General features: G+C 34.5%; 2 protein-coding genes across 2 annotated transcripts in view; one reads left to right on the forward strand and one right to left on the reverse strand.

Moving 5' to 3' along the window:
- The window catches only part of LOC123549365 (tumor protein p53-inducible nuclear protein 2-like), a 16,215-nt gene extending 15,103 nt beyond the window's left edge, over positions 1 to 1,112 (reverse strand). The window contains exon 1 of the mRNA XM_045337392.2: positions 956 to 1,112. The gene's annotated coding sequence lies outside the window, so the exon portion shown is untranslated. The remainder of the gene's footprint in view (positions 1 to 955) is intronic.
- A 10,388-nt stretch (positions 1,113 to 11,500) lies between these two features.
- On the forward strand, positions 11,501 to 28,871 carry LOC128558000 (uncharacterized). Its single transcript, XM_053546717.1, has 9 exons — positions 11,501 to 11,540; positions 17,368 to 17,388; positions 18,059 to 18,097; positions 19,393 to 19,431; positions 20,060 to 20,200; positions 20,686 to 20,829; positions 21,002 to 21,031; positions 22,147 to 22,185; positions 28,852 to 28,871. Exons 1-9 carry the CDS (start codon positions 11,501 to 11,503, stop codon positions 28,869 to 28,871), a joined length of 513 nt encoding a protein of 170 aa, XP_053402692.1.
- The last annotated feature ends 25,603 nt before the right edge of the window (positions 28,872 to 54,474 follow it).

A 54,474-nucleotide genomic window follows, 5' to 3' on the forward strand; every position in this document is an offset into this window, starting at 1 on the left:
AATTGTGTCAACGAATATAGGGTGACTGTGACAAATACGAATATTTATTCATGAATATGAATTCTATACATACTAAAAGATCTCTGTACATTATCATGATTATATGTGTTAATTGCCAACAATATATTACAGTCTGATGACTAGATTATAGTACTTACTGGGTACTCAAAACACTGTGAAATATAGTTCTGGGTACCATAACTTAACTGACACTATTTTTATATTCTGATGGTCGCATCCGTTTTGATTTTCTGCATATGACCGCTACACTCTGGGTCTAGAGGTCCTGTTACCAGACCCCTGGCCGAACTAATTGTGCGCAAAGGGCTCTTTGATATATACAGATATGCCCTCCGCGCAGTAGAGGCAGATATATGGTAAATGTCAGTGTTTGAAATCGGTCTGCCTTGCAATGGAAAAATTGAGACTTAACCTGACCCCTTGCCACTTCTTAGTCTTACAAGTTACAGATAAATAAATGAAATTTGTTACATCATAGGACATGGGTCTTATTTTGTTCAGAAAATGTCATTCTGCATCATTACATTGCAACTTTACACCAATGTAAGTACACATAATAACATTTATGCCTGCATTCCTCAATGAAAATCAATCACTGGCGATAATTTCCTTGCTACATGAACGGCTAAAAATAGAAAGTATCGACAGGAAAACACACCCAGTGTATGCGATGTCCAGAAAAAGCACAATTTTGAATGAAATTTTGCAAAATAATATAACGAAACTATTGTTTAATTATTAATTGAAATGACTGCATTTGCAATCACTTGAATTCGCTCTAGTTTCCTCTCACAAAGTGTTTTTTTGCAAGTGACGTTTCCCCGTTGTCAAGCTGGTTGAAGGTCAATACGTTACAAGAAATAATCAGCTGTTGAACACAAATTTTGCACCGACAATTCGGATACTAAAACGTAAAAAATGTTTAAAACCTTACTGTTTCGAAGTTCCTTCTATGTATTAGAGGTGTCTTCTATGTAAATTTCAACTCTATTCGAAGATATTATGCAGAATTTTCAAAATTTTTCCTGGACGCTTTCTTCTCGATCTGTCTGTTTTCAGGCAAACAAGGTCGCAAACTTGATTCGCTACTGTTGTGTTTATGTTTGCTACGAGCGTTTTGATTGGCTTAAGTTTGTTGTTGTTTCTATTAATAGTAATATTTAATATTCATAAGGCCGCTTTGTTCTATTTTTAGTATAAAGCATGCGTGCTGAATGTTTACATCATGTGAACGCCACGATCGTATTATAAGAGGTCCAAGAAGGGGGGTTGAATAAATGGGGGTCGTACGGATATTTCGTAAATAAAGATTATACTGATCTGAAAAATATTGATAATCTATTATATTTTCTTTTCTATATAAGGGTCATCAATTTAGCTCGACTGTTCAATGAATAGGTAGAGCTGGCGTCGGCATCGGCGTCCCGATTTGTTTAAGTTTTCGTATGCTAATTATTTAAGCTGGTAGATCTATACCTTGTGGGAATGGATTGAAACTTCAGTGATAAACTGACTTACACAATTATTCTTTTGTTCTCCGCGGGTTAGTAACCAAAATTACACTGCATAGGTTCCATAAATTTGTTTGCCTTTTTTTCCCTTCAAAAATTATATATATATGCCCCTTTTTCGACTTGAAAGTTTGTATACATGTATTATGACTTGCAGTGCATAGGTTCAATAACTCTACTTTGCATTTTCACAAAAGTATGCCCCTTTTTCAACTTTTTTTGTTGTTTTTGGTTATTTTTTTGTATGTAAGCTGGTATCTCAGTACCCATTAATGGAAATGGATCGAAACTTCACACACTTGTTCACTGTCATGATCTGACATGAAATGTCACGTTCCATAACTTTACTTTGCATATTTACAAAGTTATGCCCCTTTTTTGACTTAGATCTAGTAGATTTTGGTTAAGGTTTTGTATATAAGCTGGTATCTCGGTATACCCACTAATGGGAATGGACTGAAACTTCATACACTTGTCCGCTGTCATGAACTGAGAAGCACTGTGCAGGTTCCATAACCCTGTTTCGCATCTGTACAAAATTATGCCCCCGTTTCGACTTCTGTATTCATTCAATTGTAAAGGCTGTTGAATAGCAACAGCTCTTATTTGATATGGATGTAGCTTGTGCTTGGAAACTGACCTATGTTTATCATGGACTTAGCTCTTTCCTTGGGGTTTACCAGACTGTTTTGACCAGCCTTTACAAATTAAGTGGGTATGGCATCTACACCAGTGGCTTTCTTACAGTTAAGTTTCTTGATACAGTTCTCACCTTATACTCTGGTACATGATGATGTAAAACATTAGAATTATCACTTTCACTAACAGTTTCAATGGCCTTAATGTTAGGATGTTCTTTATTTACTAGGCTATTATATTAATATGAAAAGTATTTAATCTTTCAGCTACTGTATTTTGATTTAGCATTAAAATGCTATCTTAATGATTTTAAGAATGATTGGATTATCAGACTTTGTAATTGACTTTTGTGACGAAGTCCTTCAACTTTGGTCCACCATCGCACCTTTCCTTAAAATAAATAGCTATGGATTCTATTTTCAGTTTTGTTTTTAAATTACTAAGTCGGGTATATTCTTGCCATTTTTGATTTGTCCTATGTCTTAGATAGGTATTTTTAGCATTTCTAGTTTTATGTTAATATTTTACGGTACTGGGAGTTCATATAGGGTGGTAGTGGTGGTGATGGGGGAGGGGACGGGGGTGCGTTTTGGGACTTTTTCCTTTAATGGTGCAAGTCCATTAATAACATCTTTTAACATGTACTCATGGGCCAAATAGATATCATCGATGTGATCAAAGTTATGTGCCACATGAAAAGGAATTTGTGACAAGTCTTGATTAAATCTGTGTTTTTAAAATTTGTTATAATTTCTAAAAAAAGTTTTTTCTTATTTGATCATTTTTTGTTGATGTTTGGCATTTGTTCTTTTAAGGATGTTGCAATGACATTATGACAATCACTGTTACACATGTCAGAATGTTTAAGAGTAATAAAAAGAACCTGTCAGTTATTATTATCAGTTACAGGTCTACAGTGAGATTTGAATGGAAGTATTCCAGTGACACAGTAAAATGTAAGGCATGCGAACATGTATAGTGGTACGAGGTCTCCCTTGTTAACACGCTGATTTTGTACTCTATGCAGAAATCTCAATTTACGACTAAGTAGGAGTGAGATCATCTCTGATTATCGGTTTTGTCACCTACAACAGGGGTTTTGGTCCCTGTTATATAACAGACTTATTAAAGACTTACCGGTCTATAGTCGAAACTATTGCCCGAGATCCATAGGACAAGCCATTCAATAGATGTTTTCTTACATGACATCAGAAATATGATTTTGTTTTATATATTTTACCTTCAAGTTTCTACTTTAGCCCATGCTGAACTATTGACTGGTTAATAGCACGAACTACGGACCGGAAATTTACAGTACGTAAGGAATCATGCAATGATGACAAATGATTGATATAAATGTATAGAAGGTTAATTTTATTGTTTCCTTTGCTTCCGACCAGTATTTATCATGAATGTGTTCCAAGTGGTTCAAACCGACGACCCTCCGGTCGCAGCCACCTGTGTTAAACAGTAAGCAACTTGCCCTAAGCAGCCAGTCCCTAACTTCCCAAGCTGACATTTCATTTTTTTTTCATAACCAAAATGTGTCTCTTCTTTGGCCGACTGCCTAATACAGGTTTGACTGTACATAAAACAAAATGGAAATTGGGAAAGGAACAATGTTTGTATTTAGGTGAAGGTGGGGATGGGGGTGGGGTGGTGCTATAATTACAGCATGTGTTTAAATTAATATTAGTCACTGCTCAACACAAGAAATCAGGAATTCTTAGAACTTATCAACCGGAGAGCTGTATCCACGCATCTTCCGTTTCCTCCACTTGGCAAACCTCTTTTACACTGAACATATAGTGTCTTCTGAAGCAAATATTATAGTAATTCAGAAATCAAATTCTTTTTTTTTTTCAACTACACACTACAAAACTTCAAATTTCGAGGGCTCAGAGCGAAACTAGTCTAAGTGTATATAAAAATAGAAGCAGATAGACTAGTTTCGCTCTGAGCCCTCGATTTTCATTTAGAAATACTATGGGTTTAACTTGCTTGAGGTTTTGAAACAGATAAATTTCGTAATGTGCCAATTCATTTTACCCAACCAGGGATAAGGCGGTCACGTGATCGGCAAGAAAAATTTCTCGCCGGATAAAAAATAGACGAACGATCCGGCGTACGCCGGCCACGTGTCTTCCAAGTGAAAATTAACAAACTTCTACTTTGTAATGATTTTTAGCTCTACTATTCGAAGAATAGATAGAGCTATTGCACTCACTCATGTGTCGGCGTGTCGGCGTTCCGATTTGGTTAAGTTTTTTATGTAAGCTGGTATCTCAGTATTCACTTGTGGGATTGGATTTAAACTTCACCTTATTCACTGTGAAAAACAGACTTACATTGCACAGGTTCAATAACTCTGTTTTGCTTTTTATACAAAATTATGTCACTTTTTCGACTTATATTTATTCAATTGAAAAGACTGTTGAATAGTCGAGCGTTGCTGTCCTCCAACAACTCTTGTCTATTGTGGCCTGTTTGAAATAAGTTAGCGATTTTTTCCTGTGGTATATTTCTTCCTTTACTGGTATTGACAACACATTTTGTTTATCCAAATATATTACGGCCGCTTAGCCTATCTCGCAAGACCGGCGCATATCGGCATATGCATATGAATTGGCCCAATGCTTAGCCCGGACATGTTAAAATGGACGACAATTCTCCTGCACTATAGGTTTAGGAAAGAATGAGTGTCTATAATACTTGACCATCACTATATTTAGATTACGAGTAACATAACCACGAGTTTGCTTTTACTATGTTTTTATACGCTCCCACCCTTTTGATGAAGCGGGGTGTATTGCTCGCGTTGGTCGTCGGTCCGTCTGTCGGTAGAACGAACTATTTCCGCCCAATACATTGAGAATCACTTGACCCAGAGCATTCAAATTTGGTAGCATGGTGGGGTTGATGACCTTTTTTTTGTCAGCAAAGATGTAGGTCACAGGGGCCTAAACCTTTAAAACAAACGGTTTAAGTCCAATAATTTGAGAACCATTTGAGCCCGAACCTTCAAACTTGGTAGCATGATTGGATTAATGAAGTAGATGATCCCAATTGTTTTAGGGTCAGTAAGTCAAAGGTCAAGGTCACAGGGACACGAACGTTGAAAACGGTTTCACCTCAATAACTTGAGAACCATTCAACCCAGAACCTTCAAACGTGATACTAGCAAGGTTGTGCTTAGTATAGTAGAGGAACACTATTTTTTTCTGAGATCAGTAAAACAAAGGTCAAGGCCACAGGGACCTGAACCTTGAAAATCGTTTCCGCTAACCACCTTGGGCTAATCACTTGCTCCTCACAACCTTGGGCTAATCACTTGCTCCTCACCACCTTGGGCTAATCACTTGCCCCTCTCCACTGTAGGCTAATCACTTGCCCCTCTCCACTGTGGGCTAATCACTTGCCCATCTCCACTGTGGGCTAATCACTTCCTCCTCACCACTGTGGGCTAATCACTTGTCCCTCACCACCTTGGACTAATCACTTGCTCCTCACCACTGTGGGCTAATCACTTGCCCCTCTCCACTGTGGGCTAATCACTTGCTCCTCTCCACTGTGGGTTAATCACTTGCCCCTCTCCACTGTGGGCTAATCACTTGCTACTCACCACTGTGGGCTAATCACTTGCTCCTCTCCACTGTGGGCTAATCACTTGCCCCTCTACACTGTGGACTAATCACTTGCTCCTCACCACTGTGGGCTAATCACTTGCTCCTCACCACTGTGGGCTAATCACTTGCTCCTCACCACCTTGGGTTAACCACTTGCCCCTCTCCACTGTGGACTAATCACTTGCCCCTCTTCACTGTGGGTTAACCACTTGCCCCTCTCCACTGTGGGCTAATCACTTGCTCCTCTCCACTGTGGGCTAATCACTTGCTCCTCACCACTGTGGACTAATCACTTGCCCTTCTCCACTGTGGGCTAATCACTTGCTCCTCACCACTGTGGACTAATCACTTGCCCTTCTCCACTGTGGGCTAATCACTTGCTCCTCTACACTGTGGACTAATCACTTGCTCCTCACCACTGTGGACTAATCACTTGCTCCTCACCACTGTGGACTAATCACTTGCTCCTCACCACTGTGGGCTAATCACTTGCTCCTCTACACTGTGGACTAATCACTTGCTCCTCACCACTGTGGGCTAATCACTTGCTCCTCACCACTGTGGGCTAATCACTTGCTCCTCACCACCTTGGGTTAACCACTTGCCCCTCTCCACTGTGGACTAATCACTTGCCCCTCTTCACTGTGGGTTAACCACTTGCCCCTCTCCACTGTGGGCTAATCACTTGCTCCTCTCCACTGTGGGCTAATCACTTGCTCCTCACCACTGTGGACTAATCACTTGCCCTTCTCCACTGTGGGCTAATCACTTGCCCCTCACCACCTTGGGCTAATCACTTGCCCCTCACCACTGTGGGCTAATCACTTGCCCCTCTCCACTGGGTGCTAATCACTTGCTCCTCACCACCTTGGGCTAATCACTTGCTCCTCACCACGTTGAGTTAACCACTTGCCCCTCTCCACTGTGGACTAATCACTTGCTCCTCTCCACTGTGTGTTAACCACTTGCCCCTCTCCACTGTGGACTAATCACTTGCTCCTCTCCACTGTGGGTTAATCACTTGCCCCTCACCACCTTGGGCTAATCACTTGCCCCTCTCCACTGTGGGCTAATCACTTGCCCCTCTCCACTGTGGGCTAATCAAGTGCCCCTCTCCACTGTGTGTTAACCACTTGCCACTCTCCACTGTGGACTAACCACTTGCCCCTCTCCACTGTGGGCTAATCAAGTGCCCCTATCCACTGTGTGTTAACCACTTGCCACTCTCCACTGTGTGCTTATCACTTGCTACTTACCACTGTGGACTAATCACTTGCTCCTCACCACTGTGGGCTAATCACTTGCCCCTCTCCACTGTGGACTAATCACTTGCTCCTCGCCACTGTGGGCTAATCACTTGCCCCTCTCCATTGTGGACTAATCACTTGCTCCTCACCACTGTGGGCTAATCACTTGCCCCTCACCACCTTGGGCTAATCACTTGCTCCTCACCAACTTGGGTTAACCACTTACCCCTCGCCACTGTGGGCTAATCACTTGCCCCTCACCACCTTGGGCTAATCACTTGCTCCTCACCACTGTGGGCTAATCACTTGCCCCTCTCCACTGTGGGTTAATCAAATGCCCCTATCCACTGTGTGTTAACCATTTGTCACTCTCCACTGCGGACTAATCACTTGCTCCTCACCACTGTGGGCTAATCACTTGCTCCTTACCACTGTGGGCTAATCACTTGCTCCTCTCCACTGTGGGCTAATCACTTGCTCCTCACCACTGTGGGCTAATCAAGTGCTCCTCTCCAATGTGGGCTAATCACTTGCCCCTCTCCACTGTGTGCTAATCACTTGCTCCTCACCACTTTGGGCTAATCAGTTGCTCCTCACTACGTTGAGTTACTAGTAACCACCTGCCCCTCTCTACTGTGAACTAATCACTTGCTCCTCTCCACTGTGGGTTAATCACTTGCCCCTCACCACCTTGGGTTAATCACTTGCCCCTCTCTACTGTGGACTAATCACTTGCCCCTCTCCACTGTGGGTTAATCACTTGCCCCTCACCACCTTGGGTTAATCACTTGCCCCTCTCCACTGTGGACTAATCACTTGCTCCTCACCACTGTGGGCTAATCACTTGCTCCTCTCCACTGTGTGCTAATCACTTGCTCCTCTCCACTGTGGACTAATCACTTGCTCCTCTCCACTGTGTGCTAATCACTTGCTCCTCACCACCTTTGGCTAATCACTTGCTCCTCTCCACTGCGGACTAATCACTTGCTCCTCTCCACTGTGTGCTAATCACTTGCTCCTCACCACCTTTGGCTAATCACTTGCCCCTCTCCACTGTGGACTAATCACTTGCCCCTCTCTACTGTGGACTAATCACTTACCCCTCACCACCTTGGGTTAATCACTTGCTCCTCTCCACTGTGGACTAATCACTTGCTCTTCTCCACTGTGGGCTAATCACTTGCTCCTCACCACCTTTGGCTAATCACTTGCTCCTCTCCACTGTGGGATAATCACTTGCTCCTTTTCACTGTGGGCTAATCACTTGCTCCTTACCACCTTTGGCTAATCACTTGCTCCTCTCCACTGTGGGATAATCACTTGCCCCTCACCACTGTGGGCTAATCACTTGCTCCTCACCACTGTGGACTAATCACTTGCCCCTCTCTACTGTGGACTAATCACTTGCTCCTCTCCACTGTGGGTTAATCACTTGCCCCTCTCCACTGTGGGCTAATCACTTGCTACTCACCACTGTGGGCTAATCACTTGCTCCTCTCCACTGTGGGCTAATCACTTGCCCCTCTCCACTGTGGACTAATCACTTGCTCTTCACCACTGTGGGCTAATCACTTGCTCCTCACCACTGTGGGCTAATCACTTGCTCCTCACCACCTTGGGTTAACCACTTGCCCCTCTCCACTGTGGACTAATCACTTGCCCCTCTTCACTGTGGGTTAACCACTTGCCCCTCTCCACTGTGGACAAATCACTTGCTCCTCACAACTGTGGACTAATCACTTGCCCCTCTCCACTGTGGGCTAATCACTTGCTCCTCGCCACTGTGGGCTAATCATTGCTCCTCACTACTGTGGGCTAATCACTTGCTCCTCACCACTGTGGGCTAATCACTTGCCCCTCTCTACTGTGGGCTAATCACTTGCCCCTCTCCACTGTGGGCTAATCACTTGCTCCTCACCACTGTGGGCTAATCACTTGCTCCTCACCACCTTGGGTTACCCACTTGCCCCTCTCCACTGTGGACTAATCACTTGCTCCTCACCACTGTGGACTAATCACTTGCCCCTCACCACTGTGGGCTAATCACTTGCCCCTCTCCACTGTGGGCTAATCACTTGCTCCTCACCACTGTGGGCTAATCACTTGCTCTTTTCCAACTTGGGTTAACCACTTACCCGTCGCCACTGTGGAGTAATCACTTGCTCCTCACCACTGTGGGCTAATCACTTGCTCCTCACCACTGTGGGCTAATCACTTGCCCCTCACCACCTTTGGCTAATCACTTGCCCCTCTCCACTGTGGGATAATCACTTGCCCCTCTCCACTGTGGGCTAATCACTTGCTCCTCACCACCTTTGGCTAATCACTTGCCCCTCTCCACTGTGGGATAATCACTTGCTCCTCTCCACTGTGGGCTAATTACTTGCCCCTCTCCACTGTGGGATAATCACTTACCCCTCGCCACTGTGGAGTAATCACTTGCTCCTCACCACTGTGGGCTAATCACTTGCTCCTCACCACTGTGGGCTAATCACTTGCCCCTCACCACCTTTGGCTAATCACTTGCCCCTCTCCACTGTGGGCTAATCACTTGCTCCTCTCCACTGTGGGCTAATCATTTGCTCCTCACCACCTTGGGCTAATCAAGTGCCCCTCTCTACTGTGGGCTAATCACTTGCCCCTCTCCACTGTGGGCTAATCAAGTGCCCCTCTCCACTGTGGGCTAATCACTTGCTCCTCACCACTGTGGGCTATTCAAGTGCCCCTCTCCACTGTGGACTAATCACTTGCCCCTCACCACTGTGGGCTAATCACTTGCTCCTCACCACTGTGGGCTATTCAAGTGCCCCTCTCCACTGTGGGCTAATCACTTGCCCCTCACCACTGTGGACTAATCACTTGCCCCTCACCACTGTGGGCTAATCACTTGCCCCTCACCACTGTGGGCTAATCACTTGCCCCTCACCACTGTGGGCTAATCACTTGGCCCTCACCACCGTGGGCTAATCACTTGCCCCTCACCACCGTGGGCTAATCACTTGGCCCTCACCACCGTGGGCTAATCACTTGCCCCTCACCACCGTGGGCTAATCACTTGGCCCTCTCCACTGTGGGCTAATCACTTGCCCCTCTCCACTGTGGGCTAATCACTTGCCCCTCTCCACTGTGGGCTAATCAAATGCCCCTCACCACTGTGGGCTAATCACTTGCTCCTCACCACCTTGGGCTAATCAAGTGCCCCTCTCCACTGTGGGCTAATCACTTGGCCTTCACCACTGTGGGCTATCACTTGCCCCTCACCACTGTGGGCTAATCAAGAGCCCCTCTCCACTGTGGGCTAATCAAGTGCCCCTCTCCACTGTGGGCTAATCAACTTGGGGTAGTCACTCTTTCATACATGTATTTACTATTTCCTATATGCATATAATGAAAACTTAAAAAAATCAGAATCTTGTCAGAAAACGCTGACCCAATGTCAAAATAATTTCACAGGTAATTTCAATGCACGACCCGCTACCTTAATTGTTCAAACAATCTGTAAAACTAGGGTGAGCGATCTAGGGCAATCATAGTCCTCTTGTTAGTGGATATGATGTTTCTTATGTACTTTTTTCAGAGAAAAAAATACTTTTGATTAAAAAAGCAATGGAAAAAATCGTTTGTAAGAATCACGTACACGTACACGTATATTACAATGTTTAAAGGGACTAACTCACACATTTTGGGCGAAAAATAATTTCTCTCAAAAATCCATAAATAGTGAGTACTCTGAAAGTCACTAGTGGAACAAACCTATTGATATTAGATTTTTGCATGATATTCTTATGAATAACCAATGTTTCCTGCAGAATGTAGCAAACCGATGCAACGCTTTTGAAATAATGCAGAAAATTTACATTCTTCTTGCATTTTTACCAATATCTAACACCTATTTTCACCCGCTGTATCATTCTTCAGTGTCATACATTGTATATAGCCTACATTCTACCAAAGTTGGTGGAAATTAATATGATGAAAAATTTAACCCAGTCTGTAGGCGAGTAGATATAAAAATGACACAATTGTTAACAGTATAGTTCCATTTTCCAGCTCTAGATACATTTTGTTGATGAACGGACTGTTTGTCTATGTTGGGTAGAACGCAGATCTCGCGTAGTCATAACAAATCAAGAAAAACATTTACATCAAAGTATAACAAACCAGAGTTTCAAAGTCAAAATCGTGTTAGCTTATATGAATAATTCATAATTAGAAAATTTTAAGATATTTGAAATATTGGTAACTCATATTTGTTTTCAAGGAAGGTACGTAAAATAAATAATTCAGAGGAGAAAATCTAAAGTTTCCTTTGATATATCTCTCAGTTTTCACAGTTTGGAGGAATCTGTATGTTCCTGATTTATAGTTTAAATCTCAGTTAGAAATATTGGTCCGTTATGCGGCTTTAACAAAGCCCATTTGTGTTGCCATTTTTCAATTCACCTTGTGAACAAAAATGGAGAATGGTTTACTGTACAGAATTCTGCTGATTGCAGGTAAGTACCCATTTTTAATGAAACCATAGATCAGTAAAGATTTTTAATACGTTTCTTGATGAAGAGCGACAGCTAAAATTTTCACAGTTATAAACAAATCTAAATGTAGTTCGGAATTTTGACGACACGGTACCAGACAAAAATTGTATGCGTATCCGTATATGAATAAAAATACTAGTAGACCAGTCAGTTAATTTGGATTGTACAACAACATGCGTTAGTGACACCATTAATGTCTCAAAAGAACTGATATTATAACAATGTCTAAACAATAAAAGTGGAAATTCCACGGGTCGCTTAACATGACAAAAAGAAAACGTTGCAGGCTTGGTTTGATTAAGCCTCTTCGTGGACTGTAGCGAAAATGCATGCTATCGTTCAGCTGTCCTGAATGTACGGTCCTCCATACGGCACAAATAATGCTGCTGTGATAATAAAATAAAAAAAAAAACACTTAATTCTATCTACGTTGATGTATTTAGACTAAGTTAATTTCATTCTACTTTTAACACTTTAAATTCTCAGTAAACAATAGTTTTGGATATTTTACAGACTTTTTATTAAATATTGCATTAAATTCAATGAATCACACATTTATGATTTTTTTCACCATTACTATTTTAAAATCAAAAAAGACATAAAATCTAGAAGCTTGCCTCTATAAAACAGAACGCAATTTTAACAATATACATGTCGCTTTTACCACTGCAAACCTGCGAGCTGAAAGAAAATATCGTTTTTTTTTTTAATTTTAATAGTTCAAAAGAAATATATATTTACGTGTATTTGGTGATTATGTTAATGTGAATTAGAAAATGTAGAAAAGTCAGTGTTTGTTGCTCTAGTGGGAAGGTAGTGGAGTGTAGAATGAGAAATGATATTGTGAAATTTATGGTGGCTAATTAAGGACATTTCGTTATCCTATCCTAACACGTGCGTTAACGCGCCATTACGGAAGTTTGGAATTTTCATTGTAATGTCTTGGCAAGCGCGGCAGCGCGACAGAACAATGCTATAAATGCGCCGCAAGGAAATATTGAACCCGTAAAGTTTTATTTCGTGTTTAATTAAAAGTTCCTTTCGGCCCGTTGGCGCGCGCTTGGATGAATCCTTACAACACAAGGAAACATCCAAAATTTCGTTGTGGCATGTTGAAATGCGCGACAGGGCTTTATATAAAGGTTCGATAAGTACGAACTCTTACGTGAGTGATCAAGATGCCATGGTAGGAACGTTTTTATTTCCAAGGCAACCCGAGTTCGGTTTCCGACGCAGACTGGTTTTTTTCTTGATGTAAGCATTTTAAGATGGTTTAGAAACAAAAAAACCCCTCTAACTTCTAAGTTCTATGTTAATCATATGAAAAAAGTTCAATTTTAAAGAAAAATCAATTTCAGCCAAAATCTGGAGTCCAGTCCCTTTAAGTGTTCTACTAAGAAATACACTGTTTTAAAGCACACCTGTCGATGGTGCCCTGTTATTTTTTGAAATGAAACATATGAGTTGTTTAGAAGTCAGTGACAATATTTTTAACTATATGTTCCAGTTTCAGAATATTCAAGAAATTGATTCTGTACCAGAGATTAAGTGTGGTCGGTGAAATTATTCACAGTGGGCTTTTCGTAGAAAAACTGTGCTTATTGACATACGGCAGATTGAACAAGAGCTTTACATAAAACAGTAACATCTGACAAAGTTACAATGGAGCTTTGAATAGTCAGTTCAAAAGCTCACTTGAGCTTATGTTGTCTTGTCTTATCCTAATAGCCATTATCTTAGCAGCAAGCAAAATTTGGGTAATTAGAAATGGCATGTTCAATTCATAAGTATGTCAAATCAAATATACGCTTATTAAAGTATTATACCACGTGACAAAGTTGCTGTGTTACTGACAAATTGGTAAAATTAGTAAAATTTGTTATCGACTTTTAAGGTGACTTTTACGAAAGAGGTCTCATTTCCGATATAAGTATCTTCGGTATACGGTATATTGTTCGGTGATATGGGATATCAATGCTGAATGCAAGGTCACCATTGTTTTCACATTTAATATATATAGTTTAGTTTAGTTTAAAAATATGTCCCGTATTATCTACAGATGACTTGTCTAAAAAGTATGATTATTTCTGAACACGTAACTAGACTAGACGAATGCAATTTTGTAAAAAAGTTCATCGAAACCGTTTACTTTTTTCTCGCAGTTTTGAGTTGAATCTAGATGGATGGACAACCGTCTGGTAAGATTTTAGACCAAACCGTCTGCATGGAGCTAGGAATGTCGATTCGAGCATTCATTTATTTTTCACAAAAAATACTCGTCCGTGGGAATCTTTAGTTTTATAAACATCGTAAATAACAATTTAAATATAAATGCCTTAAAATAATCTACATAGCCGATATTTTTCCGAAAACGTACCTGAGCCACAATACGAATCTAGCCCATGCCACTTTAATGTATCATGCGCAAAAGCCACTATTTTGATGTTCTGCGCATGTAATTCCCGTTGGATGATATGATATTTCAGCATCGAGTTACAACTGTCGCTTAAATATCTTTCATCTATTGACAGACAAGATGATCAAAACAAAACAATGGAAGAAAAAAGAAAGCAAAAGAAAATATTACAACAAATTTATCTCTCTTTTTTCGGAGGATGATGTCCAATCCTCACTTTAAAATATTTATTTATATTTTTTTTGTTTTCATATTCTGCTTTTTATTGATGTAATTCAATAAATATAATTATATGTTTTCGGGCTGTCATCAGTTGAACACTTTACAAACAAAAATCAATAAGCGACGTAACTCAATCCGAAAGTATCATTATCTACCAAGATTACACGCACTTAATTTAAAAAAAAAACATGTGGGGAATATCGTACTATTCAACTTGAATTAACGGAGACTTAGCATTGACCATTAACGTGCTCATAATACACTCGCACGCATAATCTTAGACTCAGCATGAAATTCCAAATCCCTTTAGAAAAGTCGCATTATATTTGTGCGATTCAAGTTTAAGTTTCTTGGTTAAGTTATTTAAATCTTGAATTGGTAATGGAGCAGAGGCTCGCATCTGGAATATACATGCAGTTTCACGAATATAATTTCTTTATATAAAACGGGGGCAACTGCGTCAGAGTAGTTATAGAGCAGCTGACATCGAATTATTCGCCCCTTCTAAAACACCATATCACCTTCTGGTAGTATAAAGTGGCAGGGGCCAGTTACGTATTTGGCCCGGGTACGATTTTTAAATAAAATAGACAGATGAACTTTAAAGGCATTTATATTCAACTTGTTATTTATGATGTTTATAGAACTGAGGAATCCTGCGTACGAGTAGTTATTGTGTAAAATAAATATCATAATATGTGCTTGAATCGATTTTCCTAGCTCCGTGTGGACGGCCGGGTCTAAAGTCTTACCTGAGGTAACGGAATTCAGACGAAATGGAAACGGTCATTCATCCATCCAGATTCAGCTCAAATTTGCGGGAAAAGTAAACGGTCATGAGGCACTTTTCTTCCCACCATTATTTTTGTCTGGTCACGTGCTTTAAAAACATATATGTGTTTTAGGTCAGTCGTTTGCAGATAAAACGGTACAGGTCGCGCAAGGTACACGTGCATTTTGGGCCATTTTTGCCTGAAAATCTAGTATCCTGTAACCGGCGTTTTACTCGTTTTGATAACAGAAACAACGGAATCGGCAGGCTAAAAATGTCTCATAATGCAGTGCTAAGTATGTGCAATACAAAATGTACCTAGAATTTCTCAAAATTAGATTATTTATGATTTTTTTCGCACTGGTACTAGCGCAGATTGGTAGAATTTTCAAATCTACTGTCCCTTGCCCCAATAACTCTTTTATGCGAGTTAAAGCTTAAGGCGTACTACGAAGGTGTTCATCCGTGTCTGAAATGGTGACAGTTGGAGAACATCGGGTTTTCAAAAACAAATCTTGTTTAGGAGACGTTAACTTTTGGTTTCCATATACTATTTTGTCCGATTCAAATGAAACTTAGAATATAGGTAGCTTGCATACAGATAGAGTTTGAGACTGCATATGAGGTCACAAGGGTTAAGGCCAAGGCCGTTGTTACAAAAATAGAAAACAAACCAGTTTCCTATTAATTACTTTAGTTTGAATTGACGTATTAAAATTAAACTTGGCCTATAGTTAGTTTATAGAAATACCAAGGTTGATATTATATATTGGGTCGGTGGGGTCAAGTTCAAGGTCAGCATAACTTAATCAATGTGCATACTTAGAAAATTCTACCGTGGCGCGGTGGTCTAGAGCATTTTGTGCTGTGGAACAGTAGGGTCGTGTTTCAAATCCCTATGAGCTTTTAACATTCAATGCCCCCACATTCAGCCTGTCCGTACATACTGAAATCTTGTGTGTCAAACTCCTTCCACACCATTTGCCTGTTTCGCTTCAAACTTTAACAGATGAAAAAGCTTGATGTGCAGATGACCATAAAGAAATAAACTTTTGCCGTGACTATTTTTACTGCAGCTATGGCCCTTTGATAGTTTTGCTATACATAATATATTGAAAAAATCTTGTGTCCAACTCCTTCCATACCATTTGCACGATTTGCTTCAACCTTTCACAGATGAATAGGCTTGATGTGCAGATGGACATAAGGAAGGAACTTATCGTGTGGCTATTTTTACCGCAGTTATGGCACTTTGGCAGTTTTGCTATATAGAATATAGAGAACAATCTTGTTAGTCCAACTCCCCAAACACTATTGAAAGGATATACTTGAAAGTTTCAAAGATGACATACCTTGATGGGAAGACGACCATACATAATGTGGCTACTTCTTCTAGAATTATGGTTCTTTCTTAATTTCACAAAAATAGGTCATAGAAGAAGAGAAATTTGTTACTAACATTTTTTTTTCTCACTTGTGATCATCAAAAACGTGGTTTCCGGTTAATACATTTAGTTTGGATTTGCTTACTGTCACCAAACTTGGTGTACAGTAAGCTTATCTAAAGAATTAGCTTTTGATGATATTTAGGGTCACTGTTACTAAAAATAGAAAAATGGCTTCCACTCAATATCTTTAGTTTAGGTACACCTATTGTCTTCAGACTTTGTGTTCAGATAGCTGTTATCAAAGTCAAACGTTGGGAATGTATTTAGGGGCCACTCGGGTCAGGGTCAAAGACACTTTAACTTAAAACAGAAAAATGGTTTCTACTTAATAGTTCTAGTTTCGAACTTAATTAATATGCTGGGTTGTGGTGGTCTGGAGCGTTGGGCTGAAGAGATCTAGTGAGCTGTTGAACAGATGGGTCGCGATTCAAATCCCCTGAGTGCCTAACATGTTTTGTGATAAAAAGTCGTTATAATGCAATTGGGTCAAGGTCAACGTCATAGTTACTAAAATAGATTGTTTTCTGTGTGATTGGTCACTGTTACTAAAAGTAGAAAAATGGTTTATGCTCAATATCTTTAGTTTGTTGTCAGCAAATTTTGTGTAAGGTTACTTCCATAAAAATCAGGAATCACATATGGCAATGACACATCTACTTGTCTTATATCTATACCTATTAATGGAATGATTGAATTCAGTCAAATATGTATAGAATAACATGACCCTTTTTAAACAAAATCTATTGGCGTAATGCAAAGTTTGAAAATCTAGTATTCGTTGGATTTCCACGTTTCTTGTTTAAACTTTTAATACTGGACCAGAATGCATATATCAAACATGCCCGCATATATATTATGTAGTTGTTTATTTACTGTTGGTGTTAATTTGTATTATTTAAATATTTCTTTTTTTTTTCTTTTTTTTTCCAGCTCTTACGGGAACACATGGAGGTAATTATTCAATTTTTTGGACTTTAAGCTCTCTTGAACTAATTGTTCAGACTTAACTATTAGAAAAATTAGATGGTCAGGCGTACATTATTCACAATTTACATAAACATTGCCTCCTCAGAATGTACGGGACAGAATTTCATCAAACTTGGTTTGTAGTATTCTAGCAAAAGTCCACTCACTCACTCACTCACTCACTCCTCTTCAGCGCCGTCTAATGCTTGAGGCGACTGCAAGGAACCTCCATCTAGTTGTCTGCAGCAACTCGAGGCGCCATCTCCATTGTCAGACATCGATTCCACCCACTCTCAAGCTTGTTCAAAGGGATTGGTTTGTCCCACTTCAGGAGCCCTTAGAACTAAAATAGGGAAAAACCTAAAACTTTAACGTCTTCTCATCCAACTTATTTTGTAGTATTATCAATAAGGTCATGGCCAACATTTATTCAAATTGGGACACTGTCCCTTTTAGATACCGCTGGGTAAAACATAATGAATGCCCCGAACATCCATTTGACTATCAGCCCAAGCACCCTGTTCCTTTACAGGATTTGTCTATGTGTTTGGTTTCAGTAGTGTATTTTTTTGGATTTGACAACAGGTGCCTTTCTGTGTTTACTATTTCCATTGATTATCACATCCATTTAAAGTAAATGATAATGTGTTTACAGGTGCAACAAGTACTAGTGAGACTCTCGGACCAACTACAGGTATGTTATGATATTTTATTCGGTACACATTACAAAAGACTATATATATATAGTTAATACCATACACTTCAGAGGCTAATTCAAAGAGCGTACATGGAAAGCTTTCAAAGAACTGATGCAAAAGAACGAAACTCTGACAGACTTTTAAACTTACAAATGGACTGGCCAAGACGAAGTTGATTTGTATGCTATTATATAACTTTCAATAGCAAATACCTTCCGAGAAATGCTGACGCCATGCTTAAACAAGTTAGAAATAGCTAAGTAAGTGTTCGTTAGCACACAGACGTGTTTTGATAATTTATTACAAAAATTGACCTGCTAATCTGTCATACTTTGGCTGACTCCGAAACTCTTCTTTCAACATCCAAAGATCTCTCGAGTGGTAGAACTCTTTATACGAAGAAGTTACCGCTTGGCTGGCATTCTACACAGGCGCTCATGCTAGTTAGAGAACATCGTAACTTTGCTTCTGACTGCCTCCGAACAAAAGACGTGTTATACGACTCTGCAAAGCCCGCTGCTACTTTCTTTTCCTGTTAAACAATAAAAAGTGACAGTTTATTTTGTTTTTAGAGGGTACTTGTCAACAAAGACAACTGTTTTTACTTTCCATGGGTGATATCTAGCGAAAGTTTCACAGTACTTCAAGTGAATCTCATTATTGAATTCATTTATACCTAATTACATATATTTGTCAAAATTAGATAGACGTATAGATTGATATTTAGTAAGGACAAAGGTACACCGGGAATAAGATCGTCCAAAAAGCCGAAAATGAGAGGAATGATTTACATTATTACCATTTGTTAGACCAAAGTCTGTTGTAAAACCACAGAAAGAGTTTCTATAGAAGCTTATTAACGTACAACTCGATCCCTTGCTTTTGTAACATATATTGTTTTTACATGCTAGTTGTTGAATAAAATATTGTTTAAACCAACCGGCTCTGGATATGTGTCATGAATACTAACCAAAGAGAAGTAATATACGCTTTAACTTATTAGTGCATATTTACCTTGTGACTACCTGTTAGAAAAAGACAATTTTCCATTTCCTAGGATGGACTTTACAGAGACGTTGACTGTATTTCAAACAGAACTCATTAACTAATTCATACATGCGATCATTCTATAGATTAATATTTAAAAAAGGCCAAGGAACACATGGGAAATATTGTATTCTGAAAGGGGAAAACTTATTCACTTTAGTATTATTCATTAAACCCATGCCTCTTTTGAAAGCATAGACACTCTGAATTAATTGACGTCATTCTCGTTATTGTCGTTTTTCAGGTTTGCCAACAACTACTTCAACAGACAATGAAGTTACGGGTAACAGAGTTTAAGACAACATTACATCATTCTAAATATTGACAAACATCTATATATCCAATATCCCATTATTTCTGTATATGTTTAAGGTTTATATAAACTATTTAGTTATTTCCCCTCGAAAGAATTTTCATTTTGAAATTAAATCTTTCATAGACCATTGTTCGTCATACATTTTACCACAATAGTTCCGAACAAGTGCTAGTAGTTACCTTGTAGAAAAATTGTTGTGATTTGCCTACTCCAGTATAGCGAAATGGTTCAGAAAAATATGTGATGCTTTTTAAACTCAGAAATTAGTCTGAACAAGAAAAACTGGTCTCATGAATTGATTGATATGATATTATATATTATCAAATTTAGGTAGAGGTTGGACAGAAAATTCAAAACGATAATAGGAATATCATATAGTGACCTCTGTTTGTCTAGGGTGTGTATCGAAATCACAAAAACAGATTTTGTTCCCTGTGACGTCATACGTTGTAAATATAAGATTTTCAAAATGTTTAGTTCTTTCAAAAATGTATTATAAAATATATACTTTCACTTGTACATATATATTGGCCTACAGCCACGCTTTATTTAGAACATCTGCATTATGATTTTTAAGCGTTTGGCTTTTTTACAGTGAGTTTTGAAATAGCTGCAAACTACGCATTGGTAAACGAAAACAATTATTTACCTACAATTGTGAGTGGAGTGGAACAATACTTAGGAATTGATGAACAGTATATAACAACACCTGCTCAAGCTTATGAAACTGACGAAGGTTTGACTTGCTCTTTTGTTTGTTTACTACCTATTTTATTGCAGTATAAGTAAAGTAATATGCAAGTTGTGTGAGTTTATGTGCAGTTAGACAAAATAAATATGTAATCCTTGCAATTATAATTTAAGAATTTGATACGAAATGTATTTGCGAGTTTCCCACTTCCACATGTCTGAATGCTGTAAAGTAATAGCATTGAACTATAACGGAGTTAAACATGCATATTGTAAGTAGCGCGTCCGAATTAAACAGTATGTATTTTAAAAGTATGCATCATCTGTGAAAACATTGTCAATAAGGTGTAAATATAGCCATCATACATACAGAATACCACTATCCGAAGGTTGGGTTTTCATTAAGAGAGGCACAAACAATTACACTTCATGTGCAATTATATCGTTAAACTGGTTTGCAAAATCCGTTATATCTGATTTACCGATTGTACATTTAACAGTGCATCAGAAAATAAATAAATACAATTTCAGGTCTTGTTGGTATCAGTTTTGGTTTAGCTGAAAACACCCCAAATATAGGAGTCATAACAAACAACATCGGTACTTTAAGCATACCGGTAGGATTGGATACAATTTCAGTTGTTCCAGGGTCGATTCTAATCGTATATCCAACAGGTAATAGTATTTCTTTATTTGAAATTTAAGCACGCACGCAAACACGCCTGCACAGATATACGTATATATTGATTAGAAGAATCATTTGTTTGCCTTGCGTAGGATTCTTGTGAATGTTAAGTGCGTGTTGTGTTCTTGATGTTACTATTTGATATTTCTTTATATATTTCAGCAACTACTTCGACTACTGATGCAGTTACAGGTAACACAGCTTACCAATTACATCATTATGATTATTGACAGACATTTTAAATATCATGATAACATGAACATGTGCTCAAATGTGGCTGTTCTGACAGCATTTCGTGTGTCTATGGTCACTGTCACCTGTCGTTAGCTAAATGATTGTTTGAAGCAATGTATTTCTTATGTTATCGTCTCGAAGCTCGTCCAATTGTCATATAAATTCAAAATCATTTCAACAAGTTCTATAGGAAATACTGCTTTTATTTTTCTTAGTTGCATTCCATGCCTTCTAATGGATCTTCTAAATAAATATATAGTTAATTAACTATCACAACAACAATTCCGCTTGAGCTGGCCCTAGTGGGAACGAGTGACGTTGCATGGTTTATTTGCCTGTCATGTTATATGTTTGAATAACCATTAGATTGAAAGTATTTTACAACTACTCGAGAAGCTATAATGTCATCTATTTACCCCCCCCCCCCCCCCAGACTTTACTGCCTTGTGTTCTGTATTTCATTTGTAGCACAAATATTCACGATAAAATATGCAACTATGAATATGCACTGTGAAAGGCAGAATGGCAGGTTTGAATTTAAATGAATCAGATCAGAGAAAAAGCGATCTGTTCAGATGCTTATTAATGTTAATTTTTATAACTAGCAAATTATCATAGTTGAATTAAAAGGGTGTTTCTTATTCTATGCAAAACCGCTCAGACTGAGTCCATTTAAATTTAAGTAATGTACTATCGATCAATATCAGCGAGCCGTGAAACAAAATTTCAGTAAGACGCAAGTGGACATTTAAATGCATATTCAGTCTTAACATTCAGAAAAAGTACCATTACTTTAAGAAATATGTTTTGAGAAATATCAGCAAAAATTGAATATGTAAAACATAATTAACATGTATAGGTACGTTTAGATGTAATTATTTAAGGATAACCGACTATAATGCCCCGAACATCCATTTGACTGTCAGCCCAAGCACCCTGTTCCTTTACAGGATTTGTCTATGTGTTTGGTTTCAATAGTGTATTTTTTTGGATTTGACAACAGGTGCCTTTCTGTGTTTACTATTTCCATTGATTATCACATCCATTTAAAGTAAATGATAATGTGTTTACAGGTGCAACAAGTACTAGTGAGACTCTCGGACCAACTACAGGTATGTTATGATATTTTATTCGTTACACATTACATATGACTAAATATATATAGTTAATACCATACACTACAGAGGCTAATTAAAAGATCGTACATGGAAAGCTTTCAAAGAACTGATGCAAAAGAACGAAACTCTGATAGACTTTTAAACTTACAAATGGACTGGCCAAGACGAAGTTGATTTGTATGCTGTTATATAACTTGCAATAGCAAATACCTTCCGAGAAATGCTGACGCCATGCATAAAGCAAGTTAGAAATAGCTAAGTAAGTGTTCGTTAGCACACAGACGTGTTTTGATAATTTATTACAAAAATTGATCTGCTGATCTGTCATACTTTGGCTGACTCCGAAACTCTTCTTTCAACGTCCAAAGCTCTCTCGAGTAGTAGAACTCTTTATACGAAGAAGTTACCGCTTGGCTGGCATTCTACACAGGCGCTCATGCTAGTTAGAGAACATCGTAACTTTGCTTCTGACTGCCTCCGAACAAAAACGTTTTTATACGACTCTGCAAAGCCCGCCCCCTTTTCTTTTTCCTTTTTTAAACAAAAAAAAATGACGTTTATTTTTGTTTTTAGAGGGACTTGTAACAAAGACAACTTTTTTTATTTTCCCAGGGGATATCAGCGAAAGTTTACAGTCTTCAAGTAAATCTATTATTGAATTCATTTATACCTAATTACTAAATTTTGTCAAAATTAGATAGACTAAGATTGATATTTATAAGGACAAGGTACCCCGGAAAAAACGCCCAAAAAAACCGAAAATGAGAGGAATAAATTAACTTATTCCCTTTTGTTAGACCAAATCGTTGAAAAACCGCAGAAAGAGTTTCTATAAAAGCTTTTTAAACGTAAAAACTCGTCCCTTGCTTTTAAATATATTGTTTTTACATGCTAGTTGTTAATAAAATATTGTTTAAACCAACCCGGGCTCGGGAAGGTCATGAATACAAACCAAAAAGAAGTAAATACTTTTTAAATTTTTAATGCTATTTACTTGTGACTACCTTTAGAAAAAGACAATTTTCCATTTCCTGGGAGGGACTTACAGAGACGTTGACTGTATTTCAAACAGAACCTTTAACAAAACATACAGCGATCATTCATAGATTAAAAATTTAAAAAGGGCCCAAGGGAAAAATGGAAAAAACGTATTCTGAAAGGAGAAAACTTTTTAAATTTTTAGTTTATTCAAAAAAACCCACCCCTCTTTTGAAAGCATAGAACTCTGAATTAATTGACGTCATTCTCTTATTGTGTTTTTTGGTTTCCCAAACACTACTTCAACAGAAAATGAAGTTACGGGTAAAAATTTTTAAAGACAACAACTCTTTCTAATTTTGAAAAAAACATCATATACCCAAAAACCCATATTTCGTATATTTTTAAAGGGTTTTTTAAAAAACTATTTATTTTTTCCCCCGAAAAAAATTTTTATTTTAAAATTAAAATCTTTCTGACCATTTTTCGTCAACTTTTTCCCACAATATCCGAACAAGTGGTATTTACCTTGTAAAAAATTTGTTGTGATTTGCCTACCCCATAAGCAAAAAGGTTCAGAAAAATATGTTTGCTTTTTAAACTCAAAATTAGCTGAACAAAAAACGGTCTCAGAATTGATTGAAGATTTTAAAAATTTAAAAAAAATTGGGTAGGGGTTGGACAAAAAATTCAAAACGATAAAGGAATATAAATTTGGACCTCTTTTGTTGGGGTTTGTATCGAAATCAAAAAAAAAGATTTTTTTCCCCTGGACTCATACGTTTGTAAAAAAGATTTTAAAAAATGTTTATTCTTTCAAAAATGTATTTTAAAATATATACTTTCACTTTTTTCTAATATTGGCCTACACCCCTTTATTTGAACATCTGCATTATGATTTTTTAAGCTTTTTGGCTTTTTTTACAGTGATTTTGAAATACGAAAACACCATTGGAAACGAAAACAAATTTACCTACAATTGTGAGTGGAGGGGGAACATACTTGGGAATTGAAAACAGATATAACAACACCTGCTCGTTTAGAAACTGACGAAGTTTGACTTGCTTTTTTGTTTTTTACTACCTATTTTATTGCAGTATAATGTAAATGCAATTTGGTGAGTTTTGTGAAATTAGACAAAATAAATAAATCCTTGCAATATAATTTAAGGGAAATTGATACGAAAGTATTTGCGGGTTTCCCCCTTCCCATGCTGAATGCTAAAAAGTAAAGCTTTGAACATAACGAGTTAACTGCTTTTTAAGTAGCGCTCCGAAAAAAACGTTGATTTTAAAAGAAAGCACCCACTTTGAAAACATGAAATAAGGGTAAATAACCACCTCATACAAAACCACTACCAAGGTTGGGTTTTCTTAAGAGAGGCACAAAAAATTAAACCTTCATGTGAAAATAAAACGAAAAAACTGTTTAAAAAACCCCTTATATCTGTTTTAAACCGATTGACATTTAACTTTTCATCAGAAAATAAAAAATTTAAATTTCGGCTTTGGTATCAGTTTTGGTTTAGCTGTAAACACCCCAAAATGGGATCATAACAAACAAAAAGGGTATTTTAAGCATAGGGGTAGGATTGGATACAATTTCAGTTTTCCAGGGCATTCAAAATCGTAACCAACAGGAAATAGTATTCTTTATTTGAAATTTAAGCACGCACGCAAACACGCCGCACAGATATGTATATTTTGATTAGAAGAATCATTTGTTTCCCTTGGGTAGGATTCTGTGAAGTTAATCGTTTGTGTTCTTGATGTTACTATTTGATATTTTCTTTATATTTTCCAACACTTCGACTACTAGCTTACAGGTAACACACTTACCAATTACCAATTATTATTGACAGACATTTTAAATATCAATAAAATAACATGTGCTAAAAATGGGGCTGTTCTGAAGAAATTTCGGGGTTTCGGGTCACTGTCACCTGTCGTTAGCTAAATGATTGTTTGAAGCAATGTTTTTCTTATGTTACGCTCGAAGCTGTCCAATTTTGTCATAAAATTAAAAATCATTTCAACAAGTTCTTAAAATTACTGCTTTATTTTTTTTTAGTTGCATCCAAGCCTTCTAATGGATCCTAAATAAAATATAGTTAATTAACTATCCAACAAAAATTCCGCTTGACTGGCCCCCATGGAACGAGTGACGTTGCAGGGTTTATTTGCCGCATGTTATATTTTTGAATAACCATTAGATTGAAAGTTTTTTACAACTACTCGAGAAGCTAAATTCATCTATTTCCCCCCCCCCCCCCCCCCCCAACTTTACTGCCTTGTGTTTTTTTTCATTTGTACACAATTTCACGATAAAATATGCAACTTGAATAGCCTGTAAAAGGCAAATGGCAGGTTTAAATTTAAATGAATCAACAGAGAAAAAGCGTTTGTTCAGATGCTTATTAATTTTAATTTTATAACTACAAATATCATATTTTAAAAAAAGGGTGTTTCTTTTTCTATCAAAACCGTCAACGAGTCCATTTAAATTTAAGTAATGTATATCGATCAAAATCAGCGAGCCGTGAAAAAAATTTTAGTAAGACCAAGTGGACATTTAAAAGCATATTCAGTCTTTAAAACAGAAAAAGACCATTACTTTTAAAAAATAGTTTTAAAATATCAGCAAAAATTGAATAGTAAACATAATTAAAATTAAGGTACGTTTTGATGTAATTATTTAAGATAACCGATATAATCCCCGAACATCCCTTTGACTGTCGCCCAAAACACCCTGTTCCTTTTACAGGGTTGTCATGTGTTTGGTTTCAATAGTGTATTTTTTTTGGGTTTGACAAAAAAGGTGCCTTTTCTGGTTTTTTTTTCCTTTTATTATCACACCATTTAAAGTAAATGATAATGTTTTAAGGGAACAAGTCTAGTGAGACTCTCGCCAATACAGGGAGTAATTTTTTTTTTCGTTCACATTACAATGACTAAATATATATAGTTAATACCATAACACAGGAAATTTAAAAAATCGAATGGGAAAACTTTAAAAAAACGATGCAAAAGAACGAAACTCTGATAGACTTTTAAACTTACAAATACTGGCCAAAACGAAGTTTATTTTTTTTCGTTATAAACTTCAAAGCAAATCCCTTCCGAGAAATGCTGACGCCAGCTAAAGCAAATTAGAAATTTGCTAAGTAAGTGTTCGTTGCACACAGACTGTTTTGATAAATTTATTACAAAAATTTATCGTGTTGTCATACTTTGGCTGACTCCCAAATCTTCTTTCAACGTCCAAAGCTCTCTCGGTAGTAGAACTCTTTTTCGAAGAAGTTACCGCTTGGTGGCATTCTACACACGCTCATGCTGTTAGAGAACATCGAACTTTTCTTCTGACTGCCCCCCGAACAAAAAGACGTTTAACGACCTGCAAAGCCCCCTGCTATTTTTTTTCCGTTAAACAAAAAAAATGACAGTTTTTTTTGTTTTTTTGAGGGTATTGTCAAACAAAGACAACTGTTTTTACTTTTCCATGGGTGAATCTAGCGAAAATTTTACAGACTTTAAATGAATCCTTATTGAATTATTATACCTAATTACATAATTGTCAAAAATTTGATGACGTATAATTTTTATTTAGTAAGGACAAATTTAAACCGGGGAAAAAGACGTCCAAAAAGCCCAAAAAAGAGGGAATGATTAAAATTATTTCCCTTTGTAGACCAAAATCTTTTAAAACCGCAGAAAGATTTCATAAAAGCTTATAAAAGTACAACCGTCCCCTTTCTTTTTTACATAATTGTTTTTTCATGCTAGTTTTTGAATAAAATATTGTTTAAAAACCCCCCGGCTTGGGTTGTTAGAAAAATAACCAAAGAGAAGTAATATACGCTTTAACTTTTAATGCATATTTCCTTGTGATACCTTTAGAAAAAACAATTTTCCATTTCCTAGGATGGACTTTACAGAGACGTTGACTTATTTCAAACAGAACTCATTAACTAATTCAAACATGGACATTCTATAGTTTTTTAAATTTTAAAAAAGGGGCCAAGGGAAAAAATGGGAAAAAAAGATTCTGAAAGGGAAAAAATTTTTAAATTTTGTATTATTCTTAAACCATGCCTCTTTTGAAAGATGACACTCTGAATTTAATTTACGTCATTTTGTTATTTCGTTTTCAGTTTGCCAAAAACTACTTCAAAGACAAGAAGTTACGGGGGAACAGAGTTTAAGACAACATTACATCATTCTAAATATGACAAAACATTTTTTTAAAAATATCCAATATCCCCTTAATTCTGAAAATTTTTAGGTTTATATAAAAATTTAGTTATTTCCCCCCCCCCAAAAATTTCATTTTTAAATTAAATCTTTCAAAGACCCTTGTTTTGCAACATTTTCCACATATTCCCAAAAAGGCATAGTTTCCTTGAGAAAAATTGTTGTGATTTGCCTACTCCATATAGCGAAATGGGTTTAGAAAAAATGTGATGCTTTTTTTAAAACCCAAAAATTTGCTGAACAAGAAAAATGGGGCCCTGAATTTATTTATAATAATTTTATTTTTTAAAAAAAAGGGGGAAATTGGGAAAAAAAATTAAAAAAATAGGAAAAATTTTTTGGAGGGGGTTCAAATAAAAAAAAAATTTTGTTCCCTGTGACGTCATACGTTTAAATATAAGTTTTTCAAAAGTTTTTTTTTAAAAAAATGATTATAAAATATAAACTTTCACTTGTACTATAAAGGGCCCAACCACCTTTTTTTTTAGAAAAAATTGCTTATGATTTTTAAGGGTTTTGGGCTTTTTTTACAGGATTTTTTAAAAATACCCAAAAAACTACCCTTGGAAACGAAAAAAATTTTTACCTACAATTGGAGGGAGGGGGAAAAATACTTGGGAAATTGTAACAAATAAAAAACCCCCGCTCAGCTTATAAAAACTGACAAAGGTTTTGACTTGCTCTTTTGTTTTTTTAAAACCCCATTTATTGCAGTATAAGTAAGTAAATAAATTGTGTAGTTTTGTGCAGTTAGACAAAAAAATATGTATCCTTGCAATTATAATTTAAGAATTGATACGAAATGTATTTGCGATTTTTCCCACTTCCACATGTCGAAGCTTAAAGAAATGCATTGAACATAACGGATTTAAAAAAGAAATTTTGAAGTACGCTCCGAATTAAACAGTATTTATTTTAAAAGTAGCATATCGTGAAAACTTGCAAAAAGGGGAAAAATATACCCATCATACAAACGAATACCCTACCAAGGGTTGGGGTTTTTTAAAGAGAGGCACAAAAAATTTACACTCATGTGCAATTATATCTTTTAAACTTTTTTTGGCAAAATCCGTTATTTTTGATTTCCCTTTGTACTTTTAACATGACGAAAAAAATAAATAAAATTTTTCAGGTCTTTTTGGTTATCAGTTTTGGTTACTGAAAACCCCCCCAAAAAAGGAGTCATAACAAACAAAAGGGTTTTTAACATACCGGGGGATTGGATAAAATTTCCCATTTTTTTCCAGGGTCGATAAAACAAAAACCCAACATTTAATAGTATTCTTTTTTTGAAATTTAAGCACGCACGAAAACCGCCGCAAGATATACGAATATTTATTAGAAGAACATTTGTTTCCTTGCGTAGGTTTTGTGAAAATTTTAATGCTGTTGTGTTCTTGAGTTACTATTTGTATTTCTTTATATATTTCAGCAACAATTTTCGACTACTGATGCAGTTACGGTAACCGCTTACCAATTCCCAATTAGATTATTGACAGACTTTTTAAATATATGAAACATAAACCTGTGCCAAATTGGCTGTTCTGACAGCTTTTTCGTGTGTTATGGTCACTGCACCGTGTTAGCTAAATGATTGTTTGAACAATTTTCTTATGTTATCGCTCAAAGCTCGCCCAATTGTCTTTAAAAAAATTAAAAATCTTTTAAACAATTTTCTTGGGAAAATACTGTTTTTATTTTTTTCTTAGTTGCATTCCATGCCTTCTAAGGATCTTCTAAAAAAATATAGTTAATTAACATCACAACAACAATTCCGCTTGAGCGGGCCCTAGTGGAACGAGTGGTTGCAGGGTTTTTTTGCCTGTCATGTTTATTTTTGAATAACCCTTTAGTTTGAAAGATTTTTACAACTACCGAGAACAATAATGTCACTATTTCCCCCCCCCCCCCCCCAAATTTTTACTGCCTTGTTTCTGTTTTTCATTTGTAGCAAAAAATATAATTTTTTTTTTTTTTTGGGGGTTTTTTTTTTTTTCGACTTTTAATGTTAATTTTTATAACTTCAAAATTTTTAAGTTGAATTTAAAAGGGGTTTTTTATTCTTCAAAAACCCCTCAGACGGTCATTAAATTTAAGTAATGAAAATCGATCAAAATCAGCGACCGTAAACAAAATTTCAGTAAGACGCAATGGAATTTAAATGCTATTCAGTCTTAAAATTCAGAAAAAGACCCTTACTTAAAAATTGTTTTTAAAATAAGCAAAAAAATTGAATAGTAAAAAAAATTTAAAAATGAAAAGGCGTTTGGGTTAATTATTTTAAAATAAACCGACTATAATGCCCCGAACATCCTTGACTGTCAGCCCAAAACACCCCGTTTTCCCTTTTCAGGGATTTGCTATGTTTTGTTTCTATTTTATTTTTTTTTGGTTTTGAAAACAGGTGCCTTTTTTTTTGTGTTTTACTTTTCCATTGATATACATCCATTTAAAAAAAAGAAAGTGGGTTTTCAGGGCAACAAACTATGAGACTCTGGGCCAACAAGTGTTAGAAAATTTTTTTTCGTTTCCTTTTCATATGACTAAATATATAAGTTAAACCCTAAAATACAGGGTAATTAAAAATTCGTACAATGAACTTCAAAGAACTGATGCAAAAGAACGAAACCGAAACTTTTTTAAAATTAAAATGGACGCCAAGACAAGTTGATTTTTGGGTTTTTTTAAAATTATTCTTTAACTTTTTGGGGGCTCAGACGTTAACAATTGAATTTCTTAAACAATTTCTTGTTTCAAGCTCTAAAAACAATGTTTAGAATTTTTGCTGATTTGACTTTTTTAGTAATGTTTTTAAGGGGTTTTTTCCAACTAAAATTTTAACTGGCTTTCCCGTGAATTTGTTTTAAAAAATTTTTTTTTATGTTTTTACGATGTTCTAGCTTAAACTTTTCAATTTAATTTGAAGGCATTTGACATCTGACGATAGTACCATATTGACAAATGCCATATTATTAGCAATGTATTAGTCATCAGTCAGAATTACTGTTTTCAAAAGCCGCATTCGCCATTTACTTTAAAGTTTACTTGAGCAGGACTTGTAACAGCTAAATACACAATTGGTAGAATGTTTTCATAACAAACCACACATCTATTTTGCTGTTCTAAAAAGCAAATTTTCTACGTCACGTTCACGACAAAATTTCGAATTTTACTTCGTCTTCTAGCCTGCTATTAATATATTCTGTATGTATTTGATAACACCTATTTATAATCTTCAGAATTTTATGCCTTGGCTACTTTCAGTAAATAAATCACCTAAGCTGTTGAAAACAATATTTCTGAGAACACTATCTGTTGTTAAAATAAAGAAGGCCAATTACTCATATTTTGATGAAGAGTCTACCGTAACCTTTGTGCAATGTTTTTGCCCGATTTGCAATAATGTGTTTCTATATTTGTTTTTCAACGATATATGTATACTTTCCAGCTAAAAGTGCGTTTATGTTATCGCCACCTATCAACAGCTATGCCAATTTTTAAATAGTTGAGGTAGAAATTGCACAAGAAGACTTTGAAGACAGCTATTATAGGCAAAGTGGAAGGCGTCATTCTTTCATGACACGGTCTTACAATGGTTACACCATTTTGTACAGAATAATCATATTCAAGAATAATTAGTCGTGGACGGAGAATCGCGAGAAATATCGAAGTCGTTTATTATGAGAAATACCGATCTCATTATCATTATAAGTATACGATATACCTGGGCCTAAAGATAGACCAAGGATTTAATGATTAATACATGTAAGTTATTATTTTAGTGAAATTAAAAGTTCAAATATTTAATTATGCACGTTGTAAGACAACGTTTCTTCTTTTTAGTGATATATTTTTTGTTGGAGATTGAAATATATCCATTGTTTTGATTATGTAACGCTGTATAAATAGGAGAGGAGGTTCACTCAATTTTACCTAGTTTTAAATATGAATAATGACGATAGTCTTCACTAACAAACAATCTTGTAAATCAGCTCTAGAATTTTTAATACGTTAACAAATAAGCAATAAGACAGTTCTGAGTTGTTTTAAGCACGGCGTCATTGTCTTTCGGGCGCTACTTGCTTTCGGTAGCTACATGACTGGGCAACCAATCATACTCAGTCCAGATCATTTTAAAGAAAAGAATCGGTATTCTTTCAAAGTTTTCTCCTTTTTTACAAAAGTGCCTTAAAAACAGATTTTAATTCGATGCTGTGAAATTAGCATCTAGCAACGTTTGATGTATAACAATTAAATTGTTTAAACATACCTGTAGTTGGATTAACACTCTCAGCTGACGTTGTTACACCTGCAAAGAATATGATTTACTTTAAATGAGTTTTGTTAAGTCAATATAACCAATAAAAAATAAAAGCTCCAAAAGTATGCTCAGGTCCACTTTATGTTGATAATGTATACCAGCTTCAACTTAAACTACACAAAAATGTAGATTGAAACTACAGGGGCAGATGAGTAAACAAGAAGGTTGACTGACGGACAGACAGACAGGTCAAAGGCTACATGTCACCCGGGCCTCTGACACCGAAGGCATAACAGTTTATTTCAAATACTTAAATAGATAACAACAATAACACAAAAATAAATAAAAGCGTAGACGGATGAAGACATATCAAAGTGTCTTAAATTGTAATTGCACATTTTGAGATTTTATTCAAACGAGTAATTTAAATATTTAAATTGAACAAGTTTGTACAATAAATAATTTTACATTCCGCTTTACATGCTAGAATTCCTCGATAGGTAAAAAAGTAACAGCCTTACCACGATATTGGTGCTTTAAAGGGTTTTTTCCCAGTTTAAAGGGAGTTAATTTTCTTTTTAAAATTCAAAAAAACCATTCCCTTTTAAATTTAACAGCTGTTTTTAAAAAAAAAATTTAAAACCCCACGGGTTCGCTAAACACGACAAAAACAAAAAATATTGCAGGTTGGGGGGGTTTGAGCCTGTTTAGGGACGGTAGTGGAAAGCATGCTACCGCCCCGTCCTCTACCCCGGGTTGAGCAGAACTCAACATTTAAATTTGCTACAATTTCCCAAAAAATAAATTTTTAAAAAAACATCCGCAGAATTTTAATACCGCGGGCAAAAGGAACCCTTCATGTACACTAGCGTGAAATTTCCTTTGAAAAGCGGCTTTATGGTCCCCAGTTCAAATGAGGGTTTTTGTCAAAACGAAAAAAAAATTGGGCAAAAATTAAAAAAAACCCAGGAATTTAAAAAAGGGCCATCATAGATTTTTTGGGGCCTGATAACAGCACTCCCAAAAAGACAAAATTAAAAGTAGGAAACTATTTTCCAAGGGGTTTATTTTTACAATACCCAAACTTTGAAAGCTGTAGTTTTGGAACCCCCCGGGCCCGAAATGTTCAAACTGAAAAAAAAACCAGTCCCAATAAAACGACTTTAAAATTCGTTGCTAAAACAAATTGAGAAGATGGGAAATAAAAAGCCCGATTAAGCCTATTTCCCAAATGAGGAGTATTTTCCCTGCGTTGTAAAGGTTTGCGATTGCAGAATTTTGGAATACTTTTTCTGCTGTGGGGGGGAAAAGACACATAAATTTAAAATATTTTTAGATTTTAGCAAAAGTCTTAATCCATAGCTGTTTAAAAAAATTTCGCTGTTTTTTTGGTATGCTTTTTAAAAAATTAGTTGTTTCAACTTTTATCAATTTTTAAAACATCGCGATACTCTCAATTTTTTAAAAGAAATTTTTTAATTTTTTTTTTACTTTTCCCAATACATTTTATATTTTATTTTTTTTGGCGTTATGTATTATATACATCTACGTCTAAATAAAAATTTTTTTGGGGAGAAGAACCAGGATGTTTTTAATAAAATTTTTTTTCCCGCTAATAAGAAATGAAAAAATTTTTTCCCCCCTGTAAAAACATTGGTCTATATATAAAAGACATAGATATTTCAAAAAACCCATTAAAAAAGAGTTTAAAAAAATAAAAATGAAAAATAAAAAAAAAACACAAAACCCAAAGGGGACATTCTGATATGTTACCCGGGGGGAAAAGGGGTTTTTTAGGGCGTTTCTGTGATTTAAATAAAGCTAAAATGAAATCATTTTCCCAAATATTTGAATTATAAAAAACTGCCCCCCCTTTCACCCACCTTTATTTTTTTTCCCCGGAAGTAGAAATGAAGCGGATTTTCAGTTGTCGGCAAATGTAAATTTGAAAAAATTAGACGTGGGGAAAAAGTACCCTCCAAATTGTGAAAGATTTCGTAGGTTCAAAAAGTTTTATAGTAAGTACTCTCTGAAATTGTTTGTGTGATAGCGCCGCTAGTCTGATTGAACCTTTATATTTTGAATCCAAGGAAATTTTTCCCCGTTTTTCTTTTTACATGTCTCCCCAAACTTTTTTGGGTTAGGCTTTATAACTAGTACTTTTTCGAAATTTAATTTTTAAAAATTTATTATATCCCAAAAATACTTTACCCCATCACAAAATAAATTAAAAAAGGGAAATTTTTCACATTCGCTTTAAAGGGCCCAATAAAGTGAATTAAAAAGAGGTCTTATATTTTTTTAAAGGGTTTTTTATGAAACGAAGTATAAAACCGCATTTTTGTTATAATAAGGTAATTTTACAAAAAAACTAACTGAACTTTCAAAATAAAGGGGAAAAAAAGCGATACAAATAATTTTATTTTTACTACAGATTGCCTTATTTTCGTTTTTCCCAAATATAAAAAAAAACCCTTTTTTGAATATGTTGCGTTACTTTAGTGTCAAGCAACTTGTCCCTTACGGTTTTTTTTCCTATCCCCGTTCGACTTTAGCTCAAAAAAGAAATCACGAAACAAATTTCCTATTCAGTTTTCCCCTTAAAAAAAAATGTTTACTAATATCAAACGCATAAATTAAAAGTTGGGCAATGGTTTTTTTTAGTTTTTCCTGTATAAAAAGAAAACCCTAAATAATCGACCCGTTTCGTTCCCGAAAATTTACTTGTATAAAACCCAAATTAAAAAACATAGATCAACTCGAGGAACTAAGTTAATTTAAATTCGTGTTTTTTTTTATCCCTGAAAATTTTTAGCCATCAAACAAAAAAGGGATTTTTGGGAAAGTAAAATGTTTTGCAAATTTATTTTTGTATGGGGTACAATTTTATTTTTTTAAAAGTTTATACGTCTTTGGTTTGGGAAACAGTATCAGAAAGCTATATGTAGACAAGGGGAAAGATTCCCTTAATTCATTCACCATTTTTTTCATAACTCAAAGTATTTTTCTCAACTAAAACACTTGTCTCTAAATTATTTTAACACAGACATGAAAGACTAAAATGATAAGCCCTTTAAAAATTTTAAATTTGGGGCCAAATTCGAAAAATAATTCCTGAAAACGGGCACCCATTTATTTTTAAATCAAAATGATTTTCATTTTTTTTTAAAAAATAATTTGAACAAACGGGGGAAAAAGGGTCACCCCCCAAAAACGTTAAAGAAATTTTAATAAAACTGGGCTTTGCGTTTTGAAAAAAAATTTTTAATTTATCACTTTGTTTGCCGTGGGGGAAAGGAAAATAAAGCCATTACTAAGTTGATAATACACTATTTAAAAAAAGCTTTGAGGGTTTGACGTTGTTTTTTTATAAGGGGACTTTTGGTAAAATTTACTTGTTTTTAAAAATTAATTTTAAAGAAAATAAAAATTTTTAAAATTTTAAATTACATTTGTCCCCTTTTCCCCACTAAAATTTTTTAAAAGCCTCGCATTTTATTATTTTATTCAACTCGTTTCAATAAATTCAATAAAAAATTTTTTTTAACATATACACATAAGGAAAAAAACTGTTTCCATCTGGGGGGTTTTCAAATGAACCCAAAAAATTTACGGGGGCCCTGCAAGATTTCTGTCACAAATGGGTTTTAGTTTAGTTTTATACAAATTTTTTTTATTTTGGTTTTGAAAAAAGTTTTAAAGCTTTTTAACCACTCTCGAGCCCGCTTCCGGGAAAAAAACCAAAACTGTTTTCTATGAGAAATCATGGCGGGACCCAAAAGGGGGCTCGAACACAAACCCCGGGGGAATTTGGAGGGGGCCAAACCAACCCCCTTATCCACTAGACCCCCGCCCCCCTTTCTTTTCTGTAGTTTTACCCCAGGAATTATTTAAAAACGTTTTCATTGCACTTGAATTTTTGTTCCAATACTAACGAAAACCGAAATTTTCTTTTGGAAAAATTTTGTTTTTTAAAATGACCGGGTTTTATTTAAAGGGTGAAACACTGCATCCAATACTTTGGGTAAAAGGGACAAAAAGTTTAAAATTTTCGTAGCAAAATTAAATGCCGCTTTGGGTTGTATAGTTTAAAAAGCAGAATTTGATGAATTGTGGGGTATTACGGCCCTCGGGTCTATTTAATGCGCAAAAGTTTTTAGGGGGGTTTAATGCTTTTAAAGCGGGAAAAATTACGTCGAAGTTTATCCCCTTTTCTAGTGGGGAAAAAAACCTCGAAACCTAGGCAAACATCGCTGCGTAAAGCTGGGGTTTCGAAAAAGGTTTCGCTGGGGAAAAAGGAAAGAACGCCTTAAATGTGCACGGGAACTTTTGGCATAAAAAGGCGGAATGTGGGGTTTTATTTGAAAATTAAATAACAGGTGCCGAAACCTGGGGCCCATGTTTAAACCCACGAGAAGGGCTGAAAAGCAAGGGAAAGAAAAAAGAAAAAAACCGCCACTTTTTTGCAAAGAAAAACCGTATTTTGGGAAAAAGTGTTTAGGGAAATTTTTTTTTAAATCAAAGGGGGCCAGCCCGTTAAAGGCCTTGCCCTTTGGGGCATACAGTAACTGGACATTTCTACGGAACTCTTAAGAAAGTGAAAAAGTTTACAATAAAAAACGCCCAAAGAAAAAGGGTTGGAAAGGAGTCCTCTTAAACAAAACGTCGCCCACTCACAAAAAGGGTGGGGTTGGGTTAAAAGTTTTTTTTTGGCTTCTGAAAAGGGGGAAGTGAAAACCCCTTCCCCTTTTTTAAACCTGACCTGAATCCTGTCAAAATTTTTTTTAATTTCCAAGGCTTAAGAAAATTTTTTCCGGGAAAAGAAATAAATAAATTCCAGAAGTTCTCTTGGCAGCGCCATTTTTAAAGGTCTAAAACCGATACCGACAGAAGACTTTTTATCTGTTTTTTTCGCGATTGGGAAAAAATGTTAAAAAAAATGTTTTTTCGATAGAGGGGTTATATTTAAAAAAATTTTGTAAAAAAAAATTAAATTTTTGAAAACCCCGTAGACTTTAAAAATCCAAAACCCAAATTGACAAAATATTTGCGGGAACCTTGTAAAAGGAACCCCCAAAAAAGTATAATTGAATGAAAGTTATTTAAAATCGGGCAAGTAGTTTCTGATTAAAAGAAATTTTAAAGTTCCCTCATAGAAAAAAGGGGGAAAAAACCTCAAAGGGGGAAATTTTTTGGACAAATCAAATAATTTTTAAAAAAAAAATTGATAGATGGCCCCCAATTTATTTCTGTAAAATTAAATGAAAACCCCAGGAAGTGGCTTAGGATAAAAATTTTTTAAAAAAAAATATTTAAAAATATTTTTTGTTCTGGCTCCAAAGGTTTTTAAAACCGAATCGAACCCAATTTGAATTTTTTTGTTTAAAGGGTCATACAAAAAAACCTTTTTGAAAAATTTAAATTTGAAAACCAGGTTTACAGTTTGTCACAAAAAAATTCCTAAATGGATTAGCACCCCCTATAAAAAGTAATATGAATAAAAAACTTTAAAAAAAGGTATTCGATCAAATCGATCGCCATTTTCTGATCTTTTTAAAAATAAAAATTAAAAATTTAAAAGGGCCCTTTGTGTTACAAAAATTATTTATAAAACCAAATATCAATAGTCTTACCTTTGTTTTTTAATTACGATTTCTAAAGGCTGCTTACGTTTCAAATGCCATGTTAATTTTAGTCATTCTGCTAGCAGTTTCTAAAACCTAATGCTAAGTATCTGCAGCCAATAAGTTTCGATTTTTGTTTTTTGTTATAAAAACAACCAAAAAAGGGAAACGGGGAAAAAATTGAAACATCTAAGGTTTTCCCCCCCTTTTTTAGCCCTTTTTCCAACGGTAAAATTTTTTAAGGGTTTTTCCCTTTAAAAATGGGAAATACATATTAAATTTAAGATATACCATTCGAGCAATTTTCTATTGTAATTTTACCTGTAACTGGAGTAGTGTCGGAAACTGTTGTTGAATCATCTGAAAAATAACAAGGAATCAATTTAAGGTAGTTCTGCACTTTCGAATCAAAATTTGTTCTACAATGTACAATTTGATTAAACCCTGATCTTTTCAAAACTTTAGAGTATATTTTGAACATTCGGGAAATTAAAATTGGGGTCTATAGGAAAATTTACAATTTTGATTTCATTTTTGAAAAAATTTTTTTTACAATTAGATTTTAAAGAAAGGGTTCTCCAGTTTTTTAATAAAAATATGGCCTACAATATCGGAAATTTAAAATTTTAAAGGGGCCGTGTGCTTTTTTTGAGATTTTGCCATGACTGAAGAGGCATTTAAACGCAAACATTTTAAAAACCTTTTGAAGTTTTCTTAAAAATTTTTATTTTTAAAAAGTAAAAGTTTTTGGGAAAGGTATTTGATTTTTTTTTTTCGAGCCGGGAAAAAGGGTTATTCCAACCCTTTTTTCCTAAAATGATTTTTTAAAATTTCCGGAAACCGTCCCGGGTTTTTAAGTTTTCGTATAAATTAAAAAATTACGATCACCTTTTCCGGTTAAAACAAAGGGAAATTTTTTGTTAATTTAATTTTTTAATTCCCCTGATAGGAGTTTTTTTAAAACTTTTAAAGGAAAAATTTGGGGAAAATTAACCCCAAAAAAAAAAAAAAATCGGGTTTGAAAATAAAAGTTTAAGCATTTTAGATAAATTTATTTGAAATGGCGGCCTTTTTTTTTCCAAGGCAAAAGAAAAAATAATGTCGGGTTTATCAATTTTTTTACCCTACATATTTGAATTTTATTTTTCTTATTTTGAAAATTTCTCGCATTTTCCCGCTATAAAAGAAAGAAATTAAAAAATTTTTTACATCTTTCAACCAGGAAAACCATTAAATTTAAAAAACCTAAAAGGGTTTTTTGCCCAAAAAAATTCGCAGTGTGTATATGACGTCAAAACATATCACCCCTAAAAAAGGCTGCTCCATGATAGCCAATTTTTTAAAATTTTTAAAATGCCCTATCTTTTTCAATAAAAAAACCGATTTTAAAAATTCTTTCAGTGTTATGAAAGGCTTTAGGGTGGCTTTCATAAAGAAAAACTTTTTTCAGGCATTCTTTTCCCTTTTAAATTTTGGGGTTTGGGTTTGGAGTGTTATCAACCCAAGTTCCAGAGATTTTCCTAAAAATTTTTAAGAATAATTATAAAAAAAAGGTTTAATGATTTTTTAAAAAAACACATTAATGTAGTTCCCCTTTATTTTCCTTTAAAATTAAAAATGTTTTTGTTCCCGGGCAAATTTTCCCTTTTCATTTTTTTTGGGTGTCTATTGAAACTAAAAGAGAATGGAGATCCTCTCTGATTCCTTTTTTTTTCCTTATCTAGTTTTTGGGGTTTATTGTTTTTCCCCAAAAAGGTTTAAAAATCTGGTTCTTTTAAAATTCCTAAATTGTTCAATTTAAAAATAAATTGTTTTTTTCCCTTAAATCAAAAATTTCCTTTTACATTACAAATTTCTTTAATTTTTTTTTTTTCGTTAGAATTTTGGTTTTAAAAAAATTTTTAAGTGACCATTTTTAAAATTTTTTGGGACTTTCATCTTGTGAGGTATCCATTAGTCTGACATTCTCGAGATTTATCTAATTCGGTTTGTTTTAAGGTTAGTTCTCCCAAATTATTTCGATCCTTACTTCCAGTCAAATCTTTTAAATTTAATTATAATTTTTTTTAAATCCTTAATTTGGGTTAAATTAATATTTTTTTTTCTTTTTTTTTATTGTTTTCCTTTTTTTTAGTTTTCCCCAAAAAATTTGGGTCTATAATGGATTGGTTCTTAGATTATTTGGTTCATGAAAGAACATTTTTAAAAAAGATAATTTGTCGGGTTTTTGATTGTCGGCCCCTTTTGTTAAAGGGCTGGAAAAGATAAACATTGGGAGAATCCCGGAGACAGAGACAGAACTATATAATGAAGCTATAAACCAGATGAAGATCTATCACTGGTTCACGAGAAATGTTTTTGTTTCTTCTATTTTTAGTTCTGGCGGCCCTACAAGTGACCAGACGGAATACTTTGAACTGATTCAAGAAAGGACCATATAAGGAAGCTACAGGTCAAGTTTTGGCTACGTTTGGTACAAAAGGTTTCCACCCACCTGACCATAACAACATCAACATCAATATTTGCAGACATTCCGAGTTTAGGGCCTTGAAACAGAATGTACAAATTCTTATATCATCTATTTTATCTAAATTACCAGATCCCATCCCACCCATTCTGATATACAATATGACTATAGAAAATTCAGTTGACAGGTACTAGTGTGATCCCACTGGGTGGCTATCGTTCATGTTCTGTATTTACATGATTATTAAATATATTCAATGTGACTGTAAATGTAACAGATGTGGCAAAATACATTTGTACGTCATCGCAGAATTTAAAACCCGTTTAATATAGGAATTTTTAAAATTTTAATCTTTAAAGCTACTCCCACAGTTTTTTTTGATTTTTCAACATGTTCATTTCCACCCAAATTTTGGGCCCAGAAAAGTTTTAAAGAAAACTGAAAAAAGTTTAAAATTGGGTGAAAAATAAAAAAATTAGATACAATTTTGGTTTTTGGAAAAAAGGGAAAAAATTAAAAGTTCCCCCCCATTTTTTCCAAAAAACGTTTGCAACGGTTTTCTCCCTTTTACACAAAAATTTTTTTGGGTTTTTTATCAAATTTTGGAAAAACTTATATCAATCAGTTTGTACCAAATATCCTTTTTTAGGTACTCACGTTTTTTGGGTTTTTGGGGGGGAAAATTTTATTTTGCCTATAAGTTAAAGGGGTTTGTCCCCCTTTTAAATGCCCTGGACCTGAAAATGTTTTTACCCTTAAATTGGGAAATTTTTCTATTGCAAAAGTTTTTCGAAAAACCAATACTTCTTTTTCTTTTGGTTTTGGTATCTGTCAATTTAGAAAGATTTGAAAGAAAATTGGACACATCGTTAAATGATTTACGTCGTGGGAGTGACAAAAAGCCATTACATAAATTTGATATAACACTTTGTAATAAAGCTTTCACGTTGACGTCGTTTTAAGTATAAGAGACGTTGATCGAATCAACTTAGTCTATAAAAGGTAAAGAAAGAAGGTATTTTGATATTTTAACAGGAAAAAACTTACATGTGATAAAAAGAATATTACATTTTGAGTCATTCCACTTTGAAATTATTAACTTTTGAGTAAAATTTATTAAAAAAGCTCCCGGTGAGCTTCGCTTTTATTACAAAACTCAATCGTTTAATACATTCAGTTTTAAAAAAACTCATTAAATTCCTCTAACTAACAATGTTACAGGGGCACAAATTCCCTTTAGCCCTGAAGTTGCAATAAAAATAAACCAAAAAAAAAAATACAAAAAGGTGCGGTCACTAAGGGCAACTAGTAGTGTAAACTGTGGGGTTAATTTTAAATTTTTGGGGGCAATATTACATTTTCAATGGATGAATATTTTTATCCTGAACGGTGATATCCCTTTTTCAAGTGTACCCTTAGTTTGATTTTCTGCGAAGTGATTTTGCCGACAAAGGGGGTGAAAAATTTAAATTGTGAAAATACAGGTTTCATATTTCTTGATGTAAAGCAAAAAACCTTTTGTTCAAAACCCTTTTTTTTATGAAAGGTACACATTTTGTTAGTTTGGTTGAGTTATTGTTGAGGTCAATGTACTTTTGACGACGCATTTTATTTAAAAAAGGTGTTAAAGTGAAAGCCCCACCTGATTTTTAAAAAGACAAAAATGGTAAATTTAAAATATTGAGAGTATGTTAAATTTTTTGTAGGATTGAAAAATCAGAATATTAACAAATCCCCCGTTCGATAAGTTCAAAGGTTTCGTTTGTTTTTAGGGGTTTTTTTGATTATGGACTTTTGGTTTCCCAAATTTTCTTATTGTAACTGTTTTCGAGCTGAATGGTTTGGGGTAACTATTTAAAACAAAAAAAAGTAATCAATTAAAATATTTGGCCAATTTTCTATTTTTCTTAAAATTTGTCAAAACCTGGTAGAGATAAAAAAATGTTGTTGAGTACACAATAAAATTCCGCTTAAACCGGTTTCTGAAAGGACGGAAAGGACATTTCTTTTAAAAAACAAATCATTTCTTCTATTATTGGCTTGGTTTTTCTAAAGCTTCCAAAGGACCTTTTTACAAAACATTCAGTTTAAAATTTTTTAGTTTGAAATTTTATTTGTTAGTGTGAGGGAGAGGGAAACAAGAAAAACATATGATTTTCGCGACAGAGAAATTTTAAAAAATTTAAAAAGGGGGCTGGTTTGGTTCTCCCCCATCAGCCCCTATAACAAAAAGGCAAAAGTAAAATACTTTGATTTCAAATTTGTTAGGGCTTGAAATATCATAGTTTTTTAAAAGGGCATTTGGTTATTTAAAAAACCCAAAAATAAAAAATATTTGTTTCAAGTTGATTTGTTGTCCTTTGTTCTTTCCATGGGAATGAAAATTTTTCTGGGAATTAAGAAGAGAAACCCCGGGTAACCTTATATTCCTCTTTTTTGTTGTTTTTGCATGCACGTATTTACCGGGTCCGCGTTCGCTGAGTTTTAGGATGCGCTTTTCGTTCCGGGCAGGGAGGGGGGGACGTCAATTTATGAGATTTTTAAAAAAAAAGGCCTGATTATTCCATTTTTCCCTCATTTTTTTTTTTTAGATTAAAAATTTTATGTCATTATTTAAAGAAACAAATTTTGAAATTTGGGCAACGATCTGAAGCAATTACTTAAAAGCTTATATTGGGCCCATAGGGGATTTAAGCGTTAATGCCCCAAAAATACGGTTTTGTAAAACATATATTTGGGGTTAAACGTTGGACCATTCTCGGTTTAAAAACAATCTTTTTTACAGAACAGTTACAAACTACAATGTTTTTTTTTTAAATGAAGAGGTTTGCAACGTGCAAGATTTCCAAATTTTATAAATTTAAAAAGGGTTTCACCGGAATCTAAACGGGCGTTAAATTTTGGCCCGATGTAAATGGTGCCTAAGTAGGAAATTCGTTTTTTGTTAGTTTTGAACAGTAGCTATACGTAGTAAAAATGCGATACTTTTTAAAAAGATATAAATACTATAACGAACTAAGATGTTTTTTAAGAAAAATGAGGTATCTATAATCGAAAAACCCCAGTAAAAAATTTTTAAATAAATGCATGAAAAAATTTATATTATGCAAAAAGTCAAAAATGCATAAAAGTCCAAAAAAAAGCAATACGAAGGCCCAAAATTTTGAAAAAAGACAATAAAAAAATTTCTTGTGAAAGTGCTTAGAGAAGTCCTTTTAGCATTTTTACCATTTCTTTACTAAATGGTTATCTGTACGTCGGGGCGTGTCTCTTTCTTATTCATTCAACCGTGAACATACCTTGTGTGTTAGGGAAAGGACAAAAAAATTGATATTATCATTTTCTGCTAGAGCAGTATATTCACCATTCCTATACCTCAATACAGGCCTTTTTAAAGGGAAATATTTTTAAATTCCGTTTTATTTTGGGAACCCGGAAAAAGGACCATAAATTTTTAAGGGAAAAAAAAATTTCACCAAAAATTTTTTATGGTTTTTTTTTTTTTATGAAATAAAGGGATCCCTTTTTAAAAATAGTAATAATTTTTAAACATTATTGGGCCCTTCCAGACATAACAGACTTTCTCCCCCACCCACCGCCCTCCCTCAACACTCCCATCCCTTTGTTGTCTACTTAACACAGGTCTGACTTTATTCTAAATAATGTAGTTCGTAAACGGTGTTACACATAAATGCAATTAAAGTCGCCGTTGTTTAACTTGATAAAAAACAACGGATATTGAATGCTTTAGATGTCGCGGATGTGAAGACTCCCATAAAACGACATAATATAAGGATTAGTTTGGACTCGATGCTGGCATTTAAAAAGCTTAAATTGTTATCGGGGGACTAATATGTCAAAAGTCAATATGACAGTCATTCCGATAAACCTCAGGTTCTTTAGTATAAGAGCAAATTTCTAAGAAGGAATTATATTCAAACATCTTGAGCTCAACAAATAACCTTCGGAATTCTATCATTTCATATACCTGTTGGATATTCACATGAAGTAATGGGAACGGAAAAGCCACCCACATCAACTGTCGTGCCACAGTAAATATCAAGAGCATCTACAATATCATCAAGGTTTGGTGTTTCCGGTTCCAGCTTGATTTCAACACTTGCCTTTCCTTAAATATAAATGTTAAACTTTAACATGCAGAAGGACACTATTTACTATTCAATATCGTTACATTTAAAAGCTCAAGACCTTCTTCTTTTGTTTCTCGTTTTCATTAAGAGGCAATCTGTCTTTACACTATATGAGTTTACACTTCACAAGTGATGTATACGTTTTAGGAGGTGTAGAATTGTTGTAATGTTTAACTCTACACATATGTATGTCATTACCAGCGACAAAACATTGTTTTTAAAGAGGGTAATGAGGTCATGAGATAACTACGATTAAAATAATATCGTGTGTTGCTGTCGTAAATTAATTTAAAGACATATTTTCACTAACTTCTTAAACACATCCTAACCAATTTAGTACACGAAGGTCTAGGTTTGACCTGTCAAAAATGTATGCGAAAAAATCAAGAGAATATTGAAAATTACAAAAGAAAACATATAGAATAATGCTGTTGTTGTAATAAAGCATATCCAGGATAGTGTGGCATGTTTTCAGATTTATTTAGCGTCGTAATATTATATCATAGTATAAATGTGCATATTCTCACATATTAGAAAATGGGCTTTTTGTCTTTGTCATTCCTTTCTATACGCCTTATTATCAAAGACAGTGATTGGTGTCAATAAATGAATGTATAAATGAATGCGTAATTTGAAAGAAAGGATATCTTACCTATTTTGCGAATGCGGTTTTTAAAACACATAATAAATGCAGAAGAGTGGCCATTCACACATTTTGAAACACGAAGCATTAATGATAACTTTAAGTTAGGATGTCATGAAGTAATTTTATTTCCGGTGAATAATGCTATATAACTATGTAGAAAGTAAATTAAGTATGGCTGCGATGTGTCATTTCGTGCCATTTTTATTCAATAGGACTTCAAGGTTAACCCCAGTCGTTTACTTGGCGTAGATAAATCAATAATACTCCGCTAGGTACAGGAAGTGTGCCAATTATATAATATTGGCCACACTTAACCAGTATCACTTGAGCACGTCAAGTGGTATTTGCGTATTTTTGACGTCAACGTGTATTTTGAAAGTTATACATATAATTTTGTATATTTTCTCCACCTGTACCAGACCCCAATGTATCACACAAAACATAAATTGTAAAACATGTTTCAAATCATTACAGTATTTCATTAATCAAATGAAAAAGATTACATAGAAAATATAAAACAAAATCTTACCGTCAACTGAGTGTACGGTTTTTTCAATGATATTTTCCTCCTGGATTCCTAAGATTCCAACAACATCATTTATAAAGTTGTCTACTCCATAAAATAAAAGTAGTGAGTAGTCAAGACCTGTTTGGACTCGCACTGCAAAGCATGCAAAAAAGAAAATAGATAACGTAATATAAAAACAAGGATAAATATTCAACAGGGAAAGCCACGTTCTAAAAACGCAGCCTTCCCAAACGTAAACCCAGCACGCGGACACGCACACGACCAACACACACACAACAAAGCAAACGCACAAGGACAAAACAAACAAATAAACTTTGATATGTTTTGAAAAATGTGAAACTGTAGCAGTGAATTCATTCACAAGCACTCTATATTTGAGTATTAAAAAATTTTCGAATCACATCACTTCACTGAGTTAATGAGTTCAGCCGAAATGTTTAAAGTCACAGACACTTGGAGTCAGGACCATCCAAACCTAAGTTTAGGGAATATTTTTTAGCATTTTAACATGTATTGTGCATAGGTGACGATCATAATCAAACGCATTTTGTAACATTTCAGCGTGTTTTAAAAAATGCATTTTTAACAGAAATTCTAATATGAAGATTTGAAACAGTGAAACTGACACTAGAAAACAATACTTGATTTAGCTTTTAAATTACACCTACCTATGAATCCCTGGTATCAATCGACGATTCTGCAACCATTCTGTCAAGTGACACCGGTCCTCACAACTGACGTTCGGGTTCCGACGAGAAATCAATAATTATCATAAGTCGATCAATCTTACTTGTATGGCACACTTCCCTGCGAATTGATCCCTGCTTTGCACTGCGCATAGCGTACGCGGGTACCAAACTTGGATTTTTATCATAGGAAGTGATGATCCGGTATAATATAGTCATAAGCGTATTAATTTTTGTACCCGGTTTATGATACGCACAGTACAAAGCGGAGGTTAAAGCAGCAAGTAAGTGTTCCCAGTGTCAGTTTCATTGTTGGAAATCTTATTTAAGAAAATTGATGGTAAAATTGCATTTTTAATTTAATCTGTAAAAAGATCTATTGGAATGAAAGAATGCAACCAAGGAGAATAATAGCAGATTCGGTTTGATTGAGTCTGTTCATGAGAAATAATGAAACACGCTGAAATGTAACAAAATGCGTTTTATGATCGTCACCTATGCTCAATACATGCTAAAATGCTGAAATAAAATATTCGCTAAAATTAGGCAGGGGCATAGGGGAGTGGGGTTGGTGGGGGTGGTCCTGACCCCGAGTGTCTGTGATTAAAGTCATTCATGTTTGTCGTTGCGTTTTAAAATGATATTTGTTTATACATGGTTAGGCGGCAGGTATTCATTTCAATAATAAAAATTTAGATGGTACCTAAAAATATCAAGTTTGAATTTCCATGTTTTTGTTTCTTTAAATGATAGGTCATTGAACCAAATTACTAAATATGCTTTTCCTCATCTGATATTTAAAAAGATACATTTAAAATTTCTAAAGCAAAATGAACAACTCTTGTGTTGACAGTTGTCAATGAATCATAGATTTTGTTTATTTTATTCTGTATTAAAAGTCTCGACAGGTAAATAAATTATATAGGGTATACACTTGGAAAGAGCCTATACAGAAAGTTATTTTGTATTGTAATAAATTCAAGACTAGCCAAGCGTCTAAAACTCATTGAAAGAGAGTCACATGATCTTGTTTTGTAAGCTTACCAATACCCTACAAAATATTAACCTGAAAAAAAGTAATTTAAGGTTTTGTTATGTAAACAAACCCGTACATCATTTACCAGCAATATTTTTCCACTTATGTATGCATTCATTACAGGTAATAATTGTGATAGTATACTGTCTACATATAATGAATATTAATAAGAAGCCTCCACATTAAATGTTTTGTTAAGTTGTTTAAACTACTTATTTGTAAACTGGTTTTTCGATTTTTTTCCATTTATTTCTCAAAAGCCCTCAGCAAAGACAATGTGTGAAGTTTAATTTCAAAGTCATATGTAAAAATCACGAAATTCGTGCTAAATCTAGGCCGCCCAAAAATATCACCTTGTGTGCAAGGTTTTGTGTTTTTCGAGTGTTTTACAACATGTTTTAATGTACGTAAGGGAAAATAAGCTCTACTTCATCTAAACAGATCCTTCGTGACTTCATGTCTGACTTATACAAATACGGGATTTTATCAGCACCAAACTTGGAGAAATTATTACCTCCTATGCAAACATTTGGTCTATAATAGAAAAAAATCTAAAAATAATTATTTGTTTTGTACCCGAACATCGTTATACGTGATCAGAAGTAAAATTATGAAATTCCTCTCTGTCTGCAGCCACTTTAATGCAATTATATAATTTGCTTCTTGTAGGTTATATACAAATAACAGAAAATGTTTCTTGTTTCCATCTCAGATAAGAAAGAACACCAATTTCACTGAAATTCCTCATAAAAAACATAAAAAGACTAAATAAAACCAAATAAACCATGGCATAATATGATTTATAGTGCATATAAACTAACAGTACTAAAGGTGACTGGCCTGACTATTCAATACATGCTAGGGATTTGGATTGTAAAGAAACAATCTATGAACGTATGTACAGTTTTTAATATAAGGCGATGTCGATCGTCCTCAAAATGATAAGTAATTATCGCATATCTATTAATAGCATGTGAGTAAAATTTTAACTGACAAAGAAGAATTTATCAAATTGAAACATTATCTGTAAATAACCAACACGTGTACGTGTAACTCTTTCCTATTTCGTTTGCAGGTAAACGCCATGCCACTGGAAGATACATTGGTTTAGCACTTTTTAAGTGTCTCTACAGTATACCAATCAAACATTGTGTTTCTCTGCTGGGAGAAGAATTTGAAGGGATGTCTGGAAAATCCTCTTCATGGGATTAATAATTTAGGCATAAAAGATCAACGACAGAATTTATTGAATCGTCCTCGTAATCTAATATCTAACAAGAAACACTAACGAGTATTTACAAAACATTGAAGACTACGGTAAAACTGCAAAACCATCATTCACCTATTGCTATTGTGCAGATTTTAACTTTCGTTCCGCACGGTCAATAAGGGATAATTTACAGCTCTTATGAGTACCATGTGAGCTAATATGACTCCACTATCTCCGTCGTCGTCAGTCGTTCATCGTCAACAACGTGTCTATTAACATTCTAGATATTGTTTTGTTTTTGTTGGGTTTAACGTCGCACCGACATAGGTCATATGGTAACTTTCTAGCTTTGATGGTGGAGGAAGACCCCAGGTGCCCCTCCGTGCATTATTTCATCACGAGCGGACACCTAGGTAGAACCAGCGACCTTCCATAAGTCAGCTGGATGACTTCTTTACATGAAGAATTCAACGCCCCGAGTGCAGCTTGAACCCAAACCGGTGAAGGGCAAGTGATTTGAATGACACACTTTTGGCCGTCTGTGGCCAACAACTAGGTCGTAAGGTCAATTAAAATCTCTTAACTGTTTAGAGGCTACAGTTTCCATCTGATCTTCATAAAACTACGTCGGAATGTTAGTTTAGTTTGAAACTGGATTATTTGAGATCAAAAACTAGGTCACTAGATCAAATCATAATAAAACATTGTTAACACCGTACAGGCCAAACTTGCTACTTAACCTTCATAAATCTTTGTCAGAAAGTTTGTTTTTATGAACCGTAGGTCAAGTTTAAAACTGTGTTACCTGAAGACTTAAACTATGTCACTAGGTCAAATCATACAAAAGCCTTATTCACACTCCAAATGCCACATTTTTGACATGGTCTTCAAAAGTTGTTGTCAGAATTATCAGAGGTTTTAAACCAGGTCACTCGGTCAAATCATAAAAATATACTATATGTGACATTATTCACTTGATCATCATAATTCTTTGTCAAATGTTTGTCTCTATGCAAGGAAGATCAAGTTAAATACTGTTACCTGAAGTCTTAAACTAAGTCACTAGGTCAAGTCATAGAAAAAAGTTGTTACCACACTACAAGCCATATTTTCTACTTGATTGTCGAATGTTTGTCAAAATGACATCTTGGCCAAGTTCAAAATTGAGGTACCTTGATCAAAACTATGTCATAGGTTCAAAACATATAAAACCTTGTTAACACACCACAGGCCACATTTTTACTTCTTTATACTAAGCAGAATTGTTACCATTCATGATTCATTGTGCCATACATGAATGTTGTATATTCCAAGAATTCTCCACAATGTCTCTCCGTCACTCATACGATTTTTTCAAATAAAAACGTTTCATTTATTCGTAGCGTAAACATTCAAAACTTTACCTATTATTGGGCCAATGCTCAAAACTGTTGTCGTGACTGAAAAATAAGAATCAATAATTCAGATTCAACAAATTAGTGTACAAAAGTTCAAATCATCAAAGGAATTGCTGTATAAATATTCAGTGATAAACTTATCCTTGTGTCTTTTTCTATAGACTAAACAAAGAAATCAGATAGAATTTTATTTAAGTGTGATTGATTAATATACAAACCAGGACCTTATGAAGTTATCTTTACATCCAGTGCAAACATGCTAAATCTGCGTAATTGACATAATCATGTACTATTCGTTCTATAAATTGATGAGACAATTTCAGCGTACCTTTGATTATTTATTTTATTTTTTAGGTATCATTAACTTTAATACCCGTGATTTTATTCCGAAATATGTTCACAACTGATATAATTATGAGTATCGATGTGGATATTACTTGTTTTCTTCTGACTTGAATCGGTTACAGAGAAAAGAGAAAAGAAAACGGCCGCACAGTTTTTCTCGGAGAATATCATCAAATGAAGAGGACAAATAAGTTATTCATAAAGATCCATTTGAGACTGTAGCCTATCATGTTCAAGGTTACACACAACACTTTGTCCCCGCATATCAACGTTGTATCTTATCAAAACAGACATTTTATTTAGATATCTTTATGTAAAAAGGCATACCAAGTATTATCATTATGAAACATATTTAATGAGACCATTTAACAAAATGTCCTGTTCATCTGTATCGAAGGCTTTTGTAAAGTCTAAAAATAGATCACTTCCATCTAGTACATCGGTTAATCAAATGAATCTTTGATTTGGTTTATATTGCAACCAATACATAAGTTACATGCAGAATTTGTAGGCCTAATTATTGCCTAATTTTACGAAGAAACAGCTCTCTAGTTTTCTATATTTTCCGGATTACCTTTTGTATAGATCAAAGAAAAGATGCTTTGTTTTTGAGATGTGGACACTTTTCTCGATGTTTAACCCTCATCTAAAGAGAATACTACTACATTTCCAGTAAGTTTTCAAACTTTTAACTAGAACTCCACCAGCAAGCCATCAAATTCATGACTTTTATTTATTCAGTTTCATGTCATAAATAGATACTAAGATAGGTTGCGTACCCAAACATCTTGTTCTATCTGAAGTATATAATTGTTTATAAAATTAATATTTGTCCTATATCCGCATATTACCGGCGACTACAGAATTTATAAGGTTAAGGAAGTATTTTGAACTTTGTTCACACTGTTCGTTAAATTAATTCTTTAACAGTTGTGGGCATCAGACGTTAACAATTGTATATTTCTTCAACAATTTCTTGTTCAAGCTCATCAATACAATGTTTCGAATTGTTGTCTGTATTTAAAGTATTTTTCCAACTGAAATAATTAACTGGCTTTCCCATGATATTTGTTCTGAAAATTTTGTTTATGCTTTACGATCTTCTAGCTTACAACTTTTCCGTTTAATGTGTAGGCCTTTGACATCTGACGATAGTATCATATTGATAAATGCCATAGTATTAGCAATGTATTAGTCATGTCAGAATTACTGTTTTCAAAAGCCGTATTCGCCATTAACTTGGTATTGAGAGAGATAGGCAAGTGGTTGGTAAAGTTTACTTGAGCAGGACTTCTAACAGCTAAATACACAATTGGTAGAATGTTTTCATAAAAAAACACACATCTATTTTGCTGTTCTCAAAACCAAATTTTCTACGTCAGGTTCACGACAAATTTTCGAATTTTACTTCGTCTACTAGCTTGCGATTTATATATTCTGTATGTATTTGATATCACCTATTTATAATCTTCAGCTGCGAATTCTATGCCTTGGCTATTTTCAGTAAATAAATCACATAAGCTGTTGAAAACAATATTTCTAAGAACATTATCCGTTGTTAAACAAAAGAAGGCCAAGAAAGACCTATTTTAAGGAATAGTCTACCGTTTCCTTTGTACTATGTTTTTGACCGATTTGCAATAATGGATTTCTATAGTTGTTTTTCAACGATATATGTATACTTGCACAAGAAGACTTTGTTGACTGCTATTATAGGCCAAGTGGAAGGGGTCAGTGTTTCATGACACGGTATTACAATGGTTACACCGTTCTGTACAGAATAATCGTATTCAAGAATAATTAGTCGTGGACAGAGAATCGCGAAAAATATCGAAGTCGTTTATTTTGAGAAATACCTTCAGACCTTATTATTATTATAAGTATACGATATACCTGAGCCCAAGGATTTAATGATTAATACATGTAAGTTATTATTTTAGTGAAATTAAAGTTCAAATATTTAATTTTGCACGTTTTAAGAGAACGTTTATTCTTTTTTGTGATATTTTGTTTTGTTGGAGATAGAAATATATCCATTGATTTGATTATGTAACACTGGATAAATAGGATAAGAGGTTCACTCAATTTTATCTAGCTTTTAATATGAATAATGATGATAGTCTTCACCAACAAATAATTTTGTAAATCAGGGCCAGAAATTTTTAATACGTTAACAAATAAGCAATAAGACAGTTCTGAGTTGTTTTAAGCACGGCGTCATTGTCTTTCGGGCGCTACTTGCTTTCGGTGGCTACATGACTGGGCAACCAATCACACTCAATCGAGGTCATTCTAAAGAAAAGAATCTAGATTCTTTCAAAATTTTCCCCTTTTTTACAAAAGTGCCTTCAAAAGAGATTTTAATATGATGCTGTGAAAATAGCAAATAGCAACGTTTGATGTATAACGATTAAATTGTTTAAACATACCTGTAGTTGGATTAACACTCTCAGCTGACGTTGTTACACCTGCAAAGATTATGATTTACTTTAAATGAGTTTTGTTAAGTCAATATAACCAATAAAAACTAAAAGTTCCAAAAGTATGCTCAGGTCCACTTTATGTTGATAACGTATACCAGCTTCCATTTAAATTAGATTGAAACTACAGGGGCAGTTGAGTAAAAAAGAAGGGCGACTGACAGACAGACAGACAGACAGACAGACAGGTCAAAGGCTACATGTCACCCGGGCCTCTGACACCGAAAGCATAACAATTGATTTCAAATACTTAAATAGATAACAACAAGATCGCAAAAATAAATAAAAGCGTAGACGGTTGAAGTCATATCAATGTGGCTTAAATTGTAATTGCACATTAGTGATCAAGCAACTTGTACTACGGTTTTATTCATATCACGTTCGACTTTAGCTCAAAGAAGGAATCACGATACTATTTCACTATTCAGTGTTCCCTTAAAAACATGTTTACTAGATATCTGAACGCATGATTAAACATGTTCGGCAATGGTTTATTTTAGTTCTTCCTAGTATCAAATGCAAACATATATAGATCGACTCCGTTTCGTTACCGTAAATACATTGTATGAAACCAATAACAAACATAGATCAACTCGAGGAACTAAGTTGAATTAATTCGTGTTCTATTTTATCCTCTGCTAAATTTAGCCATCAAACAATAAGGAGTTTTGGTAAGTAAAATGTATAGCAAATTTACTTTTGTATAGGTACTATATATGTTTTAAAAGTTTATACGTCATGTTTGAGGAAAACAGTATCAAGAAATGCTATAGACAAGATGGACATGATGTCCCTTAATATCGTTCACCGTAGTTTCGTAATTCAAACAGTTTTCTCAACTAAACACTTTTCTGCTAAATTATTTTGAACACAGACATGCAGACTAAAAGGATAAGATTTTCAAAGTTTACCTTAGAGCTATGTCAGAAAAATAAGTCCTGACAATGGGCATCCATGTTTTTGTTTTTTGAAATATCATAACGACTTTTCATTTTTAAAAAAGAAAATAATTTGAACATACTTGGAAAAGGGTCACCCCAGAAACGTTTAAAGAAAAATATTACAAAACTGTGCATGCGTTTTTGACAATAAAATTATTTATCACATGTTTGACGTCGTAGGAGTGAAATAAAGCCATTACCTAAATTTGATAATAAACTAGTGGTATAAAACTTTGACGTTGAGGTCGTTTATTTATAGGAGACGTTGAGCGAATTTACTTCGTCTTTAATAGGTAAAGAAAGAAGAAATTTAGATGTTTCAACGGGAGAAGCTTACATGTGAAAAAAGACTATTACATTTGTGTCTTTTCACATTAAATTTGTTAAAGCCCCGCATTTTATTATTTTATTCAACTCGTTTAATAAATTCAATATTAAAAGACACTCATATTATATTAGAGATGGTACCTAAAAATTCAAATTACATCTGATATTACTTTCTGTTGAAAACTTGATACCGGAGTACCTCAATTATATAATGGTTTAACTTTCATACTTAATTTTTCATGCTGAATGGCAATATTTAATCCGAAAAATTTGGTCCTACTTGGAAAAGTGAAGCCAGTGACAGATAACTCTTCTAGGATTATTTAGTTATCTGAACAAAGTATGCGTAGATTCGGATGTGTTCTCCAAAAATATAGTTTACTTCAAGATCTATGAATAATCATTCAAACAAAAAAATGAGCCTTATCTTTCATTTTCAAACGAAATAATTCAAAGACAATTGTTTTTATTTATTACCGCCGATAATTTACAGGTATGGTATGATCATAGGAAAGAAAACATTATTCGTGAGAAAAATATAAATAGACTATAAGAATTTTACATCATCGAATCCCTCAACATTTTACAAAATTCGTTTGTCAAGAATAATCAAGGCCTCAAAATGTATGAGTTAAAAACAGAGCGATATAAAAATGTATATTCTATTTGATGGTCACACAAGAACCATACCAAAAACTGTGCCGAAAGAAGTTATTTCACTTTTTATGACACGCACCTTGAGTTTACAAAACTATATTGTTTAAAGCAATGTTCTTAGTTAATTTAGGGTATGAAGTCTGTTATTAATAGTCTTCTTTAGAAACCATTGTACATACACGGGAGTTTCATGTACTTGATACTAGAGGTTTACTCAAAATACCGAAATATCGATTTAAGTTATCCATTGTTGGGTTATACACACTCATATACAATAGCTGTATTTCAATGCTATTAC

This window comes from Mercenaria mercenaria, chromosome 6 (assembly GCF_021730395.1).
Source record: "Mercenaria mercenaria strain notata chromosome 6, MADL_Memer_1, whole genome shotgun sequence".
Taxonomy (NCBI): Eukaryota; Metazoa; Mollusca; class Bivalvia; order Venerida; family Veneridae; genus Mercenaria; species Mercenaria mercenaria.

Excerpts from the sequence above, each read along its gene's own strand:
- LOC128558000 (XM_053546717.1), top strand. The coding sequence starts at position 11,501 with ATGGAGAATGGTTTACTGTACAGAATTCTGCTGATTGCAG. Across the intron at positions 17,389-18,058 it reads TCTTACGGGAACACATGGAG|GTGCAACAAGTACTAGTGAG; the intron begins GTAATTATTCAA and ends ATGTGTTTACAG. Across the intron at positions 20,201-20,685 it reads AGCTTATGAAACTGACGAAG|GTCTTGTTGGTATCAGTTTT; the intron begins GTTTGACTTGCT and ends ATACAATTTCAG.